Consider the following 72,089-nt stretch of genomic DNA (forward strand, 5'->3'; position numbering starts at 1 on the left):
CATGGGCCATAATATACTTATATTTTTTATATTTTTTGGCTCAACTAGCCCAATGCCTAGCTAATTGAGGGTTTTTTTGTTTCAGTAAGGAGATATGGGAAAAGTCCCCTAACTCACACGCACCTATATACAGTGAAAGGGTGAGGGTAACCACAGTGTTTGAGTGATTTGATAGGGGGGGATAACTCACTATGGCAATCACGGAGAGCCGAAAAACGGCTATCATCGGTTACAAGTGACCAGGAGCATACCTACCAAGATGATTTGGAAAGGGAATTAGACACCATATTTGAGAGGTATGCAACGTTTTATGATATAAAGCTGGAGAGGTATTTGGTAAAAGGTGAGAGAATTGATGAGAGGTTTACCATGCATATTTCTGAGGTTTCTCTTGATGTTGAGAAAGGCTATCTAGAGGATTCTTTTGAGAATGAAGATGCAGATTCAGACTTCTATGAGAAAGAGGTACATATGGATTTACAGGTTGGTGAGAAGGTTGAAGTGCAGTTTCAAAAATCTTTCGAGTATATTACAGGAAGCCTGGAAGTTATTTTTGAAGAGGAGGATGAGGAACTTATGTCTCTTCGTCATGAAGATTTTGTGCATAATGGAGATTTGTTACAAATGTTTTGGAGACAGATGTATATAACAATTCCTTCTGATCCGAGAGGAATAAAAAGATGTGGAGAATCTCAATGCTTAGTACAATACAAGTTTTTGAGTTACCTATATGATCCTGGAGGAGGTCATGGGAAAACAAGGAATACAATTTCTTTCACAAGTTACCATGAGGCTGGCACATGCCGGAGGATGTGCAGGTTCAAAGGGGGTGGATGTCGTGCTGTGACACGTATATAGTGGGAACGCATGCTACAAGAGTTATCTTGTAACTTTTTAGATACATAGTTATATTTTCTATAATGTACATATGCATATTTAAGTATAATAATACGCCTTCTATCTCATCCTATTATTTTTCTCAAGGGTAACCTATTCTTACTTTACCATCAGAAAATACTATGGGAAAAGCGTCAATAGCTCCGTCTCTTTAACTTGGGGCAAAAAGCATTGATTCTTTATTTCTACTATCTCATTATCATCTCACACCCTAGCTAGATCCTATATCTAGGGTAAACTCCAATATATATATATTCTATGTATTTTTTATATTTTTCTTATATTTCTTTTTAAAAAGCTACTAGGAGGGAATCAAATCCTAGTGGGACACTAGGTGGCATGATTTCAAAGGTACACTTATTTTAATGCATTATTGCAAGCATGATTACAACGCTTTGTCAAGGAGAAATGTCATGCTTTTATATGGCAAGAGGTGTCCTTTGGAATCAAATGAAAGTCTAAGCTAAGGGGACCACAGGAAGACTTTTGCTGCCAGAAATGGACCCTATTTTGATGAATTTTTTACACAAGGTTCCAATCCGAATTGGAAAATAAATATATAAAGGAAGTCATAGGTAATGATCTTAATTGTTTGCCCATATTTTTACTTTTTTATTTGGAGCCACGGTTGAGGAGATATGATCAAAATAATGGACCCACCCCAGTCCGCCCACATCATGCAAGGACAGCTCATTTCCAACTTTTCCAATTTCTGTTCACACTGGCTCTTCTCTTCTTGTGTAAACCCTTGTGGGTTCCCTTCACCTATAAAAGGGTACCTCTTCTTCCTTGAAAAGAACTCAAGCATTCAAGCCATTGATGAGAGGAATTCATGAGGGAGGGAGTAGTAATGCCAAATTGTACTTAGCCATTAACATAAGCCTAAGCATACACTTTCTCGTAGAGGAAGACTAGCCATTCTTGCATGCTATCCATGGAAGATCAATTCCAATCAAAGAAGGTCTTGGACTTGGTGTATCAATCAAAGTGCAATTATCCACTCTTCTTCTCTCTCCATCAATAATGGTGCCGAAGGGTTTGTCAAGTAAGATGTGTTCTACATTGATGTTTTCTTCATTTCTTGTTGTTTTCATTTTCATATCCAACATATATATATGTATCTAATCTCATATCCTTAACCAAACCTATCTCTCTCACTCTTAGTAATTCATCCTCTCTACAAATTTTAGGTTCTCCTTGCTACATGTACATCTCTCCGCGCAGTATCCTTACTACCTACGGGCAAGAATAGGGCTTGGGAGGGAAACTCTCTTCACTTCTCTCATATCTACATTTCTCACATACTATCCTAGATGAATAATCCACATGATGATAATTTCTATCGCTTTCACTCTATACGATCTATTAGAATTAACAAATGGATTAGCCGTAAAATACATTTTCAACAACGTATAGTGTTTCTCTTTGGCCCATAAAGGCTCAATGAAATACTTCTTTCACCGGAATCTCCTATGATACTACCTGTTATAGACTATAGCTTTTCTTTTGATGTAAGCGTAGTTATCTTGCTATGAATCAAGAGGATTTGTATACACAATTAATCCCCATCACTAGACAAAACATATATATTTGGTCAACCAAGATTGAATGCCATTAACTTATCTATTAACCCTTTCATATTACCCATGATACGATATGACCATAGCCTTGATGTTTTCATCTTTGTGTTGTTTTGACACTCTCTTTTGTGTTCTTTCTTTGTGTGTGTGAGTGCAAGATAGAAAGAGTGGAAATTATTTGATTGAGCATCTATGGTTTAACTCCTTCATATAGTTTTTTGGAGTTCTCTCATAAACTCTCACAGCCATAAGCCCGGTGCTTACCTGGCAAGATTTCAAATTTCTCGACAGCGTAGCGGTCCTAGTCCACGCTTCGAAGACTAGGTGGTGCCCTCATCTCATTTCCCTTGTGGTGCAATGGAGTTTGTTTTGGTGTAGAGACCGCCATTCCAAATTTCCTTAGTCAGTGTTATTGAGGTTTTAGCCCAAGGTGGTTTTAAGTTACACCACCTCTCCAAGCTCTCTCTATTGAAAGAATCTATCACTATTGTTTGAAGGTCAATATGTGAATCCAGTGTAACTAATATGTTTACTACCATGGATGGTTTTGTCAGAGGACCATCACTTGTGCAACCTACTAGCCATTATGTTATGCACGTTTAAGCCCTATGTGGTTTGAAGGTCAACCACCTGTCTAAGCTCCCTCTATTGAATAATCATATCTCTACTCTGATAGCATGAATGGTTTCAGCTAGAGGTCCAACACTTGTCCAGCCTACTATCCATTGTGTTATGGAGGATTTAGCCCGAGGCAGTTTGAAGATCCATCACCTATCAAAGCTAGATATATTGAAAGAAGATATCTCTATTGTGTGTGAATGGAGTGTAGCTACTATGTTGACTACCATGGAGGGTTTTGGGTAGAGCTCCACCACTTGTTGAACCTACTATCCATTGTGTTATGGAGGTTTAAGTCCAAGGTGGTTTGAAGGTCCATTGCCTATCGAAGCTATCTCTATTGGAAAAGGATATCTCTATTGTTTGAAGTTCAATTTGTGAATGGAGTTTAGCTACTATATTTACGACCATGGATGGTTTGGGGAAGAGTTGCACCACTTGTCCAAGCTACTTTCCATTGTTTTCTAGAGGTTTTAGACCAGGATAGTTTAAAGGTCCACCACCTATCGAAACTAGATTTAAGGTATCTCTATTGTTTTAAAGTCAGTGTGTGAATGGAGTGTAGCTACTTTGTTTACTACGATGGACGGTTTGGGATAATGCTCCACCACTTGTCCAACCTACTATCCATTGTGCTATGGAGGTTTTAGCCCAAGGTTGTTTGAAGGTCCACCACTTGTCCAAGCTAGCTCCATTGAAAGAAGCTATCTCTATTGTTTGAAGGTCAATGTGTGAATAGAGTGTAGATACTTTTTTTACTACCATGGATGGTTTGGGGTAGAGGTCCACCACTTGCCCAACCTACTATCTATTGTGTTATTGAGGTTTTAGCACAAGGTTGTTTGTAGGTCTACCACCTGTCCAAGCTCGCTCTATTAAATAGTCCTATCGCTAGTCTGAACACTTGGATGGTGAGGGTTACTTGTCCAACCTATTAACCATTGTGTTATGGAGGTTTTATCCATGGTGGTTTGAAGGTCCATCACCTGTCCAAGCTAGCTTTATTGTATAGCCCTACCCTGAAGTTGCTGTTGCAAAATCTCAGCAAGATTCAATGATCCGAACCTTGAGCTCACCGATCCATGAGATACTTCAAGATTCTCTCTAAGACCCCAAACTGAGGACGCAAAAATGCTAGCTTTCATCTGCAACCAACTCCGAGCAATTGCACCCGACTTCCATCTGCTACGTCTTTCCGCTCCGGGCTCCGTTAGATGAGCAATCAACTCTTGTTAGCACCATACACAATATAGCCCCTTCTCGAACTTTGCCGAGGCCCAAAAAACATCAGATGGAACGACTTCCAATGGGGTCACCTGACCCCCGACAAAATTTCAAGTGGTCATAACTTGCAATCAATAGCTATGATCTTTAATCTGAAAAGATAGATAGGCTTTATAAATCAAGCACTACATGTCCATACACAAACATCCACTTGGGCCACTTATCCCCATCTGCCCTACTCGATGAAAATCTTCAATACACTACACCTTCAAACTCCAATATTTGGGCTCCATATCTTGGTTTGATGAGCCCTCTGGACCTGCTCCTTCAACACTTCAAGCTCTACATTTTTAAGCAAAAAACTAGCCCCCCATTCAATATGCACATGTCAGCAAAACTGGTTCATTTTGAGGCACTTTTGGTCTACAAAACTCACATAAGGCATACATTCTAATCATCTCTCCTGATATCATGGTAGAATATGGCATAAATCGTTTGTTTGGCAAAACCTTGAAAATGTAGGTAGATCCTCATCTTTCACCCCGTGCTTGCAAAGAGGTACAACACCACTAAAGACGCCAACAGTTGCCCCAATCATCGAATACACATGATCAAACCCCCATGAAACATATTTTTGTTGATCTCGGATCACTAATTAAATCATGCCAACTACACACCTCTGGTAGATTCTCCCACCAATCTCATCTCTACACAAAGCCACACAAGAAACAAGAGCAACCAAAGAGGAATATTGGGGTCCGCTTCAAAATTTGGAGCCCTCACGTGTTGTCACAACACTTGGTGCTCAGGGAACCACAAAAACCACGCCACAAAGATTTGGATCGCAAATCAAACAAAGGGCAATCAAAGTAATACCACGCAACCCAATATCTCACGCACGAGAGGCCAAGAGGAGGAAAAGAAACATGCAGTTGAGAAGGAAGAAAAAAGAATTCAAGAAGAACAAAGAAGACAGAGGGATCAAGAGGAATGGTAGAGATCCGAGTTAGAGAGAGCTCATTGGGAAAACATACAAGCACAAGCAGAGGTAGAGAGGAAGGCGATAGAGGATAGAGCTCAAGCCCCCCAACAAGAAAAGGCTAGGAGCTCAAGGCCTTCAAAAACACCTCAAAGAACCAAGCAATGTGCAAAGAGAAATAAGAACAAGGTGATGCCTGAAGAACAACAAACCCAAGAGGAGAGGAGGAAAAAATACAAAAATGATCCTCCTCAATAGGCCAGGTAGGCGGCTCCTCCACCACCGCCAACAACACAAAAAAAGCGGAGATGGAAGCTAGTAACCGTTTCTTGGCAGAATATTTGAAAGTATCAAAAGAGCATTCAACCCATCATACCCAAAGAGGCATCCTCTCAAGTAGTGAGAGAGATAATGGATGACTAAAGTGATTTCATTACATACATACAATCTGTAGCCTTACTAGCCCTACAGGATGCCACTGAAGACATTTTGGTGCAGTTGTTTACGGATGGCATTTTCTGTATGGTGCATGTTAAGCACGTAAACTGAAAAATACGGATTTAGCTATAGCAATCAATTTGCAAAATGAAAGATGCCTTCATAAGAAATAGTTTATCCCATGCACTCTCTCTTGATCAGATTTGTAATCTTTTCATATATTGTCAAAGAGTAAAATTTATACGATTCCGTGCAATTGCTGAACTTGATTTTGTACATTGAATTGTTCAGGGTGTTAAATTTTAAATTGACCTCAACCATGCAAGCATTTGTTGACCGGGGGCACCTCTTGAGGATATTTTTATGAAATTGGACTAGGGGGGGTGCGTGCACAGACAGGACCACCATGGCGCACAGCTTTCTTGATGGGTCCGATGGCGCAAAAAAAAGCCATGTAGTGACCCGTCGATTGTCGGCAAGCACCTCTTGGGGATTTTTTTACAAAAACAGGTGATGGAGGGACGTACAGAGTCAACGAGACCACCACGGAGCATGGCGGCACCCAACGGGGTCACACAAAAAAAAATTCCTTGTGCGCCACGGCACACAAGGGTAGAACTATTTGAGGGTCGGATGGTTAAAAAAAACCCTATGTGCCACGACGCATAGGGGATAGATCTATCTGCCTGACAGATTTTCTCCTTGTGCACCTTGACACACAAGGCTTTTAGTTTGCATCGGCCAATCCCATCGAGCATCTTCATGCTTTGTGGTGGTCTCACTGACTCCATACGCCCCCTTGTTGCTTGGTTTTGTAAAAAAACCCTCTGAGGTGCCCCTTGATCGATGGGTTGCTGCATGTTTGAGGTTCTATGCATGTGTTGTGGAAATGAAACTTATAAGACAATATGAATAAATTTAGAAAATAAGTACAGAGGGTTGACAAAAATCGTTAGCATAAGTAATTATTATGTATTGATTTGACTATTAAGAGGGGGTTTACCGTCCCAAGACAGTCACTTATCAAAAGAACCCTATATCACGTGCGTTCAAGAGGTAATTAATAATACCCCAATATACATACTATGCTTACACTGTGAGCCTATCTAAAAAACCCCCACCCCCCTCTGTATGTATACATTTTTATACATTTTGGTCTTTTAATAATCCTCTCTGGTTAACTCACATGATATCATACACATTCTAAAAAGTGACCGCCCTGGGTTCACCATTTAGTACCCCCCTATATAATGTGCATTCAACCTGTCTGAATTAATAAAATGGCCCCTTAGTTTAGGATTTTTTTCCAAACCTGAATATAAAACTCCTTACTTTAATGTATGTCTGTTAAATTGCCTAAATTTTTTGCATTTTAAAATCCCTCCTTTTGAACTCACGTTATACACTAACATGATTACATAGTGCACTCCCCGAGATCATGGTCAATTAGTTTTACTACAAATGACATATGTGGCTATGGGGCTAATGGTGGCTGACTTGATGCCAAGGGATTTCACAATTTCCTATGGGTTTGCTACCCCTTGACCTGGCTCAAGGCATAGTGGGAGAGGACTGATCCTAGTCTGTAAAGGCATACAATTCTGCCTCTTGGTCCACCAATATACATTTGTGAGAATTTTGGGTGAGGGAATCTTTAGCGAGCATGGCTGTTAATGCTTTATACTTGAGCAACTCCAAAAAACCATTCTTGGAGAACTCTGTGGTGAGAAACTCAAAGAATCGATGGCCCAGGTGGCTCAAACAGTGCCAAAGTGAGCTATCCATCTTGGGGGCATCACTATGAATAGATTGTGTATATCACATGTGTTCAAGGACTATTTATAAAACTCCTTATCTGTGAAATTTTTATGAATAAAATACACCCTTTTTCTATTCAATCTGTAAAATTTTCTCCAATTTTATTTTATGGTGTCCTTCTTTGTGTGAAAATGTGAGAAAAAATGCAATTTAATAATCCTTTTACTATACTGACATGATAGTCACATAATTATTAAGTGACCCCCCCGAGCTATCCATACTCAAGGGCATGTTGTGTGAACCCATAGTACACATTGCAAACTTATCAACATGGTATGCCATCACAATAGACAATACATCAGGTTATAATATGTTTACATCAGTTTCTTCATCCTTATCTTCAATATTTTTCTTTGTAAGATTGATGCTAGATCGATCATCTCTACCCATCACAATCAATGGTTTGTGTGGATGAAAAGTTATTTTCCGAACACTTTCATAAAATGAGGCACATGGTTTGATTTCCACAAGTGTACTTCCTACTGTTTGCACCAACTTCTGTTTGTTTTCATTGGGGAGGAAAGAGAGGCTTGCTGGGAAACCTTGGTCTTCAAAGTCAATTTGAAATTTGACTTTCTCTTCCTTTCCACTGGGATCCTTCATGCCCGCATAGATAGAAAGCACTACGAGAGACTCATCTTTAAGGTCCTAGTGTTTTAGAAATGTTGTCAAGGAACAAAAAATGACAATCATCCATCACCACTGCATGCAAAGTGAGAATTTAGAGGTCTAGGACTTCCTCCAACACCTCATCTCGCTCTATCATCTGATCTCCCCCCTCAGTGGGGCTGGAGAGGAAGGGTGACATAGATGCTTCAGGCTGCTCATTAATCTCTTTGATAACTTCATTTGATTCCTCCACAATGGTCACAAGTGGCCTTTGGTTGACCTTTTACTTTGATTTTCTGTTATCCATGTCCTCAAGGACAAGTAAGTCCAGAACCATGCCCCAAGAAATGAATTGGGTGTCTATGCACCCCATGCCCAAATCTATGAGATCATCCTCATCCGGAGTCCTGTAGTCCCATTTCATGAGGCCTTTAATAAACCTCAACAAGAGAAAGCAAAAGGTTTTTTTGGCTGCATAGAGATGCTTGAGTAAATTCCCTAGCAGCCATGCCATGTTGAATCCCTCAAAGACTATGGAATATTCTTTGATGTGTTGCAACATGTAGTCAAGAAAGCTTTTGAATGCCTCTGCACAAAGGTTTGCAACGGCCTGCATGTCAATTTTCTCCTGGAACACACTGAGTAGTCCATGTCAATCCGCAAGTCCTACCTTTTCTAGTTGTGTGAGAAGTGTGTCAGTAGACATTGCTCCTTCATGAGAAGAAGATGCAAAGAGAGCTTAGAGCTAGAGTTTTGTGAATGTGAGAATGGAGTTTAAAACCTAGGAAGGCACTTATATACCCAAAGTCATGTTTTAAAAATAACTTTAAATTAACATCAAAATAGCTTAAAACTATAATTTTAAACAAAATCATGTGACAAAGCATTGTAATACACCAACCTTGAAAACATTTGTGCTCCACATCAAAGAAATTGCACGTTTCAATTGAAAACTTGAACAAGTTGAGAATAAACAAGTATGCCCAAAAACAAGATTCAAAACACTGTATGTATTATTGGGATCAAAATCCCTGCCAGTAAGAAGCTTTTACAAAAATACATCGCGGAAACAAAATGTCCTCACACAAAAAGCTCTTCTCTTTTATGGAGCGAACAACCTTTTCATTTATTACAAGGATATATTTCCTGGGCAGGGTATATTTGAGATTAAGATACTCACAAAGATGACGGATGTGCTAGTCATTATTCACTGCAATGTCGTGCAGTGCAACATTATGGAGACATATTTGTAGGTCAATTGATTCTCTAGCAGGAACATCAGAGTCTAGTGCCTCTCATTCTCCTGTTGTTACCTTCCATCTTCTATAGGGAAAGACCATTGACAAGATGTACTTTGCAATATGGTATCAGAACACCATATTGTCAGCAACTGCAGAGCACTTGATTCTATCTCCCTGGTGGTTTACCACCTTAGTCTCCCATCCAGCTGCAACTCTCAACCTCTCAACCATCTTAATTTGATGGATTCATCCTCACTCGCAACTCTCAACCTGTGATAACTCCTTTGTAAATGCCTTTCCCACTCTCTTATCTCCCTAATAAATTTGGCAAGCTATTGTAAATTATATTTACCCTAAGTCCCACACACCTTCTCTCTTGGCTATGGGAATTTTTAAGCAGGAGACAAGATGGGGCCACAATCACACGTACCCCATTTTCATAGTCACTAATATATTCCATATTTTTTGAAAATTTCTAAATCCTCCCCTATTCCCTATACTATACACACATGCAAACACACAAACACACAAACCATATTGAGAGGATGAGGCACCACCCCATGTACACACATGATTCTCATTGAGGGAATGCAACACATGATGCACACACATAGGAAGAGTTATGGAACATGTAAAACATAGTACACACTCTACCCTTCCATCACCATCAACATACACAACCTCCTGAGCTCACAATGGAGGACTCAACATTCAATATTGACAACAATAAAGGACACTCTCAACTCCCATCTATCAATGATGCATCCCATCATCTCCTCCCTTCTCTTTTTCCCTTCTCCGCTCATTATACCCTTTCCCTTCTAGTAGTCTACTTTCTTCATTATGCCAATCCATGTGTCTCATTGGCAAGAAAATTCTTGTGACCATCTTAGTGGTTTTCTAACTTTGTGTTGAGGTGTTGGTTTTGTCACCTCTTGTATGAATTATAATCCATACACTCTCTTTTTCCCTTCTCCGCTCATTATACCCTTTCCCTTCTAGTAGTCTACTTTCTTCATTATGCCAATCCATGTGTCTCATTGGCAAGAAAATTCTTGTGACTATCTTAGTGGTTTTCTACCTTTGTGTTGAGGTGTTGGTTTTGTCACCTCTTGTATGAATGATAATCCATACACTCTCTTGTGTTCACTCTCTCTCCGATCTCATCCTGGACTGCCAAATCCCACATGTTGTGTGAGTTAGTGGATTCATTCGTAGCATGTTTTTTTTTGTGAGACGGTTAATATTGTGTCTTTAGTGTTTTCTTTTTATCATATCCACATAATTGCTATGTGGTGCACAAAATTTTTCTCTAGGTAGAGCATCTTTTCTTGAGGTGATAGGTGGCTCCGGCTAGATGGAGGTGTAGAGGCCAACCCCACCAAAGTGTGATTTATCACCATCATTTCATTGATGCCCCCATGGAGAAGGGCTTTGAAAAGACCTTCCATATACCAAAAGAAAAGCTAAGGATGTGTGTAATCAATTATGGATGAGTGGCTCAAAGAGTTTTCAAAATGGAGGGCTAAAGAAGAAGAAAGTGTGGAAGCATTGAAGGCCTCCATTGAGGTGCTACCGCGAGGTTGTAGTGCTATCAATATCCAAGAGGTAAACCCCCTATCTTGAATTTTTTGTGCTAATCCCAAATCAATAACATCAAGCAGGAGGTCTATAAGGTGTCATCATTGTTGTCAACCAAGGAGTTCTTTCAGTGGGTGCCACCAAAGGAGATTAAAAAGTGGTGGTACTATTCTCCTTCGACAGTTGCATGGGCATAGTCATGTTAGTAGGTTCTCACATTTCACCTAGTTTTCCTACACCCATACCTACACCTCCTCCACCTATCCCACCTACACCCACAACTAGTCCCTCCCTCTCTTTTATACCAAAAGACTCAAAGAGTTTCCTCCTCAAATGATCACCACATCTTTTAAGAAAAAAGGTAAATCATTCAAAATATTTTTAAATCTCATGAGCAAGAAATTAATCACAACAACAATGGATTCTACATCGTTTACCCAGTGAATTGGTAGAGCTAGTCATTGAAAATATCTTTGACGTGGGGTTCACCTGGTAAAAAGGCAAAACCGTTCACAATCAAGGAGTGTTTTTTTGGGACAAGGCTACAATGATGACTTTTCAAACCCTTGGTATGTATCAGTTTGATTGGGATTGATACAAGTGGTAAGACTCACCACTTATCTCATCACACCTGTGTATGCATTGGATGGAACTCTCACTTCTATAACATAAAATTTCTCAAGGATGCACAATCAATGCTCTTCCAAGAAATTGCAAGAGGAGCAATTCTAGAGTTGGAAGATGAAGACAAACTTGTCTTATGGTACTACAAATTCATTCTCTACTACCAAGAACTCTACACCTTTGGCTATAACCTTCCATCACAAATGAAGGAGCCCTTTTGTTTTATCATGTGATGGATCAACCAAACCAACCATTTCCAACAGGTCAGCCGTATGCTCCATAGTGCATCCAATCTGTTTGCATCATTCTTGTTTGGAAGATGCTCTATCAGCAAGTCATGATAGCCATGCTTGATGGTGAGTGAGTGCACAAAATTAATACCTTTGATCAACCATTCATCTTACTCCTCATCCATCACCATGTTTCTTTTGATGTGTGTATTTTAATCCTTGTATAAACCATGCATTTCTTAATCTTATTAAAGAAAACAAAAAATAATCGTTCACAAAAAAGTGTTTGTGATTGTCTCCTCAAAAAACAAAACATTACTACTTGGGCAAGTATCTCTTTTCCCACATTCAATGGTGTAAAGGGAGAAGACACCACCTTTAACTTTATGGATAATTTTTATATTGCTTGTTTATTTTCCAACAAGAATGATGATGTTCACGAGTACACATTTTCCCTCAACTAATGAAAGAACACCATTTTAGATGAAATGGGAAAATCCCACATCTTTGGGACTAATTTCAACGCCTATGGATTCCTATTTCCCATTAAATTTGGAAAATTTTCATTTAATTTGGGAATGCGACAAAGAGATAGATTCTCAAGAAAATGGTGGTGTTGAGAAACACCTTTCAAAATTTTTATTTTTATGTGGGTGTTTCAAAACACTTCATAAAAGAGATAGATTCTCAAGAAAATGGTGGTGTTGAGAAACACCTTTTAAAATTATTATTTTTATGTGGGTGTTTCAAAACAATTCATAAAAGAGATAGATTCCCAAGAAAATGGTGGTGTTGAGAAACACCTTTTAGAATTTTTATTTTTATGTGGGTGTTTAAAAATACTTCATAAAATCATACATAAGCTGGGGAAATAAAACAATGAGGAAGATATGAAATGCTATTCAATTTCTCCTATTAAGCTAGCATGTGCCTTCTCCATGACATTTGATGGGATCTTGATTGTTTCTGCAATTCTTCCACCCCTTGGATTCCATGACCATACAATTGTATCAACACACTCCCAGCGCTTTGGGTCAGCAAGATTGCAACACCAACTCTTTTTCCAACAATCCTCATACTGTTCTTGGATTGTGGGATTTCGTTTTTGATGTTTTGGTGCCCAATACTGAATCAGAACTTTCTTGTAGTTAGGAGATGATTTGTCTACATCAACGTTTGACTCTGCCACTCCTAGCCATATCGGATATTCAGGATCTGCGGGTCTCACAAGAACAAGATCCCCTTTTCTTACATCAATTTGAGGCCTAAAGGCCTCTTGTGGCCTTGCACTTTGAGGACCAACATAGTGATCATTCAATTCTTCATATCCTTGAAACTCATCTCTGTCTTCCTCTATCTCTTGCATTCTATGACTCCCTACAGTCTTTGGCCAAAATGTTGTATATTCACCAATGTGTTTATTGGTTGGTTGTTCAAGCTCATTGATTATGTTTTGCCAATAAGTGATAACAGGCTCCATGTATTTTGTGGAGTCATGGTCCTTTCCCTTTAATAGAGAACATCTTTTCCAAAATTCAAGATATGACTTAATCCCTTAAATAACAAGCGGACTATCTCTCAAATAGTAGCCTCATCTGCATAGGATGTTTCGATACCAATACCAATGTTATCTTCACCTAGCTCACCAAAGTTTACAGAGTCAAACGGACACACATACATGACAACCCCTTCAGCTACTACATGTGTTTTGCTTTCATCCCAAAGTTGAACCCTCTTATCCTTCCAAACCTCTCTGTAGCTCATTCCATTACATTGTGCATCCAATGCTCCTTTTGCTTTGTCAGCCTCATGCATAGAAGCCCCTTTGTACTGCATCTCATTTATATGCTGCAACAACCCACTACTCCATTTCACAATACTATGAAAAGCATCTCCCACTGTAAATGCATCCATCCTTGGAAAAGGGATGAGTGCTTTCTTTTCAAAACACAAATCAACTGACACCGATACATTGCCTTCCCCAATAAGCATTCCAGAACAATATGCACTTGGATTTATTTCAAATACAGTCCCAATGGCAACCTTTTGTGTCGCTACAAACATGCACACTCTATCACCATGATTGAAATTAGCCATACCTGCAAGAAGATTGCAAGAATAATTGTTAAACAAACCGCTTGCAGAGTATATTGATTTACGTAGCATAAAGCATAACAAGTATGTATGAGAAGCACCCTGTGGCCTGAAGGTCATAGGGTTCCCTCTATGCTACTAAGAATCTCTTTGTGCTCTATGCTCTATCGTCTACCACAAGGCTCCCTCATTGTTTCCAAAAAACACTCATTGTTTTGCTATGGCCCCAGGTCCATAGCTCTCTATGCCGGTATAAAGAATATTTTCTCTATATTAGCTCCCTAAGGCCTGAAGGCCATAGGGTTTTCCTCAAGATCACCTCACGGAGTTTCATGTCAAGTATATATACATCCTATGGCCTTAGGGCCATAGGGAGTTTCATGTCAAGTATATATACATCCTATGGCACCCCATGACCCTAGGGCCATAAGATCTCCAAATGAAACATACGACAATGTATGGCCCTTGAGCTTATACATTGCAACCCCATGACCCTAGGGCCATAGGATCACCATATGAAACATACGACAATGTATGGCCCTTGAGCTTATACATTACAACCCCATGACCCTAGGGCTATAGGATCTCCAAATGGAACATAGGGCAACGTATGGCCCTTGAGCTTATACATTGACACCCTATGGCCCTAGGGCCACAAGACTTAAAAACATACAAAAACACAACCTATGGCCCTAAGCCCAAGGGTGTGAGCATTGACACCCTATGCTCTAGGGCCACGAGACTTCACAACATACAAAAAGACAACCTATGGCCCTAAGCCCAAGGGTGTGAGCATTGACACCCTATGGCCCTAGGGCCACAAGACTTCAAAACATACAAAAAGACAACCTATGGGCACGATGTCAAAGGTGGCCAAGATATCAATGCAGCCCCATGGCCCTAGGGCCATAGGATCTCTATATGGAACATGTGGCACCCTATGGCCCTTGACCTTATACATTGAAACCCCATGACCCTAGGGCCATAGGATTTCCAAATGGAACATAGGCAATGTATGGCCCTTGAGCTTATACATTGCCACCCTATGGCCCTAGGGCCACAAGATCTCACAACATACAATAAGAGAACCTAAGGCCCCGAAGCTCAAGGGTGTGGGTTTAAGGGTGGCCAAGATATCAATGCAGCCCCATGGCCCTAGGGCCATAGGATCTCTATATGGGACATGTGGCACCCCATGACCCTAGGGCCATAGGATTTCCAAATGGAACATAGGCAATGTATGGCCCTTGAGCTTATACTTTGCCACCCTATGGCCCTAGGGCCACAAGATCTCACAACATACAATAAGAGAACTTAAGGCCCCTAAGCTCAAGGGTGTGGGTTCAAGGGTGGCCAAGATATCAATGCAGCCCCATGGCCCTAGGGCCATAGGATCTCTATATGGGACATGTGGCACCCCATGACCCTAGGGCCATAGGATTTCTAAATGGAACATAGGCAATGTATGGCCCTTGAGCTTATACATTGCCACCCTATGGCCCTAGGGCCACAAGATCTCACAACATACAATAAGAGAACCTAAGGCCCCTAAGCTCAAGGGTGTGGGTTTAAGGGTGGCCAAGATATCAATGCAGCCCCATGGCCCTAGGGCCATAGGATCTCTATATGGTACATGTGGCACCCCATGACCCTAGTGCCATAGGATTTCCAAATGGAAAATAGGTAATGTATGGCCCTTGAGCTTATACATTTCCACCCCATTACCCTAGGGCCATAGGATTTCCAAATGGAACATAGGCAATGTATGGACATTGAGCTTATACATTGCCACCCCATGGCTCTAGGGCAGTAGAATCTCCGTATGGGACATGTGGCACCCTATGGCCATTGAGCTTACATATTGCCACCCCATGACCCTAGGGCCATAGGATCTCCAACTACAAAGTAGGGCAATGTATGGCTCTTGAGCTTATACATTGTCGTGGACATAGGGCCATAGGATCTCCAACTGGAACATAGGGCTATGTATTGGAGCTTATCTATTGTTGCCCCTAAACCCTAGGGCCATAGGATTTCCAAATGTAATATAGGGCAACTTATGGCTCTTGAGCTTATACATTGCCACCCTATGGCCATAGGTCCACAAGCTTTCACATTTCCACCGTAGGGCCACAAGGATCTCACAAGATAGAAGAAGAAAACCCTAGGACATAGGATTTGCAAATGGAACTGAGTGCACGCTTTGATCCTTGACCTCCAACATTGCCGTCCTATGGTGTGAGCCCAGGGGTGGCTGAGGTGTCTTCATAACAATTTCGGCCATTCAAGGGATATCCGCAAGTGGCATAAATTTAAAAAATAATTTAAAAAAATTAAAAAAAAATTACTCTATGACAAACTTTGTCATAATGGGTTTTCAAATACACTTATTGATATCAGACAAAAAAATAGCGCACAATTTTCAGGATAATTGTTTTAAAATTTAGGTATTTTTTGTGTATTTTTTACTATGCAGATTTTGATTCTGAAGTCAAATTTTGCTTCATGGGTGTTGTTCCACTTGTACTACAAAGATATGGACAGTGACAAAGCCTTGCACCAACTTTTTTTTTTTCATACTCGTTTTTTTTTATATTATTAAAGATCTTTCAATTTCGGAGCTGACAAGCTATGTCTCATTTTTGCACAAAGCTTAGAAACTCTAGTAATCACGACTGCAAACCCATGAGAACAACCCCTACATTCAAAATTCAAATTTTGAATTTCTAACCTAACCTAACTAACCTTATCTCTCTCTTTCTCTCTCTACCCAATTTTTTCCACGCTATCGCTCTCTCTCGTTTCTTGCTCGAAACCTACACAGAAACCTGCACACACAGAGCTTGTCTTTCTCTGTCTCTCTCTCTCTCCCTCTCTCCCTACACATACAGTTCTACGCACAGATCTGTTACCATCATCGTCGCGGCCTCAACACACCTAAGTTACTACTTGCTACTACTGCAGCCGGTTTTCATCAAACACAAATTTACTCAGAGGTAACCTGTAGAAACCCTAATCTTTTTTCTTAATTCAATTTTAATTGTTCTTAATATAATTACATTTTAGCTAAGTTGTGAATCACCTCTCTCTAGAACAATAAAAAAAATTAATTAATTACATCTCTAAAACTGTGAAATTGTAGACTGTAGAACTATAAAACAGAAAAATCTCTAATTAGAGATCTAAAATTGTAATACAGAATACTCTAATTAGAGACCTAAAAATATAAAACAGAAGACAATAATTAGGGACCTAAATTTGTAAAACCAAAAACTCTTATTAGGGACCTAAATCTGTAAAACAAAAAACTCCTCATAAGTGACCTAATGCTGTAAAATTGTAAAACTCTAACTGCAAACATCTCTAATTACAACAAAAAATTATAAACCTGCAAATCCAAAAGACAACAACTACAGAAAATGCTGAAACTATGGATACCTATAATTGGGTTGTGGGGAGTTGGGCACACGTTGTAAGAGGACGAGTAGAGCACGTTGTTGTATGAGGATGGGAAAAAAAAGAGGCAAGAAGGTGGGAAAGAAAGTGTACACTATACGTGCTTGTAAGATATGGTGTAATATAGTTTCTTTAAATTCATTTGTAGTCACTAAAAAAACTAGACATTGAATCTTTAGAAGGGCAGATAGGGTGTGGCTACATAGGGTTTCACCTTATACTAAAGAGTAACATATGTCCCTAAGGCACCCTATGACCATAAGGCCATAGGGTGGTCTCACACCGTACTATAGGGTGACCAATGTCCCATCTGGCCATAGGGTGCCAATGTACAATCTCAAGGGTCATAGGGTTCCCTATGTTCCTATTGAAGATCCTATGGCCATAGGGGCATAGGATCTCCAAAACATATATATGGCACTATGTCCATAGGATCACATGGTGCTCTATGTCCGATCTAGAGACCTTGTGGCCCAAGGGCCTTAGGGTGGCAATGTACAATCTCAAGGGCCACAGGGTTCCCTATGTTCCTTTTGGAGATAGGGTGGCACTAGGGCCATAGAATCTCCAAAAGCAACATAAAGAACCTAGGGCCATAGGATAAAAAGGTGACCTATTGGAGACCTTGTGGCCCAAGGGCCATAGTGTGGGAATGTACAATCTCGAGGTCCATAGGGTTCCCTATGTTCCTTTTGGAGATCCTATGGTCCTCGAGCCATAGGATCTCCAAAATGAACATATAGCCCTACGGACATAGGATCACTGGGTTCCCTATGTTCCTTTTGGAGATCCTATGGTCCTCGGGCCATAGGATCTCCAAAAGGAACATAGGGCCCTACGGACATAGGATCATGGGGTGCCCTATGTCCCATCAAGATACAGTGTGGCCCAAGGGCCATAGGATGGCAATGTACAATCTCAAGGGCCATATGGTTCCCTCTATGCTACTTCTGAAGATCCTATGGCCCTAGAGCCATAAAATCTCCAAAAGAAAAATAAGGAACCTATGGCCATAGGATCAAAAGGTGCCCTATGTTCCATCTTGAGACCTTGTGGCCCAAGGGCCATAGGGTGTATTTGTACAATCTCAAGGGCCATAGGGTTCCATATGTTTTTTTTGGAGATCCTATGGCCCTATATCCATAGGATCACAAGGTGCCCTACGTCCCATCTAGAGACCTCTTGTGGCCCAAGGGCCATAGGGTGACAACCTACAATCCGAAGGGCCATAGGATTCCTTATGTTCCCTATGGTCACAAGGTGCCCTACATTCCATCTGAAGACCCTATGGCCCAAGTGCCATAGGGTGGCAATGTACAATCGCAAGGGCCATATGATTCCCTATGTTCCTTTTGGAGATCCTATGGCCCTAGAGCCCTAGGTGCATGGGACTTCCATGGTGCCCGTTAATATGCACCATGGTGTACCCTATGTACGTAGGCCACCCTCGGGCCCTTGGATGCCCTCTTTCCCATCTAAAGACCTTGTGGTCCAAGGGCCATAGGGTGACAATCTACAATCTCAAGGGCCATAGGATTCCCTATGTTCCCTAGGGTCACAAGGTGCCCTACTTTCCATCTGAAACAATGAGGGCACCTTGTGGCCTTCGGGCCATAGGATCTCTATGTAGAGCATAGAGCAAAGAGCATAGAGAGCTTCTTACTACCATAGAGGGAACCCTATGGCCTTTAGGCCACAGGGTTTCAATATAGAGATAACAGAGATTCTTACTAGCATAGAGGGGACCCTATGGCCTTCAGCCCACAAGGTCTCCTCAATATAGAGAAAATAGTGTTTTTTACTGGCATAGAGAGCAACCTATGGACCTGGGTCCATAGGTTGCCAAAAAACTGTCATGAATGGTTTCTTTAAGATGTGTAGAGCATAGAGAGGTTCTTACAAGAATACAGGGGACTCTATGGCTTGAAGGCCACAGGCTCCCAATATGGAGCATAGATCGGTTCTTACTAGCATAGAGAGACCAAATAGTGCTTTATACATGGGGCCTTAAGGTGTCAAAACAATGAGAATTTTTCCAAAACAATGAGGAAACCTTGTGGCCTTGGGGCCATAGGATGTCAATTTAGATCATAGAGCATAGAGCATAGAGCATAGAGCATAGAGAGCTTCTTACTACCATAGAGGGAACCCTTGGCCTTCAAGCCACAGGGTCTCAATATAGAGAAAATAGAGGTTCTAGCATAGAGGGGGCCCTATGGCCTTTAGCCCACAAGGTCTCATCAATATAGATCAATAGTGTTTTTTACTGGCATATAGAGCACCCTATGGCCCTGGGTCCATAGGTTGCCAAAAACACCCTCATGAAGGGTCTCTTTAAAACATACAAGGCACCTTGTTCCCTTAGGGTCATAAGATGTGTAGAGCATAGAGAGGTTCTTACTAGCATACATAGAACCCTATGGCCTGAACACCATAGGGTCCCAATATAGAGCATAGATTGGTTGTTGCTAGCATAGAGAGACCAAATAGTGCTGTATACTTGGGAGCATAATGTGCCAAAACAATGAGGGTTTTTACAAAACTATGAGGGCACCTTGTGGCCTTGGGGCCATAGGATGTCAGTATAGAGCATAGAGCATAGAGAGCTTCTTACTATCATAGAGGGAACCCTATGGCCTTCAGGCCATAGGGTGTCAACATAGAAAATAGAGGTTCTTACTAGCATAGAGGGGACCCTATGGACTTCAGCCCACAAGGTCTCCTCAATGGCATAGAGAGAATCCTATAGCCCTGGGTCCATGGGTTGCCAAAAAACCCTCATGAAGGGTTTCTTCAAAACATATAGTATTTGTATAACATAGAGAGTTACTTACTAGCATAGGGGGGACCCTATGGCCTTCAGGCCATAGGGTGCCAATATAGAGCATAGATCGGTTCTTACTAACATAGAGAGACCAAATAGTGCTTTATACATGGGGCTATAGGATGTCAATATAGAGCATAGAGCATAGAGCATAGAGAGCTTCTTACTAGCATACAAGGAACCATATGGCCTTCAGGCCACAGGGTGTCAACGTAGAGAAAATAGAGGTTCTCACAAGCATAGAGGGGAACCTATGGCCTTCAGCCCACAAAGTCTCCAGGATATAGAGCAAATAGTGTCTTTACTAGCATAGAGAGCACCCTATGGCCCTGGGTCCATAGGTTGTCAAAAAACCATCATGAAGGGTTTCTTCAAAATATAGAGGGCACCTTGTGCCCTTGGGGTTATAGTATGTGTAGAGCATAGAGAGGTTCTTACTAACATACAGGGGACCCTATGGCCTGAATATAGAGAATAGATCGGTTCTTACTAGCACAGAGCAGACCCTATGGTCTTCAGACTAAAGGGTGCCAATATAGAACAAAGATCAGTTCTTACTAGCATAGAGAGACCAAATAGTGCTTTATACCTGGGGCCATAGGGTACCAAAACAATGAGGTTTGTTCAATGGCATAGAGAGCACCGTATGGCCCTGGGTCCATAGGTTGCTAAAAAACCCTCCTAAAGGGTTTCTTCAAAACATAGAGTGCAACTTGTGGCCTTGGGGTCATCGGATGAGTAGAGCATAGAGAGGTTCTTACTTGCATATAGGGGACCCTATGGCCTTCAGGCCATAGGGTGCCAATATAGAGCATAGATCGGTTCTTACTAGCAAAGATCGGACCCTATGGCTTTCAGGCCAAAGGGTGCCAATATAGAGCATGAAGAGACTCTTACTAGATTATAGGGGACCATATGGATTTCAAGTCACATGGTGCCAATATAGAGCAAATAGTGTTTTTAGTAGCATAAAGAACATCCTGACCTAGGGGGATTGGTAGTCAAAAATCCATCATAGAAGGGTTCCTATGGCCTTCAACCCACAAGGTCTTCTCAATATAGAGCGAATAGTATTTTTCATTGGCATACAGAGCACCCTTGGGGCCCTTGAGGCCAACCCTATGGCCTTCAGGCCTTAGGGAGCTAATATAGAGCATGGTGCTTTATATCGGCATAGAGAGCTATGGCCCTAGCGCCATAGCAAAACAATGAGGTGTTTTTGGAAACGATGAGGGCACCTTGTGGTCTTGGGGCCATAGGAAGTCAATATAGATCATAGATCATAGACGATAGAGCATAGAGCACAAAGAGATTCTTAGTAGCATAGAGGGAAACCTATGACCTTCAGGCCACAGGGTGCCATTATAGAGTAAACAGAGGTTCTTACTAGCATAGAGGGGACCCTATGGACATCATCCCACAAGGTCTCCTCAATATAGTGCAAATAGTGGTTTTTACTTGCATGGAGAGCACCATATGGCCCTACGGTCATAGGTTACCAGAAAACCCTCATGAAGTGTTTCTTTAAAACATTGTGGCCGCCTTGTGGCCTTGGGGCCATAGGATGCCAATGTAGAGCATAGAGAGGTTCTTACTAGCATGCAGAGGACCCTATGGCCTTCAGGCCACAGATTGCCATATGGTGTTGGTGTAGAGGCTCTAAAGGGGTATTTAGGCCATTCAAGGGATACTTCTTTGAGGGTCCTCTAATGTCATAAGGGAACATGTGATCACACTACCATAGAGTGGCCTAGGTACACTTGTAGAACCATTTTGTTGGCACCCTTTGGACCTAGGACCACATGGTTTAACATAGAGGTGACTCTATGACCCTAGGTCCATATGGATGTAATGGTGGAAGTGACGAGAAAGTCCACTTGTTCTTTCAAGATAAAGAGCAATTTCCCAACACCAAGTTCTTGGTATCTAGATTTTCACTTACCGAATGGTGGAAGTGATGAGAAAGTCCACTTGTTCTTTCAAGATAAAGAGCGACTTCCCATCAAGGACTGTGGTCTTGTCAAGGAGATAAAGAAAGATTGTTCAGATCTTGAAATGTCTCCATGCCTTGGAGTAAAACTACTCAATGGTGACTCCTACTTGTTGGAGCCTGTGGCCTTTGCTCAAAAATTGGTCAAGGTTGATTATGAAGGAGTGACAATGACAAAAGCAGGGTGGGTGGAGCTTCAAGACAACACTCCAAGTGAGAACTTTATAGAATTATATATTGAGGGCTTTAAGAAAGTCAATCAATATTTAGGTAAATTGAGCAGCACAAAGAAGAATAAGAAGCGATAGAATGAAGACACAGGTACAACAAATCAATCTAAGACGCTCAAGGAGAGTCAGACTCCCTCACTTGGAGAAAATAGTGAAAATGTGGCCGAAGAAAATCTTTCAGTTATACTCTTACAGACTCAAGAAGCAGGATATTCTAGTGGACTTGCAACCCTAACAGTTGGAACCCCCTCAGTGGCAGTGGTTGTGGACTCAGCATCCCTTTGCTATGTTGGACTCTATTATATAGCCCAAAGAAAAAGATCTTGATAAAGAAGTTGCCAAAACTTCTAAGAGTGGGCTAGATGGATACGTCGAAATTGACCACTATTTTAAATTTGGTGTACAGTTTACCCAATTGAACCCAGTTGAGCAATGCAACCTTGCACCAGAAGGCTATAGATGCAGACCATTGTCAGATGTATATGTGAAATATCTCTTGAAGCAATTTGCAGGGCACTCTAGGCCAGTCTCCAGTGTAGCAGACTTGATGCCGTATAACCCAATTACAAAAATTCCTTTACAAACAGTTGAAGTGCATGGAGACAAGCTATCAACATACAACTACTGGATTCTAGCTGGTCAGTATTCCATCATAGCGGATAGAGCTTTTTCGCATAACAATAGCACTAAGTATGCTTTGAGACTAGAGTTCTACAAGTTTAGAACTGCAAGGACAGTGGTAGACTCTCCGAAAGAGGTTGCTGTTTGAATCTCCAGAATGGAGAACATGGAGAGAATAATAGCAATGAAACACCAGCCTTATGTGGAGGTCTTGAATCATGGCCGTAGTCAATGGCTTGCATATTCTAAACCAACAAAACCCAAGGCAGGTGTTCCTGTCGGTCATCCAAGTCAAGCAGGTTGGGATGTAAGTTCCACTTCCCTATACTTTTTTTTGTTACAAATATGTCTTGAAATAAAGTTAATTTTCTTTTCTTTATTTTGAAGGCCTTTGTAAATGTGTCGAACATCGTGCTCAACCATAAATCATTTTCCAACAAAGAAGCGCACATGGTCATGTACAATGATGAAATCTATGATGAGTGGATACACATCTTGGAGAAGCATCAGACATCAACTTCTCATGGGCGAAAACCAAGCATAACAACCTTTAGATGCCTAGCTGGTTTAGAAGATAATGATGTCAAGCTACTACAACAAGAGCTGGCAGATAAGAATATTTGCTTAGTGAAGCAACCAAGTCAACAAGCGGGCATGCTCGACCAGGGTTTTTGAGCCTCAAATGTTGATGGAATTTAAATAGATAGATCCATCAGCAATAGAAGTTACTTCATGGGATAAATGTAAGTCTCATTATAACATTATAGATGAGATTTACAAATCTCTCTTCACGAGTTGTACGCAATGGCTAAATCTCCTGCTACAAAAAGGAAAGGAGAAAGAGCCAATTCCTGAGATCACTAGGGGATATGTGCAGTGGATCATTGCACAAAATAATGGAACTTCTAGTTTGCAATTCATTTTACCATGGACAATCAAGTGTGTTGGAAAGAATTTGGAAGGCATTGAGTTTGTCTGCAGTGAGAATAGCTCTAAAATTCGTGTTGGTGTTTGCATCATAGACACAACACACCAAAGTCTTACATCTAGTGGTTGGAGTGCTTCCCAATTTGGTAAAGTAATTGATGGAGTATGTGGGGTAGCACATCAACCATCATAGTTTTTAATTGCTGGCTTAGTCAAGTATCAACATGCTGCTTCCCTAGAGAAGGCAATTTCTGAAAAAGCTAAATGGTATGAAATGCACGTTCTACCTTTGAGCTCCTTAATGGGATCGGAAACCATCCAAACATGTGCTCTTTGCGAAGTAGTTTTGGGGTTTGGACATTTTTCAGTCAAGGAGAGCAGTACACCAAGTACTCTAGTGCTAAAGAGTCATTGTTGGAGCCAATGCATACTCTCTGCATCAATGACCATGAGTATGATGCTGTGACCATGGCCAAATCCTTTTTTGTACGTTGTGCAATCAAATGCATTTGTCTCAAAGAAGATGATCAAGTGATAGACATCTTCTCATTAGGCTATGGGACTAAAGAGGCACTACAACAACAGAGAAAGGTGATATCAGTTGCATGTAGTAGTGATCAAATGACGCAATTGGAATCTCTTTTCCATTCCATAGTGGAAGAAGACCTTGCTCTTAGAAGGTGGGCATGTGTGGATAACACAGAGAAAGTGAATGCCAAGGATTCAGAGGAAGAAGAAATTGAAGAACCATTGGATGCAAGTGCTGAGGCCATTCTAGAAAGTCTACAGGAAACAGGTTAAGCTAGCCACCCATGATATTACATTACTGATATTTAGATTATTATTGTTGTCATTTTATTTTATTTGTCCCATCTCAAATCTTCCCATGATGTTAAAAACATTGATGTTTGGCTCGTTATTGTTCTCAATTTATTTTCTTTGAAAAAATGTGAACTTGTGAGTTTGAGTTTTTTCACAATAAATGAATTAGACTTAAGTGTATGATATTATATGGACATGTTTTGGTAAATAGAATTCTACATTTATATATGGTAAGATATATATTATGTAATACTTTAAAGTTAATTGATCATATGAGGTTTGGGAAGAATATACTATGACTTGAGGATCATAGAGTTCTTTGTAGACATGACACCCTATGGCCCTAGGGCCATAGAATCCCCCAAAAGAAAATGGGATACCCAACAACCTTACAGATGTAGGGTGATTACACCGAGTCTCTAAAACGGCACGTAAGCATCTGGGTTACTCTATAGCCTTAGGCCCATAGGGTGTCAACATAGAATCCCCCAAAATAATTTGTCTACCCTACAATCTTACGGATATAGGGTGATTACATAGAGTCTTTAAAAGGTCACATAAGCATTTGGTCTAGTCTATAGCCTTAAGTCCATAGGGTGTCAACACAGTTATCCTACAATCTTATGTATATAGAGAGATTACATAAAGTCTCTAAACGGGCACATGAGTGTTTGGGCTATTCTAGAAGGAAACATAAGTTATCCAAGAGCATTTGGGATACCCTAAGGCCTTAGGGACATAGGGTGGTGACATAGAATCTCCACAGGGGCACTTAAATCACCCCATGGATGCAAATCACCTAGCTCTTATGGACACATCTGATAAAACATCACATGACACCCTATGGCCTTTAGACCATAGGTTGGTTATTCTAGGTCACCTAAAGACTCTTTAAGTGTTTCAAGAACATTTTTCAATGGCCTTATATATTGTGTCCATATACATTAGGGACATATATTTCTTATCTTGTGATTAAGGTTTAATATTCTATTGAGAATGAAATAAGATAGAAAAAACTAAAAAGTATTTAGTCCTCAAAATTCCAAAATGAGAGTTTGAACAATTGATGTATGATCATTTTTTGTTGGGTGTAAGTTCTTCTATTGTGAATTGATGGTGTAAGTGTTTGAAATAATTATCTTTGCATTGCAACTAACTAGATTAAACATATATTCAATATTTTTTGTAAATGCCAATTATTTTCTTAGATAGTAAACATCGAGTATAAATGGTTATTGAAGCATTTGTCCTTTGGATTATGTGAAGATCTAGTTCTTTGATTGTAACAAGATTTTATTCAAAGATATAAAGTGCGAGTATTTTGTTCCAAAGTATGATTTTGTTTCTCTTCTCGATGATGCAGATAATTGGAATTTATATCTTGAAGTTTTTTCAATAGAGAGAAGCTAGGACTAGTAGAATTTTTTAGCTTGTCATGTAGCAATCGGAATATTGTATCAAGGTTTATTGCAAAGAAATGATTGTATAATGTATAGCCATTGTTTAAGTTTGTAAATTGGAAGTAGAAGGCAATGCAAGTTCCAAAACATGTGCAATGCCATAAGGAGAATCCATCACAAATACTTTTGCCCCTTAGGAATGTAGCAATCGGAACATTGTATCAAGGTTTATTGCAAATAAATGATTGTATAATGTATAACCATTGTTTACGTTTGTAAATTTGAAGTAGAAGGAAATGCAAGCTCCAAAACATGTGCAGTGCCATAAGGAGAATCCAGCACAGATAATGATCCAGCAACAAATGTATGATGTATGATAATGATTCAATTTTGTATATCGTGTTGCATATTTATCGCATTTTTTAGCTTACATATTTTGCTAGCATAGAGGACACCCCATGGCCCTAGGACCATAGGATGCCATCATATCCCATGTACAATTTCTCTTTTACCATAGAGGACATCTTATGGATCTAGGGTCATAAGACGCCAACATAGTGCATAAATGGATTCTTATAACTATACACGTAAACACAGTGCATAGAGGGAATTTTACTAGCATAAAGACCAACCTATGTCCTTGGGACCTAGGGTGCCAACATAAAGCATAGAGGGCTTTTTATAGCACCTTGTTGCCCTTGCGACGCCATAGTGCCATAAAGTGGTTTTTTGTATATATAGTAGAGAATTCTCACACACATGATACCTTGGTCATTATCTAGCCCTTGGACCATATGATAGTAGCATAGAGGACACCCTATAGCCCTAGGGTTTCCTTCTATCCCTAGGGCCATACACTGCCAACATATAGTATACACGGTATCTTCATAGAACAAACCTTTTAGCCCTACGCAATTGAGTGGAAACCTAGACCATATAATGTATCCTACTAGCATAGAAGGCACCCTATGACCCTGAGGCCAAAGAGTACCAATTTAGGGCATAAAGGGTCTCTTCCTAAGTTGAAGGGCACCTTGTGGCCCTAGGGAGCACCCTATGGCCCCAGGGCCATAGGGTGTCAACATAGTCAAATGGGGTGTAAACTTAGAGCATAAAGGGTTTCTTACTATCATGGAGGACACCTTGTGTCCTTGGTGCCATAGGGTGTAAACATATAGCATGGAGGGTTTCTTGCTAGCATAGAGAGCACCCTATGGCCTTGGGGCCATATGATTCCAACAAAGAGCATAAACGGTTTTTTGATAGCATAGAGGATAGCTTATTTACATGGGGCCATATGATACAAAAATAAAAGAGTCTTAAGAAGGGAACCTAGGCCACTAAATCACAATGGGGCCATAAGGTGGTATTTGTGGGAAATGATCCTAAAGGGTTCCTTGGCTATCCTATGGCCTTTGGGCATAGGCTACCAACATAGAGTTTAGATGGTTTCTTACTAACATAGAGCTCACCTTGTGGCCTACGGTCTTCAGATTCTAATATAGAGTTTCAATGGTTTTATACTAGGTGTAAGGGCCACCCTATGGCCTTGGGGCCATAGAGTGTCAATGTAGAGCGCAGAGGTTTCCTTTCTAGCATAGCGGGCACCATGTGGCCTAGGAGCCATTTGATGCACCCTATGGCCCGAGGGCTGTAGGTTGCCAATGTAGACAAGGTTTCTTAGTAGCATTATAAAGGGTACCTTATGGCCCTCAAATATCCATAGGTTGCCAACATAGAGCGTAGAGGGTTTTTCTTACTAGCATAGAGGACATCCTATGGCCTTGGGGCCATAGGGTTTCAATATTGAGCATAGAGTATTTCTTACTAGCATAGAGGCTACCTTGTGGCCCTAGGTCCATAGGGTGCAAACATAGAGAATAGCAGATTTCTTACTATCATACAGGGTACTATGTGGCCATAGGTCCATAGGGTGCAAACATAGAGCATAGAGGATTTGTTACTAACACATAAGGCACCCTATGGCCCAAACGCCATAGAGTGATAACATGTAGCATAAAGGGTTTCTTACTAGCATAAAAGGCAGACCTTGTGGCCCTCGGGTCATAGGGTGCCAACATAAAGCATATATGGTTTCTTACTAGTGCTCATAGAGGGCATCTTGTGGCCCTATGACAACCCATGGCCTTAGGGCCATAGGGTGACACATAAATAAAGGACCATATGGATTTGAAGCCATATATCTATTTATATGTTGAGACCTCCCAACAATCCTAACCCTATGGCCTTGAGTCCATAAACATACATATTTTGGATTATCTTAAAGTCATAGAGATATCTAGAAAGAGAACCGTATGGCCTGAAGGCCATAAGAAACTTAGTCAAGGAAATCATTCAATGCAAGAAGATCATGGCAATAGAAAATGAGACTTTTGCTCTAGAGCTTAAAGGCATAAATGTTTCTCCAAGTATACTTCTAGGCTCCACCATCATGGACAAAGAACTAATGTAGCTAGATAAAGATTAGGAATCTCTAGACAATAAGGAGCATAAAAATAAATTCATTGTAGATGTGTTGTCAGTTAGTAAATCTCCTATTTGCGATTAGTTTTTTCTAAGAGTGTGACAAAACAGAGTTATCAAAATGTAGATACTTTGGAATCTAAAATTAGGTGTTCTTTAAAACTGCAGTCCATCAACAAGATATTGCGGCTGACAAAGTTTTACTCGAGATTGTTGGTATAGAGGATGCTAATGCCATTGACCCTACTGATAAAGATTCTATCAATCTCCATGTCAACCAAAGAGTTTCTGAGGAAGATGACAAGAATCTACAAGTCTTTGAAGGTCAACTGCTACAACAACTGGAGATAAATTTAAAGAGTAATCCAATGGAAGAAGATAGTGAAAGTTCCAGAACATGTGCAAGGGAAGAAGAAGAATCCAATGAAAATATTCTAGTAGCCCAAGAGTTGGGAATTGGATTGCATGACACCACAATGGAAGTAGAAGGCAATGGAAGTTCCAGAACATGTGCAATGCCAGAAGCAGAATCCAACACAAATATTTTAGCACCCTAGGATTTGGAAATCGAAGTGCATGGTGAGTCAGACCTTCCATCCACCAACAAACCAATGCTGACTATAATAGTGAGCTTGTGTGGATTGTTCCTGAGGAGATGCTGGCAAAAGTCCAAGAAAATGAAGAGCTTAAAGTTTGGACATGAGCATATTGTTCTTCGTCCAGGATGCATTGAGTTTTTAAAGGCTCTATTAAGCAATTTCAATGTAGGGATATGGTTAGCTGTGCTAATGACATGCATGTTGTGGACATCATCAAGATTTTAGAAAAGGAAGCTAAAGGAAAATTTCCATTCTTTATGATCTGGGGGCAAATCCAATGTCAACCATGCGTAGAATCAAGGATCACTCGCTTAGATAATCCAGGAGTAGAAGCACTTTTCAAACCGCTGGCTATTGCATCATCAAAATTTGGGCTTGATGCAAGAAGATTGCTTCTTGTAGATGATGAACCATTAAAGGGATGTGTGAACCCTGCATTGAATTGTATTTTTCCACCATCATTTAATGTTGATGATGAGGAGGATAATATCCTCCTTGGGGAGCTGCTACCATATATCAAAGCTCTCAATCATGTTAATGACATTCGCACAGTTACAAGGTCTCATTTATATGGACAATCACCCATTTCTCAAGGTCATGAGCTTTATAACCGTATACACAAGGTTGTTGCAGAGTGGGAGGAGAGAAATCTAATTTTTCTAGGAAAAACCTACTCCACGGGAAGACTACCAAAAGTTTCTCGTCCTCTTCACGATGAGAAAGTTACAACATCTAGCACTAGTGGAATGTCCACTCGAAGTCAAGACAAGAAACTTTCAGCACGTGATCTAGAAAAAGTAAGGGTCTTAAAGAATATCAAATCATTATCAGCCTTGAAAGGTACAGAAGCAATCATGCTTGCCCAAAAATTGGGATACAAGGAGCCTGTGATCAAAGTACATGAAGCCAGGAATTATATAAAGCATCTAAAAATTCACTATGATCTCAAATAGCCCTATATCAAGAAATGATGGAGCAATGTTTTGTAACATTTTGTCATTTACAAAGATCTTGATGTACTCAGAGACTTTGTTAGAGTTCTTAGGGTTTCAAGATATATGAAGATGTAAATGATTAATAGTTTTTTAAATTGTATTTCAATACTATAAGTAACTTTTGAGTTTCATGTGCCAAATGCTCTTTTTTTTAAAAGCTTTTATAGTTGTTTGCTTTGAAATTTGAGTTCACTGTGCCATCAAGGACAATCTACATGCTCATAAGGTCAAATCTCACCCTATATGTCCTTGGGGGAATTTCACTTTATGGTCTCAACACCCTATGTGAATCTAAGGCCATAGGGTCATAGTTTGGCATGTGTTCTTGCATAGGACTTACTAAGTGTAACCACAAATTAGCACCCTATGTCCCTAAGGTCTTCAACACACTTAAGATCTCTATATTAACTTTTTGTTTTTTAATCATTTCAGGGCTTCTAAGAAAAAATGTTTTGCTATTAGATTATCACAAAATAGAGGAGCTCCCTTTCATAATACATCAAATATCCCATTCAAACCAAGAGAAATGGTTTCATTATCTACCGACATCTTTCAAATAGGACAAAAGAACGCTTATCTTGGATTTAGAGGGTGTGCTTCTTGCAACATTTGAGCTTCAATCAATGCCAACTTGGACCAAGTACATGTGCATTGTAGAAGATAACAATGAGGTGTATGCGGTGCGTCCAAATGCAGAGTATTTCTTCAGATTTTGCTTTGAGTTCTTTGAGGTTTGGATTTGGAGCTTCCATCGTTTACAAAAAGCTCAACACATAATCAAGACCTGTTTTCCTACACAAAGTCACAATTCAAGATGATTATGGATAACCGGTGCTGCCAAAATTCAAATTTCATGATCAGTTACAAAAGAGCCTGTCACAAAAAACTTTCGACCATATGGAAGCTATTTGATTATTTAGATGGGGGCAACACTATAATATTTGATGATAGTCCATATCGAGTGATGCGGAATATGCAAGGAACTTATATGATTTTTCCAAAGTTTTGGAACCAACCTACTCAATTGCTTCAAAGTTTTTTAAAAGATGAAATTGTTCCATGGTTATGTGCATGATTGTATCTAAAGACAATAGAGACTATACCATAAGAAATTTTGTAATGTTCCATCCTGATCCCGAGACTCACTGTGTAATGCAATGTTATATGTCTCAAAGGACTCAAAATCTCAAGAGAAGGAGGACATTTTAAGTGTACTAGTTAAGTATTCTAAATAGCATCTACCAAGTATTTGGCAATGTGTACTTTTCAAAATTTAAACTTGATGGAATGTTGTGGGATATCTTGAAACATCTTTAAGATGTTTTTTTAATGAAGTGCATCCTATTGTGAGGAGACTTCTCTCATTCAAGTTCTTTGGTTTCATTGTTTGATGCTTCTATGGTATTGTTAACTTTTTCTTCGTATTAATTGTCTTTATTAAGTGATCCAAACAATCAAAATTTCTTGACATTTGGTAGTGTTACAAAACGGTGTTTTTTGAACACCCTCAATCTTGGAGATATCATACTCTTTTTAGTTAGTCTTTTATTGTATATGCGATGAAGACCATCATTTTTATGAAACTGTCAAGTTGGTGGTAATCTTTATGTTTATACTTTATACTATTTTGACATAATCAATGTATATAATGCGTATTATTCACATCAAATGGTGTTTTAAAACACCTCTTTTTTTTGAGACACCATCTCTAAAACCTTTGAGTGAAGTTTTAAAGCATGTACTTGGTGTAAAAAATCTTCATCTTAACATTGATTCTTTGGCACAAACTTATATTAGGAGTTTTTATATTGTAGTTTTATGTTAAGAAATAATTTCAAAGTTAGAATTATGATAGTTTATCTAAGTAAGTGTCTCATCTAACTTTGTATAGTTAAATAAAATACCAAATGGAATTATAGGTGCAATAGATGACATCTTATGGTCTTAGGGCCATAGGATACTCTATAGTATCGTTTATATTTTTTAATTGTTTGTGAACATAGATCATAGAGGGTTTTTCTCACTACCATAGAGGATATCCTATGGCTTTGGGGCCACATGGTCTCAATATTGAGCGTAGAGGATTTCTTACTAGCATAGAGGATACCTTGTGGCCCTAGATCCATAGGGTGCAAACACAAAGTTAGAGGATTTATTACTAGCACAGAGGGCACCCTATGGTCTAAGGCCATATGGTGACAACATATAGAATAAAGGGTTTCTAACTAGCATACGAGGCACACCTTGTGCGGGTGGGGACATAGTATGCCAACATAGAGCATAGAAGGGTTTCGTATTGGCATAAACAACATCTTGTGGCCCTAAGACAACCTACATCCTTAGGGACATAGGGTGGCACATAAATAATGTCCCATATGGCTTTGAAGGACTGGACCTCTTTGTACATTGGGACCAGCTAACAATCCTAACCCTATGGCCTTGAGGTCATAAAGAGACATATTAAAGTCATAGACATGTCTACAAAGAGCACCATATGGCGTTAAGGCCATAGGTGCAATAGATGGCATCTCATGGTCTTATAGCCATAGGATACTATATAGTATATTTTTGACTTTTTAAGTGTGAAATATTAGTTTGAATGTTGTTTAAATTATCGTGTATTTAAAACTTGATAGCATGCTACAAAACCATGACCAAGTATTTTGTTATACATAGATTAAGGTCACCAAATTATGACAAGAGTGTTTAATAGTATTTTCCTTTACATATTATCTTTTTTAATTGCTGTAATCAATTTATATGCTGCTTTAAAATCATATCAATTGGTTTTTTTGACACCTCATTTTTTGAGAAGCTACTTCTAGAAGCATTTGTTGAATTTTGAAAAGCACTGATGTCATACAAATCCTTTTTCCAAAAACTATATTGGAGGTTTATTCTTAAATTTTATAGTAGAGAAATTAAAATAGACTCATACAATCATGATAATTTATCTAAATTAAAGACAACTAGAGCTTAGAAATCATTAAATAACACATTCCTAGCATACACATTTAGAATTTGGGAAACGGGATTCTCCCAAATTATCTAAAATGGTGTTAAAGTAGAGGTCGTGCTATGTCTTGGTATAATGATTTTTTATAAGCTACCAAGAATTCACAGTACTTACTGTGTGGTACCTTTCTGAAGAGGTTTGGTGAAAGAATTGCCTAAGATAACTTATGGTAGCTGTTGAAATAGTTGAAGCAAGGAGGTCTTTTAGAGTATGCAGCAATGGGTTGCCTCGCTTGAGGAAGGTGAAGGAGCACTTGATTTTCTCAAGAAGGATCATTTTATTGCTTGCATGTGGTTGTCTCTTAAAGAGAAGATGAAGGGGAGAGTCCCTGCAACATATGAGCTGGCAGTGTATGTAGTCTGCATAAAAGACAAGAAGTTATGCTTGCAAGAAAAAGAAAATGAGTCAAAGGAATCAAGATCAACTCAAATAACCTTAGTGACTGCAATAACCGCTCAGAGGAACCAACCACAATAGGCATCAGAAGAGCAACACGACCTTCTAAGTGGCATCACTACTCAGGTTGAGATTCTATCAGTGCATTTGATGCAGTAAGGCCATGTACACGATCATTATCAAGAGCAAGGAAGAGGAAAACAAAGGAAAAATCACTATTATCTCTGTAAATATTGTGGAGAAGATTTCCATGGTATGTATTATTGTGCACACCCAAGGAGGGATCGTTTCAATAGAGGAGAAAGACAAAACCAACTCTCACCACCAAGAGCAAGACCACCACCACCACCTAGGAAACAACAACAAGCCCCACCCTTTAAAATATTACTACCACCTATGAAACATAGCCACTGCCATAGACCATCATTCCAACTTACCCCCACCGCTAGTGGGAAACCAAGCAGTGAGTTTCATCAGTCCTAAATAAAAGGACAAAATGAAGGTGGAGAAACACATCAAAGGAGTAACAAAAGGGAAGAGCAAGATGAAAGGAGTCGATTCTATGGGATTTAAGCATGCTAGGCATGAGGAATCTTCCAAAAGGGAAGAAAAGATGGAACCCAAGGAGGACTCAATCAAGAAGAAGTCCAACACAAAACAAAAGGCCAGTATTTTAGATTTCACTATTGGTGAGTTTGCAAGACCCTATAATCTTGTTTCTATGCAAGGCTTGAAGATCCAAGAGAGGGAGGTCTGCTCAATTATCTTAGGGAGATCATGGCTCATGGACATGAGAGAAAAAAAATTGGTCATAGGAATGCTAAAAATTCAAGGTAGAACAAACAAGGAGAACATGGATCATGGCCATGAAAGCAAAACACTTGGTCATAGGAATGCTCAAGATGCACGGTAGAATAAACAAGGAGATTCCATACAACATGAAGACTGTCGATAAGTGACAAGAGATGGACCTACAAACTACTTGTTAGCGGGTCGCCATGACGGGCGTCTGCAACGTAGCTCTTTTGTACTAACATAATGTCAATATGCAAGGAAGCGACTCAGGATGGGGCACGGAGAATTAACACTAGAATGGTAACCTAATAGGACATAAAAGTGTCCTTTCAGGGTTTTGGGAAAAATTTCCAAAACCATAGTAGATCCACTAATTTTGAAAAATCCTTTCATGAGCTTATAGTTCAATAACTACGACATATGGAAAAAATGAGAAACTTGTAATTTTTGTCATCCCTTGGTCACTACAAGCCTCCAAAGTTGATGGACCAGTGCATTTTTCCCTAAACAACCATTTCTTACGGTTGATTGCATATAAATAAGAGTGGAGATTTTTGTAGGACATGAGATAAAATGCCCCGTTCACTTCAATGGGTTGGTGACCAAAACATATGGTTTCTTTTACCTCACTAATTTTTTTTTGGGAAAAAAAAATAGGTACAAAAAAGTTGCATTTTTGCCATTCACGGACCTATCATCAAAGTTTCTATAGTCACGCTCAATACAGATACTATATACATGTTTTCTTAGTCCCCTTTGGGCCTCTGGATTCAAAAGGAGCCATGGAGCATGTCAAAAGGATAATGGATCTCTTACAATTGGAACCTTGGGGGCAATAATAAAGTGCTAGATACAGCAAACATGAAAAAATTGGGTTTAGCATTATGACCTCTAGAAACCCATAGAAACTACTCAATAGCTAGCCAAGTTTGTAGTCTATGATTAGATATGGTTACTACCTACAAAATACACAGAAAGTTATACTTGCTACTCTAAAATGTATTGTATTCTTCAACAATCAAAAAACTCAACCATCATCATATACTATGCTATATAGCATATTAGGTCCCCCAAAACTCAAGGAAGATTAGCTTTATGTTATACATTAAACTTACACAATAAAAATTGAATTTGGATATCAAGATAGCCACCAAAAAAATCATAAAAGTGCTAATTTTGGCCAAAAAACAGGATTATGCAATTCTTGTAAATAGGTCATAACTTTCAATTTTAACACTTAGTTCTCCCTACAAGCATCAAAACATGTTGATAACTATGAAGGCCTAACCTCTAGCCATCTAAACCTCACAAACATGAAGTTTAGAGTGGTATAGTTGCCAAAAATTGAAAAAAAGCCAAAAATAGGACCCGTTTTTTCACACAGCTTAGGTTCAAAAATGTTGTGCAAGAGTAAGGTTAATGGTGAGATCGATACTCAAAAAAAAATGCTAAGTTTTTTTCAGCTCATAAGGCAAATTTGCGGATATATAGAACCTAAAAATTCATTTTCATACTCTTCAAATAATTCAAGAAAAATGGTCACTTAACAGGACACAAAAGTGTCCAAGGACATAAAAGTGTCCTGTTACCATTCTAGTGTTAATGAGAGTGTCAATCTCACCAAAGTGAACTCAGGGGGCTACTCGTTCTAGGACAAAACCAAATCAACCACCTCCTAGTCAGACAATCAGTATGCATCCAATCTCACCACCCTAGGTCATCAAGCCTTTTCGGCATCCAAACAAATCCATAATGCAACGAAACTTAAAGAGAGGTATCACAACACTTAAAGGCTCAATCCTACCAAGTTCTTTCACCATCTAGGAAGGTACATAAATCAGGATCCATCACAAAAAATGTGCAAAAAATTGAAATAGAAGTACTGGGAAAGGTCCTCCTTAAGCATAGAAACACTTATCCATGGTCAAAACGTCAAAAAAGAACCATTTTAACCTCCAGAACAATGCATTTAGCTCACAAACAATGCGTCACGAACCACATCAAAATTGAAATGATCACACTTAGATTGTAGAGCAAGAGACAAGGAACACAATGTGCTTTTCGAAAACGAATTCTGATTACCGGTTCAACAAAAAAGAAGATTACAATTTGTAGCAGTAAGAGGCCTCCACAGTGCACGGTTTTGATTCGTCAATCTAATGATTATTTTCTCCTCAAAACTAAGGGTTTTGACTTTAAAAGTTAACGGGGCTTTTCCACGGCCATCCGGCCTATTACAAGGGTGTAGACTTAGAGAAGTAGAGAGAGTGTTGTCTAATTACATCATGGTTACAACTCATCCTAAGCTGAATTACATGGCTTTCTTCAAAAAACTAGAGTGTTTACAGGGTTTGGTGTGCATACACATGTATATGTTTGTATCCACCAAACATCCCCCCTTCCTATTCACTGCATATCCTCCTGCAAGTTGTCTATAAGCGAGTCTACTCTTTCGAGCGTTGTAGAGTGATATTTCTGAATTGTTGAGATCTCGCTTCAAACTCGAATTTGGTGGCCAGTTCTCTGAAGGGATTATTACTAAGGGTACTTTGATAAGCGATGCGGTGGGCTGGCAGATCTTTTGTCATTGGATTGAATATGGAAGAGTCCACTTTGAAGAAGCTTGTAATGAAAGCCTCTTGGAAGTTCTGCATGTAATAAGAGGGTAGAAACATGACTCTTACATACAATCCCATGATGACATTCCTACTTGGGATTTCTGTCTCCATATTCTATCAATGTGTGTATGGAGTGTAACTACTATGTTTAGTACCATGGATGGTCTGGGCAGAGGACCATCACGTGTCCAACCTACTAGACATTGTATTATGCAAGTTTTAGCCCTATGTGGTTTGAAGGTCAACCACGTGTCCAAGCTCCCTCTATTGACTAGTCCTATCTCTACTCTGATAGCGTGGATGGTTTTGGATAGAGATCCAATACTTGTCCGACCTACTATCCATTGTGTTATGGAGGTTTTGGCCCAAGGTGGTTTGAAGGTTCACCACCTATGAAAGCTATCTCTATTGTTTGAAGGTTGATGTGTGAATGGAGTGTAGCTACTATGTTTACTACCATGGATGGTTTAGGTTAGAGATCCACCACTTGTCCAACCTACTATCCATTGTGTTATGGACGTTTAAGTTGAAGGTGGTTTGAAGGTCCACCACCTGTCCAAGCTATCTCTATTGAATAGTCCTATCTCTAGTCTGATCATGTGGATGGTTTGGGGTAGAGGTCCAACACTTTTCCAACCTACTATCCATTGTGTTATTGAGGTTTTAGCCCAATGTGGTTTGAAGGTCCACCACCTATCCAAGCTAGATCTATTGAAAAAAGCTATTTCTATTGTTTGAAGTTTATTGTGTGAATGGAGTAGAGCCACTATGTTCACTACTATTGATGGTTTGGGACATAGGTCCACCACTTGTCCAACCTACTAACCATTCCGTTATGGAGGTTTTGGCCCAAGGTTGTTTGAAGATCCACCACCTATTCAAGCTAGCTCTATTGAAATAATATATCACTATTGTTTGAAGGTTAAATTGTGAATGGAGTCTAGCTACTATGTTTACTACCATGGAGGATTTGGGACAAAGGTTCATCAATTGTCCAACCTACTAACCATTTTGTTATGGATGTTTTATCTCAAGGTGGTTTAAGGGTCCATCACCAATCCAAGATAGCTCTAATGAATAGTCCTATCTCTATTCTGATAGCTAGCGTGGATGGTTTTGGATAGAGATCAAACATTTGTCCAACCTACTATCCATTGTGTTATTGAGGTTTTAGCCCAAGGTGTTTTGAAGTTACACCACCTCTCCAAGATCTCTCTATTGAAATAATCTATCACTATTGTTCGAAGGTTAATGTGTGAATATAGTGTAACTACTATGTTCACTACCATGGATGGTTTTGTCAGAGGACCATCACTTGTCCAACCTACTAGCCATTATGTTATGCATGTTTAATCCCTATGTGGTTTGAAGGTCAATCACCTGTCTAAGCTCCCTCTATTGAATAGTCATATCTCTACTATGATATCATGGATTGTTTTGGCTAGAGGTCCAACACTTGTCCAACCTACTATCCATTGTGTTATGGAGGATTTAGCCCAAGGCAGTTTGAAGGTCCATCACCTATCAAAGCTAGATATATTGAAAGAAGATATCTCTATTGTTTGAAGGTCAATGTGTGAATGGATTTTAGCTACTATGTTTACTACCGTGGAGGGTTTTGGGTAGAGCTCCACCACTTGTTGAACCTACTAGCCATTGTGTTATGGAGGTTTAAGTCCAAGGTGGTTTGAAGGTCCACTACCTATCGAAGCTAGCTCTACTGAAAAAGGCTATCTCTATTGTTTGAAGTTCAATTTGTGAATGGAGTTTAGCTACTATATTTACTACCATGGATGGTTTGGGGAAGAGTTCCACCACTTGTCCAAGCTACTTTCCATTGTGTTCTTGAGGTTTTAGACCAGGTTAGTTAAAAGGTCCACCACCTATCCAAACTAGATCTAAGCTATCTCTATTGTTTTAAAGTCAGTGTGTGAATGGAATGTAGCTACTTTGTTTACTATGATGGACAGTTTGGGATAAAGATCCACCACTTGTCCAACCTACTATCCATTGTGTTATGGAGGTTTTAGCCCAAGATTGTTTGAAGGTCCACCACTTGTCAAAGCTAGCTCCATTGAAAGAAGCTATCTCTATTGTTTGAAGGTCATTGTGTGAATAGAGTGTAGCTACTTTTTTTACTACCATGGATGGTTTGGGGTAGAGGTCCACCACTTGTCCAACCTACTATCTATTGTGTTATTGAGGTTTTAGCACAAGGTTGTTTGTAGGTCTACCACCTATCGAAGCTAGCTCTATTAAATAGTCCTATCGCTAGTTTGAACACTTGGATGGTGAGGGGTACTTGTCCAACCTACTAAACATTGTGTTATGGAGGTTTTATCCATGGTGGTTTGAAGGTCCATCACCTGTCCAAGCTAGCTTTATTGTATAGTCCTACCTCTAGTATGATGACGTCGATTGGTTGGGGTAGAGGTCCAAAACTTTTCCAGCCTACTATCCATTGTGTTATTGAGTTTTTAGCCCAACGTGGTTTGAAGGTCCACCACATGTCCAAGCTAGATCCATTTAAATAATATATCTCTATTGTTTGAAGGTCAATGTGTCAATGGAGTAGAGCTACTATGTTTACTGCCATTGATGGTTTGGGACAGAAGTCCACCACTTGTCCAAGCTATTAACCATTGCATTATGAAGGTTTTAGGCCAAGGTTGTTTGAAGATCCACCACCTATCCAAGCTAGATCTATTGTAATAATGTATCACTACTGTTTGAAGGCTAAAGTGTGAACGGAGTCTAACTACATTGTTTACTACCATGGAGGGTTTGGGACAGAAGTCCATTACTTATCCAACCTACTAGCCATTATGTTATGGAGGTTTTAGCCCAAGGTTGTTTGAAAGTCCACCATTTGTCCAAGCAAGCTCTATTGAATAGTCCTATTCCTACTTTTATAGCGTGGATGGTTTGGCATAGAGGTCTAACGCTTGTCCAACCTACTTTCCATCATTTTTTCAGGTTTTAGCCCAAGGTGGTTTGAAGGTCCACCACCTATCCAAGATAGCTCTATTGAAAGAAGCTATATCTATTGTTTGGAGAGCTACGTGCCCGAAGAGATCTACGTGCCAGCACCTACATTGCATGTGTACGATCTGGCTTTGCTAGCTCGACCCACGAGCTATATCTGGTGATTCTATGAGCATACGTTGTCTATTTTTGCATTTTAGCATATCCACGCATTCACATTGAGTAGAGCTACACATTAGGCACTTTAGTTTTTGGAAACAATGACCTGAAAAATTCAACCACACATCCAATGTGATTTTGCACCTCGTGTTTAGGGTTGGGGTTTTGGTTCATGGACCTTTTAGGGAGAGCGACCTATTGGTGTTAATAGGGTTTCCTTCAAGTTCTGTAGCGTTTCGAGAACGTTTGATGGGTATTTGGCTATTGAAAGTGTTGTAGGAAATCTCCTCTTATGTACTCCTGAAGGCTATAGCCTAGACATTGGGTAGAGACCTCTATAGGAAGTAGTCGAGAGGCAGTCAAGTGTAGGCTAACACCCTATCCTTGCTTCCACGCGCTTGCGGGTCGAGATTCATCCTTAGCTGACAAATCTTGTTAGGTGAGTTCTCGTTGTGCTGATGTTGATAGCCATTTTTTGGCTCTCCATAATTGCCATAGTAAGTTACTCCACCCTACCAAATTCACCCAAACGCTATGGCTATCCCTACCATTTCACTGTACATAGGCGTGTGTGAGTTAGGGGACTTTTCCCATATCTTCTTAAAAACCCTCAGCTAGCTAGTCACTGGGCTAGTTGAGCCAAAAAAATAAAAAAAATAAAAAATAAAAGTATATTATGGCCTCTTTGTGTGTAAATATTTCATTGTATATATGGCCTAAATATAGAGATTTTTTATAATTTTTTTGGTATTTTATTTAAATATTTCTACTTAGGTGTGTGTTTTATTAAACCTATGTACACCTTCTTTCATCCTCTTACACCATAATTATATTTTTTGCCAATATGTACATACTCTAACCTCATATTTTTCCTTTATACAAATCACTCCCACATTTTCACCTTCACCCTCGTGAAAACAAAAAATTGATTTCTACTCATTGGTTATGTTTATTATATTATTTACTTGCATACCTTTCCCTCTTTCACCCATAATAATTCAAAGAGGGACCATATCATATGATTCCAATATCTTTCCATATCCATAACTCCTCCATATTTGTATTATTGTTTTTACTCATTATTCTAACACCATGTGCTCATTGAGCTAAAGTCCATGAATAGTCCATACACTACTCCCACCATGTATATATTTCTTTATTCACCAATAATCCTCCTCCATGCATGGGTCAAGGGCAACTTGGATGCTTTGTATTATAATATGACAAAGGAGGGGCTCACTCTTGGATGCATTGTACAAATTCAACAAAGGAGGGGGCCACTAAAAGACTTTTGCAGGCATAAAAACAGGCTTTTTGGTGAGAATTTTGGCACCTATCTCCACTCCGAATTTGGAGTGGTGGTCAAAAGAGAAAATGTATCCCACGCTCTGAATAATCACCTCAAAGTTTTTCATGATTTTTGGAGCTACCAGCAGTGAGCTATGATTTTTTGAGTGGACCCCAGTCTGCCCACTTTTCTCACAAGTAGCCCTTAGTCTTCTCTCACCCTTCCACGCACCTACTCACTCTTACACATCCCTCCCTCTGCTTCCCTCACTCAAACCTGCAATTTCCATGGCTTCTCCCACCCTCTTCACCATTACCCTTCTCTCTCATCCCTATAGTTCTTTTATGAACCTCTACATACATACACCCTCTCCATGTCTCTCTCTATTGCTTCTATGTTACAATTTCATTTACCTCTCCTAAAAATATCTAAAATTCAACATCTTAACCATGATAACTTCTGCAAATTGAGGATTTTTCATCAACAAATCCTCTTTTCATCGTGGTGGTCAACCGTGGCGGCGGCATAATGAAGCGAAGAAGAAGAAGAAGACCAGCGGTCATTTTTTCCACAATCTACACAAGGGTGAGTTCAAGCTTCTTCAAAGCTTCACCATCTCAATGATTCTCTTTTAATTCACCCCTCTTCCTTCATCAAATCAACTCATCCTACCCATTGTAAATGTATCACTAACAATTTTAGTGATTATTACCACTAACAACTAGCTTCTCTTGTAAAAATGCACCCACACTATCAACATATGGAGTAGGCAACCGCACAAGTAAACCAAATTCACTCACTCCCATGGAAGTTTCTCTCCTTTCACCACATCAATAATTCTCCTACTTGAGCCCACATCCATGTGACTCAAGAGAAAAGAGAGACCCCATTCTCATTTGAAATTCATAAAAATTCGTAATCCTTGATCTTTCCTAATAAAATTGATTAGGCTTAATCCTAATCAAGGATTCTAAAACCTATAAATAGAACCCATTCCTCCTTGTAAAAGACATCACTATACCATTGCACACTAGATTGAGTGTACCACACGCCAGTTCTATCTTGGTTGTAAAGAGAGAGTAAGCTTTCTATACACCATCACCTTGGTGCATAGAAAAGCTTGAGCTAGTTTGAGTGAGTGCGAGTAGAAGATATTCTTCCTACCATTGTTGTATCTACCCCAACATCAATGAATTGGTAGTTTTGGGTGCAATTCATGTCCAAAGGCTCACGCTTCTCCTCCAATTTGGCTTGGCAAACTCATTCAGCTTCATAAGGTGACTTGTTTCATTGAAGGTTTTTGTTTTGTTGCTTGTGATTCATTGGCTATTGTTTGGCTACCATTGTAAGAGGGTGGATGGTGAGAGGGCTCCCATACCCCTAAGACAATGTGCTAGTGATGCTATAACCAAATCTTGTCACTTGATTCCGCAAGCTCTAAGTTCCTTTTTGTGCAAAATATAAAGTTGAAGCTAAGTTGTACACCATCTCGCTCTCTCTCTCTCTCTCTCTCTCTCTCTCTCTCTCGTGTTTTAGTGTGTGAGAGTGTTCCATTGGTGTTAGGGTTAGTGTAAATTCCTTGCTTGTTTGTGGGTTGCTCTAACGATTCTTCTCTTTTGCGTCCTAGTTCGCTCTTAAACTAGGTGGTGCCCCTTGTGTAGTTGGGATTTGGCTGTGGGTTTGTTGTTTTGGTTTGTGTTGTGTTGTGCCCTAGCCCCATTGAGCAGCACGGGAGCCTTGAAGGGTGTCTAGAGGTTGCTCTTCTTGTTGCCCGCCCCGGAACGCTTCAATTTTAGTGCCCCCATGGAGGACAGGCTTGTGTATGTTTTGTGAAGGCTCAACCTTTAGCATAATCAAGTAGCTTGCATGAATCAGGAGAATTTGTATGATCCCTTCATTCCCATTGCAAGACAAAAGGTACACATAATTGTTAGTACTAAGTTGCAATTTCAGCGAGTAATTCAAAGAATTTTTGGTCCTCTTAGGTTGGTAGAGATAAACGCATCAGTAAATCCTTTTATTTTGCCTCTCATTAGGTACGACCTTAGTTTGGACGTCTATATTTTTGTTTTGTTTTAAGAATTAGGTCATGCATAAACCATGGATAATGGCCCAGGAATACAGGTTTTTCCCTTTCATTTCACTCCACACATTAGAGTAAACATTGCAATTATTAGAAAAATCCATTTTCAACAACGTATGGTATTCATGTTTGGTGCCCAAAGAGTAGGAGAAATTCTCGCGTCACCAAACCCTGTCATTCTACCTCTTATTGATTATCATAGGTCATTTGATGTGAATATTTTTATTTTGTTGTAGAATAGATTGCAATTTAGAGAATATTATTGTGTAAATCTTTTAAAGAAAGAAAAAAACAAAAACGTGTCACTTTGAAATCAATTCAATGGAGAGCCAACGCCAAATGTCTGGATATCCTCTTTTCTTTGGAGAGCCTGGAGAGGATGCAGAATTATTTCTAGCGAATTTCAAGATGTCTTGCCGTATCAAGAGGATAGTAAAGAACGTGTAGAAATATTGGAGGTGGTCCTTAGGAAAGATGCTAGCACTTGGTTTGACTCTTTGCCTAAGGAAGTTAAAGGGAATTACACGAAAGTTTTGAATCGTTTCAAGAAATACTTCTTTGATCCCCAAAACACTCAGAAACTATGGCAAGACATTGTTTCTCATAAGCAAAAAGACTTAGATGACTACTACTTGTACAAGCAAGAGTTCCTACGTCTTTGGGCTCTATGGATACGAAATGTTGCTAACCCTGGTGATGGTGCAGAATTTCTAAAGAAGGAGAGGTTCATAGCCGGACTCTTTCCTGACCTTAAGGTAAAAGTTGAGGCGGGTGCACCTGCTACCTTTGATGCAGTTGAAACTAGGGCTTCTAAGAAATATAGGAAACTCAAGTGCTTAAGGGGGGAGGTTCCAATAGAAGGTCTTAGATCCAAAGGTAAGTCAAAAGCATCAACATCTAAGGAGCTTCCTGAGGTAACGGCGGAAGTGATTGAGAAGTTAAATGAATCTTTAAGCAGCTTGTCAATTCACCTTGCACAAGCTGTAGGTCCAAAGGGACAAGCAAAGAAGTCTGAAGAGTGAGACCCACGACCTAGGAGAGTCTTGCAATGTTGGAATTGCGGTGAGTCTGGACATGGGATGTATAATTGTCCTTGGCCCCGTGGGGAGCCAGGGAGACCTAACTTGAATTACCCAGTGATGAATGCAGGTGAAGGAACTAGTCAGCAACCACGGCTTATACAAAGGCCAAATGGAGCAAGACCACCTCCACAAGGAGTGGAAGGAGTTTCACCTTTGCCAGACCCAAACGTGCATGTGGTAGAGGTGACAAATTCAAGAGAGGTTGACATGGAAGCAAATGGCATTAAGCGTGGCCGACGAAAAGGTAAGGAGAAAGAAGGAGTTACATCACAAAGTGACCATGGACGAGAAAAGAAGGCAAAGGAGACCAAGGAAGCTAAGAGGACTCGACGTCGTATCAACCTCCAAGACTTTCCTCTTGGACATGGAATGGCTCCATACAACTTGTTGGAAGACATGAGAGGTAAGGGTCCTGATATCTCATGGCCTCAGTTTCTTGCATTATGCCCACAAGTTAGGAGGGATTTAACAAGGGCAGTTAGCACTAGGAGAAAGGTAAAAGAGAGTGTGCCTGTTGTAAAAATTACACAAGCTGAAATGAATGAGGACATTACACCTGTGCTAGATTGTTACATAAAGGGGAGATTGGTTAGGAAAGGTCTAGTGGATGGGGGTGCACAAATTTGCATCATGACAGAGGGACTCATGCAAAAACTAGGTATGCACATCCATGAGACACCTGAAATTAAGGTCAAGATGGCAAACAATAGCAAGGCTAGGTGCGTAGGCATTTGTAAAAATGTTTTTGTGGAGGCCTTTGTCATTAAGAAGGCAGTGGATTTCTATGTCATGTCTACCAAAGGAAATGGTTACCCATTTATCCTAGGGAGACCATGGCTAATGAAAATGCGAGCTTTGCAGGATTGGGAGAGTGGAAAGCTAATTTGCAGGAACGACAATCATAAGAAGGTTGTCTTTGACATGAAGGAGCAACGCCAAGAGGAGCTCCATGAAGAATCATCTCAAAGTGAGACGGAAGAAGGTTGGACCGATAACACTTCAGAAGAAGAAAGTAGCGGCAGCATTACTGAAGAGGAGTCTTCCATCGAAGTCATGGGGGTAAGGTTTAAGCCAACCAACCAAGAGACCTCTTGTCAAGGTTTGGAGGAGGTAGGTTCCCAAGAGAACCAAAAAGTGGAAGATGAAAGAATGCTAGAAGGTATGCTATCTACAACACTTACAAAGGATGAAAGAGAGGAGTTCAAATGTGTGCTAAGAAAATTTCCTAGGCTTTTTGCTAAAGACTACACCGATGTGCATGGAGTAGATGTTGTTCAACACAAAATTGAGTTGAAGCCACAGGCCACACCTAAGGCTCCGAAGCTACGAAGGCTAGGAGTCATCAAGGAGCAGGCTTTACTCAAGGAGGTAAGAAAGCTTCTAGCAGCAGGTTTCATTTATCCAGTGGAGAATTCAGAGTGGGTCTCTCCCGTTGTTGTCACTCCTAAGAAAAACGGAAAGTGGAGGGTGTGTGTGGATTACCGTCCACTCAATGAGGCAACAAAAAGAGATCACTTTCCCCTCCCATTTCAGGATGAGATACTAAATGAGGTAGCTGGTCATGAGAAGTACACTGTGTGTGATGGCTACTCAGGCTACTTTCAAATAGGTATCGCATTGGAAGATCAATTGAAAACAACCTCACTCCTTGGGGTTGTTATGCTTTTAGAGTCATGCCATTTGGTTTGACAAATTCTCCTGCAACATTCCAACGTTTCATGAACATGGTGTTTCAAGCATTCTTTGGAAAGTCAATTAGGGTGTTCATTGATGATTTCTGCATTTATAGCTCAAAATCATTGCATCTACAAAGGGTAGAAGAAGGTTTAAAGAAGCTCTACGACATGGGAGGTCAACTCAACCTCGACAAGTGCCACATAGGTGAGGATGAAGTGATCTTGCTCGGTCACAAGGTTTCCTATAAAGGCATTGAGGTGGATCCTTCAAAGGCAAAGGCTCTTATTGAGCTCCCATCACCGAAGAGTCTTAAGGAGGTCATCTCTTTCATTCAGAAGGTGAAGTATATGTCACGCTTCATTCACTTAGCATCGGAGTTGCTTCATCCTTTGCAAAAGTTGACACAACAAGTAGAATTTTCATGGTCTGATGAGCTTGAAGAGTATTTTTGTAACATTAAAGTCATTTTGTCAGAGCTACCAACACTCATGCCTCCTTGTTGGGAGTACACATTCTTTGTTAGCTCTAGTGTTGGAAGGGAAACAATTGGTGATGTGTTGCTACAACAAGATCCCCACAGTACAAGGATGCGACCCATCTACTTTGCTATTAGGGTCATGAATGCTTTGGAGAGAGACTACACAGAAGCAGAACTCATGATGCTTTCTCTCATGTTTGCGGTGAGAAAGTTTAGATCCTACCTGCTACCAAAACCTTTTGTAATTCTCACTGCAAAAAATTTGTTCCCTTGGGTGTCATCTCAAATGAATCTTAGTACTAGGATCTCAAAGTGGATTATGGAGTTGCAAGAGTTCCAATACTCTTTCAAGGTAGAAGATAGTGTGCGTGCACAATTGGCAAGGATTCTCACTTATAGGGTACATGAGAAGGAAATTAAGGTGCCTCAAGTAAAGACCCTACCATTGCCACCACCAAAAAGTATTCCCAATGCTTTTACCTTGTTCTTTGATGGAGCTTTTCGACAAGCCACAGGGAAAGCAGGGGGAGGGCTAGTGTTGCTCAACCCAAGTGGAGAGGTGGTCATGAAAGAGAAGGTCAATCTACCAGGTTCAACTAGCAACAATGAAGCAGAATATGACACACTACTTCATGGTTTAAAAATATGCATTGGCCATGGTATACAACGTCTCATGGTAAAAGGGGATGCACTTCTCATTGTGAAGCAGATTTTAGGCATTTGGGCATGCAAAAATGAAAGACTAAGGGCCAAAGTTCATACCATCCGTAGGCTATTTAATCAATTTGAGGAGGTGCAATTATATCATATTCCTAGGAAACAAAATGAAGATGCTAATTTACTTGCACAACAAGCCATTACATGTGTAAAGAAAGAAGTGGAGGTCATCATGGTGGCGGCTGCTATGAAGCAACCGAGGTACCAGGGATTGGAGTCATTGGCTCCCATCATTGGCTACATTTTGGAGGGTGATTTTCCACCAGACTTCACAAAAGCTCAGAAGAGGAGACTCATGAAGAAGGCAAGCATGTATCTCTTCCTAGAAGGCTCCCTCTATCAAAGAGGGAAGGATAAAGTGTGCAGAAGAGTATCAACTATCGTGGAAATTCCAGCGATTCTAAAAGGTTTGCATGAAGTGGCATGTGGGGGTCATTTTTCCCAAGAATTAACTGTGAAGAAGATTTTGCTTGCGAGGTATGTCTGGCCAAGTCTGCATGTGGATGTCCAACATTGGTGTAAAAGTTGTCACAATTGTCAGGTAAATGGGAATAGAAGATTGATTTATGGTCCAAGGCAAATCGTGCTTGCAAATGGACCCTTTGAAAAGTGAGGCATTGATGCTATGGGTCCTCTGCCTAGGACAAAAAATGGTAAACTCTACATTCTAGTGGCTATAGACTATATGACTAGGTGGGTGGAAGCACAAAGTGTGGCAAAGGTAAATGAGAGGATAGTGAGCAAATTCGTCTACACTCACATTTGTTGTAGATTTGGCACACCTTTGGAGATTGTTTCTGATAATGGTCCAGGGTTTAGAAAGGGATTGCTCACAGAAGTCTGTGAAGAACTTCACATTCTACATCGTCACAGTACACCCTACTATCCCCAATCAAATGGTTTGGTAGAAAAAGCTAATGGTGTCATTGCAGGCATCATTCGAAAGATGGTGAAAAACAAGACAAAGTTGTGGGATGACTTCTTGGATGGTGCCTTGTGGGCATATCGAACCACATATAGGGAAGCCACGGAGTTCACACCATTTCACTTGGTCTATGGTCAAGAGGCTTTACAGCCAATTGAGCTAAACATTCCAACAATGCGACTTCATGGAAAATCAGCACAAGATGATCAAGAAGCATGGATGGATCGACTTCTTACCTTAGCTGAGCTTGAGTGGAAAAGAGAAGCAGCATACGAGTGCTATAAGAGGAAAGCCACACAGAAAAAGGAGAAGCTTGACAAGAAACTGAAGGACAAAGGCATCAATGAAGGAGAGCTTGTGCTAAGGTATGACAATCGACTTAAAAATCGTTTTGATGCCAAGTTTGAAACTAGATGGCAAGGGCCATACATAGTCAAGAAGGCTTTCAATTATAGTTACTATCAGCTTATGGACTTGAATGGTAAAGAGCACTCCAGGAAGGTAAACGGGTATCGCTTGAAGCCCTACTTGAGTTGCCTTCTACCAAAGGATCTACCAAAGATCTGTCCAAAGGCCGCTGTCTCATGTAAGTATTGTTACATGAAGCATGAGTGTAACTCTAGCCAAAATTCTGAGGGGCCAAACAATGAAGATCTCGTGAAGGACACTGAAGCACTCTCTTTGGAAAAGATGCTCTATGATGGTACATGAATATACCATCATCCTGGGGGAGGGCTAATGATAGCCGTTTTTCGGCTCTCCATAATTGCCATAGTAAGTTACTCCACCCTACCAAATTCACCCAAACGCTATGGCTATCCCTACCATTTCACTGTACATAGGCGTGTGTGAGTTAGGGGACTTTTCCCATATCTTCTTAAAAACCCTCAGCTAGCTAGTCACTGGGCTAGTTGAGCCAAAAAAATAAAAAAAATAAAAAATAAAAGTATATTATGGCCTCTTTGTGTGTAAATATTTCATTGTATATATGGCCTAAATATAGAGATTTTTTATAATTATTTTGGTATTTTATTTAAATATTTCTACTTAGGTGTGTGTTTTATTAAACCTATGTACACCTTCTTTCATCCTCTTACACCATAATTATATTTTTTGCCAATATGTACATACTCTAACCTCATATTTTTCCTTTATACAAATCACTCCCACATTTTCACCTTCACCCTCGTGAAAACAAAAAATTGATTTCTACTCATTGGTTATGTTTATTATATTATTTACTTGCATACCTTTCCCTCTTTCACCCATAATAATTCAAAGAGGGACCATATCATATGATTCCAATATCTTTCCATATCCATAACTCCTCCATATTTGTATTATTGTTTTTACTCATTATTCTAACACCATGTGCTCATTGAGCTAAAGTCCATGAATAGTCCATACACTACTCCCACCATGTATATATTTCTTTATTCACCAATAATCCTCCTCCATGCATGGGTCAAGGGCAACTTGGATGCTTTGTATTATAATATGACAAAGGAGGGGCTCACTCTTGGATGCATTGTACAAATTCAACAAAGGAGGGGGCCACTAAAAGACTTTTGCAGGCATAAAAACAGGCTTTTTGGTGAGAATTTTGGCACCTATCTCCACTCCGAATTTGGAGTGGTGGTCAAAAGAGAAAATGTATCCCACGCTCTGAATAATCACCTCAAAGTTTTTCATGATTTTTGGAGCTACCAGCAGTGAGCTATGATTTTTTGAGTGGACCCCAGTCTGCCCACTTTTCTCACAAGTAGCCCTTAGTCTTCTCTCACCCTTCCACGCACCTACTCACTCTTACACATCCCTCCCTCTGCTTCCCTCACTCAAACCTGCAATTTCCATGGCTTCTCCCACCCTCTTCACCATTACCCTTCTCTCTCATCCCTATAGTTCTTTTATGAACCTCTACATACATACACCCTCTCCATGTCTCTCTCTATTGCTTCTATGTTACAATTTCATTTACCTCTCCTAAAAATATCTAAAATTCAACATCTTAACCATGATAACTTCTGCAAATTGAGGATTTTTCATCAACAAATCCTCTTTTCATCGTGGTGGTCAACCGTGGCGGCGGCATAATGAAGCGAAGAAGAAGAAGAAGACCAGCGGTCATTTTTTCCACAATCTACACAAGGGTGAGTTCAAGCTTCTTCAAAGCTTCACCATCTCAATGATTCTCTTTTAATTCACCCCTCTTCCTTCATCAAATCAACTCATCCTACCCATTGTAAATGTATCACTAACAATTTTAGTGATTATTACCACTAACAACTAGCTTCTCTTGTAAAAATGCACCCACACTATCAACATATGGAGTAGGCAACCGCACAAGTAAACCAAATTCACTCACTCCCATGGAAGTTTCTCTCCTTTCACCACATCAATAATTCTCCTACTTGAGCCCACATCCATGTGACTCAAGAGAAAAGAGAGACCCCATTCTCATTTGAAATTCATAAAAATTCGTAATCCTTGATCTTTCCTAATAAAATTGATTAGGCTTAATCCTAATCAAGGATTCTAAAACCTATAAATAGAACCCATTCCTCCTTGTAAAAGACATCACTATACCATTGCACACTAGATTGAGTGTACCACACGCCAGTTCTATCTTGGTTGTAAAGAGAGAGTAAGCTTTCTATACACCATCACCTTGGTGCATAGAAAAGCTTGAGCTAGTTTGAGTGAGTGCGAGTAGAAGATATTCTTCCTACCATTGTTGTATCTACCCCAACATCAATGAATTGGTAGTTTTGGGTGCAATTCATGTCCAAAGGCTCACGCTTCTCCTCCAATTTGGCTTGGCAAACTCATTCAGCTTCATAAGGTGACTTGTTTCATTGAAGGTTTTTGTTTTGTTGCTTGTGATTCATTGGCTATTGTTTGGCTACCATTGTAAGAGGGTGGATGGTGAGAGGGCTCCCATACCCCTAAGACAATGTGCTAGTGATGCTATAACCAAATCTTGTCACTTGATTCCGCAAGCTCTAAGTTCCTTTTTGTGCAAAATATAAAGTTGAAGCTAAGTTGTACACCATCTCGCTCTCTCTCTCTCTCTCTCTCTCTCTCTCTCTCGTGTTTTAGTGTGTGAGAGTGTTCCATTGGTGTTAGGGTTAGTGTAAATTCCTTGCTTGTTTGTGGGTTGCTCTAACGATTCTTCTCTTTTGCGTCCTAGTTCGCTCTTAAACTAGGTGGTGCCCCTTGTGTAGTTGGGATTTGGCTGTGGGTTTGTTGTTTTGGTTTGTGTTGTGTTGTGCCCTAGCCCCATTGAGCAGCACGGGAGCCTTGAAGGGTGTCTAGAGGTTGCTCTTCTTGTTGCCCGCCCCGGAACGCTTCAATTTTAGTGCCCCCATGGAGGACAGGCTTGTGTATGTTTTGTGAAGGCTCAACCTTTAGCATAATCAAGTAGCTTGCATGAATCAGGAGAATTTGTATGATCCCTTCATTCCCATTGCAAGACAAAAGGTACACATAATTGTTAGTACTAAGTTGCAATTTCAGCGAGTAATTCAAAGAATTTTTGGTCCTCTTAGGTTGGTAGAGATAAACGCATCAGTAAATCCTTTTATTTTGCCTCTCATTAGGTACGACCTTAGTTTGGACGTCTATATTTTTGTTTTGTTTTAAGAATTAGGTCATGCATAAACCATGGATAATGGCCCAGGAATACAGGTTTTTCCCTTTCATTTCACTCCACACATTAGAGTAAACATTGCAATTATTAGAAAAATCCATTTTCAACAACGTATGGTATTCATGTTTGGTGCCCAAAGAGTAGGAGAAATTCTCGCGTCACCAAACCCTGTCATTCTACCTCTTATTGATTATCATAGGTCATTTGATGTGAATATTTTTATTTTGTTGTAGAATAGATTGCAATTTAGAGAATATTATTGTGTAAATCTTTTAAAGAAAGAAAAAAACAAAAACGTGTCACTTTGAAATCAATTCAATGGAGAGCCAACGCCAAATGTCTGGATATCCTCTTTTCTTTGGAGAGCCTGGAGAGGATGCAGAATTATTTCTAGCGAATTTCAAGATGTCTTGCCGTATCAAGAGGATAGTAAAGAACGTGTAGAAATATTGGAGGTGGTCCTTAGGAAAGATGCTAGCACTTGGTTTGACTCTTTGCCTAAGGAAGTTAAAGGGAATTACACGAAAGTTTTGAATCGTTTCAAGAAATACTTCTTTGATCCCCAAAACACTCAGAAACTATGGCAAGACATTGTTTCTCATAAGCAAAAAGACTTAGATGACTACTACTTGTACAAGCAAGAGTTCCTACGTCTTTGGGCTCTATGGATACGAAATGTTGCTAACCCTGGTGATGGTGCAGAATTTCTAAAGAAGGAGAGGTTCATAGCCGGACTCTTTCCTGACCTTAAGGTAAAAGTTGAGGCGGGTGCACCTGCTACCTTTGATGCAGTTGAAACTAGGGCTTCTAAGAAATATAGGAAACTCAAGTGCTTAAGGGGGAGGTTCCAATAGAAGGTCTTAGATCCAAAGGTAAGTCAAAAGCATCAACATCTAAGGAGCTTCCTGAGGTAACGGCGGAAGTGATTGAGAAGTTAAATGAATCTTTAAGCAGCTTGTCAATTCACCTTGCACAAGCTGTAGGTCCAAAGGGACAAGCAAAGAAGTCTGAAGAGTGAGACCCACGACCTAGGAGAGTCTTGCAATGTTGGAATTGCGGTGAGTCTGGACATGGGATGTATAATTGTCCTTGGCCCCGTGGGGAGCCAGGGAGACCTAACTTGAATTACCCAGTGATGAATGCAGGTGAAGGAACTAGTCAGCAACCACGGCTTATACAAAGGCCAAATGGAGCAAGACCACCTCCACAAGGAGTGGAAGGAGTTTCACCTTTGCCAGACCCAAACGTGCATGTGGTAGAGGTGACAAATTCAAGAGAGGTTGACATGGAAGCAAATGGCATTAAGCGTGGCCGACGAAAAGGTAAGGAGAAAGAAGGAGTTACATCACAAAGTGACCATGGACGAGAAAAGAAGGCAAAGGAGACCAAGGAAGCTAAGAGGACTCGACGTCGTATCAACCTCCAAGACTTTCCTCTTGGACATGGAATGGCTCCATACAACTTGTTGGAAGACATGAGAGGTAAGGGTCCTGATATCTCATGGCCTCAGTTTCTTGCATTATGCCCACAAGTTAGGAGGGATTTAACAAGGGCAGTTAGCACTAGGAGAAAGGTAAAAGAGAGTGTGCCTGTTGTAAAAATTACACAAGCTGAAATGAATGAGGACATTACACCTGTGCTAGATTGTTACATAAAGGGGAGATTGGTTAGGAAAGGTCTAGTGGATGGGGGTGCACAAATTTGCATCATGACAGAGGGACTCATGCAAAAACTAGGTATGCACATCCATGAGACACCTGAAATTAAGGTCAAGATGGCAAACAATAGCAAGGCTAGGTGCGTAGGCATTTGTAAAAATGTTTTTGTGGAGGCCTTTGTCATTAAGAAGGCAGTGGATTTCTATGTCATGTCTACCAAAGGAAATGGTTACCCATTTATCCTAGGGAGACCATGGCTAATGAAAATGCGAGCTTTGCAGGATTGGGAGAGTGGAAAGCTAATTTGCAGGAACGACAATCATAAGAAGGTTGTCTTTGACATGAAGGAGCAACGCCAAGAGGAGCTCCATGAAGAATCATCTCAAAGTGAGACGGAAGAAGGTTGGACCGATAACACTTCAGAAGAAGAAAGTAGCGGCAGCATTACTGAAGAGGAGTCTTCCATCGAAGTCATGGGGGTAAGGTTTAAGCCAACCAACCAAGAGACCTCTTGTCAAGGTTTGGAGGAGGTAGGTTCCCAAGAGAACCAAAAAGTGGAAGATGAAAGAATGCTAGAAGGTATGCTATCTACAACACTTACAAAGGATGAAAGAGAGGAGTTCAAATGTGTGCTAAGAAAATTTCCTAGGCTTTTTGCTAAAGACTACACCGATGTGCATGGAGTAGATGTTGTTCAACACAAAATTGAGTTGAAGCCACAGGCCACACCTAAGGCTCCGAAGCTACGAAGGCTAGGAGTCATCAAGGAGCAGGCTTTACTCAAGGAGGTAAGAAAGCTTCTAGCAGCAGGTTTCATTTATCCAGTGGAGAATTCAGAGTGGGTCTCTCCCGTTGTTGTCACTCCTAAGAAAAACGGAAAGTGGAGGGTGTGTGTGGATTACCGTCCACTCAATGAGGCAACAAAAAGAGATCACTTTCCCCTCCCATTTCAGGATGAGATACTAAATGAGGTAGCTGGTCATGAGAAGTACACTGTGTGTGATGGCTACTCAGGCTACTTTCAAATAGGTATCGCATTGGAAGATCAATTGAAAACAACCTCACTCCTTGGGGTTGTTATGCTTTTAGAGTCATGCCATTTGGTTTGACAAATTCTCCTGCAACATTCCAACGTTTCATGAACATGGTGTTTCAAGCATTCTTTGGAAAGTCAATTAGGGTGTTCATTGATGATTTCTGCATTTATAGCTCAAAATCATTGCATCTACAAAGGGTAGAAGAAGGTTTAAAGAAGCTCTACGACATGGGAGGTCAACTCAACCTCGACAAGTGCCACATAGGTGAGGATGAAGTGATCTTGCTCGGTCACAAGGTTTCCTATAAAGGCATTGAGGTGGATCCTTCAAAGGCAAAGGCTCTTATTGAGCTCCCATCACCGAAGAGTCTTAAGGAGGTCATCTCTTTCATTCAGAAGGTGAAGTATATGTCACGCTTCATTCACTTAGCCTCGGAGTTGCTTCATCCTTTGCAAAAGTTGACACAACAAGTAGAATTTTCATGGTCTGATGAGCTTGAAGAGTATTTTTGTAACATTAAAGTCATTTTGTCAGAGCTACCAACACTCATGCCTCCTTGTTGGGAGTACACATTCTTTGTTAGCTCTAGTGTTGGAAGGGAAACAATTGGTGATGTGTTGCTACAACAAGATCCCCACAGTACAAGGATGCGACCCATCTACTTTGCTATTAGGGTCATGAATGCTTTGGAGAGAGACTACACAGAAGCAGAACTCATGATGCTTTCTCTCATGTTTGCGGTGAGAAAGTTTAGATCCTACCTGCTACCAAAACCTTTTGTAATTCTCACTGCAAAAAATTTGTTCCCTTGGGTGTCATCTCAAATGAATCTTAGTACTAGGATCTCAAAGTGGATTATGGAGTTGCAAGAGTTCCAATACTCTTTCAAGGTAGAAGATAGTGTGCGTGCACAATTGGCAAGGATTCTCACTTATAGGGTACATGAGAAGGAAATTAAGGTGCCTCAAGTAAAGACCCTACCATTGCCACCACCAAAAAGTATTCCCAATGCTTTTACCTTGTTCTTTGATGGAGCTTTTCGACAAGCCACAGGGAAAGCAGGGGGAGGGCTAGTGTTGCTCAACCCAAGTGGAGAGGTGGTCATGAAAGAGAAGGTCAATCTACCAGGTTCAACTAGCAACAATGAAGCAGAATATGACACACTACTTCATGGTTTAAAAATATGCATTGGCCATGGTATACAACGTCTCATGGTAAAAGGGGATGCACTTCTCATTGTGAAGCAGATTTTAGGCATTTGGGCATGCAAAAATGAAAGACTAAGGGCCAAAGTTCATACCATCCGTAGGCTATTTAATCAATTTGAGGAGGTGCAATTATATCATATTCCTAGGAAACAAAATGAAGATGCTAATTTACTTGCACAACAAGCCATTACATGTGTAAAGAAAGAAGTGGAGGTCATCATGGTGGCGGCTGCTATGAAGCAACCGAGGTACCAGGGATTGGAGTCATTGGCTCCCATCATTGGCTACATTTTGGAGGGTGATTTTCCACCAGACTTCACAAAAGCTCAGAAGAGGAGACTCATGAAGAAGGCAAGCATGTATCTCTTCCTAGAAGGCTCCCTCTATCAAAGAGGGAAGGATAAAGTGTGCAGAAGAGTATCAACTATCGTGGAAATTCCAGCGATTCTAAAAGGTTTGCATGAAGTGGCATGTGGGGGTCATTTTTCCCAAGAATTAACTGTGAAGAAGATTTTGCTTGCGAGGTATGTCTGGCCAAGTCTGCATGTGGATGTCCAACATTGGTGTAAAAGTTGTCACAATTGTCAGGTAAATGGGAATAGAAGATTGATTTATGGTCCAAGGCAAATCGTGCTTGCAAATGGACCCTTTGAAAAGTGAGGCATTGATGCTATGGGTCCTCTGCCTAGGACAAAAAATGGTAAACTCTACATTCTAGTGGCTATAGACTATATGACTAGGTGGGTGGAAGCACAAAGTGTGGCAAAGGTAAATGAGAGGATAGTGAGCAAATTCGTCTACACTCACATTTGTTGTAGATTTGGCACACCTTTGGAGATTGTTTCTGATAATGGTCCAGGGTTTAGAAAGGGATTGCTCACAGAAGTCTGTGAAGAACTTCACATTCTACATCGTCACAATACACCCTACTATCCCCAATCAAATGGTTTGGTAGAAAAAGCTAATGGTGTCATTGCAGGCATCATTCGAAAGATGGTGAAAAACAAGACAAAGTTGTGGGATGACTTCTTGGATGGTGCCTTGTGGGCATATCGAACCACATATAGGGAAGCCACGGAGTTCACACCATTTCACTTGGTCTATGGTCAAGAGGCTTTACAGCCAATTGAGCTAAACATTCCAACAATGCGACTTCATGGAAAATCAGCACAAGATGATCAAGAAGCATGGATGGATCGACTTCTTACCTTAGCTGAGCTTGAGTGGAAAAGAGAAGCAGCATACGAGTGCTATAAGAGGAAAGCCACACAGAAAAAGGAGAAGCTTGACAAGAAACTGAAGGACAAAGGCATCAATGAAGGAGAGCTTGTGCTAAGGTATGACAATCGACTTAAAAATCGTTTTGATGCCAAGTTTGAAACTAGATGGCAAGGGCCATACATAGTCAAGAAGGCTTTCAATTATAGTTACTATCAGCTTATGGACTTGAATGGTAAAGAGCACTCCAGGAAGGTAAACGGGTATCGCTTGAAGCCCTACTTGAGTTGCCTTCTACCAAAGGATCTACCAAAGATCTGTCCAAAGGCCGCTGTCTCATGTAAGTATTGTTACATGAAGCATGAGTGTAACTCTAGCCAAAATTCTGAGGGGCCAAACAATGAAGATCTCGTGAAGGACACTGAAGCACTCTCTTTGGAAAAGATGCTCTATGATGGTACATGAATATACCATCATCCTGGGGGAGGGCTAATGATAGCCGTTTTTCGGCTCTCCATAATTGCCATAGTAAGTTACTCCACCCTACCAAATTCACCCAAACGCTATGGCTATCCCTACCATTTCACTGTACATAGGCGTGTGTGAGTTAGGGGACTTTTCCCATATCTTCTTAAAAACCCTCAGCTAGCTAGTCACTGGGCTAGTTGAGCCAAAAAAATAAAAAAAATAAAAAATAAAAGTATATTATGGCCTCTTTGTGTGTAAATATTTCATTGTATATATGGCCTAAATATAGAGATTTTTTATAATTATTTTGGTATTTTATTTAAATATTTCTACTTAGGTGTGTGTTTTATTAAACCTATGTACACCTTCTTTCATCCTCTTACACCATAATTATATTTTTTGCCAATATGTACATACTCTAACCTCATATTTTTCCTTTATACAAATCACTCCCACATTTTCACCTTCACCCTCGTGAAAACAAAAAATTGATTTCTACTCATTGGTTATGTTTATTATATTATTTACTTGCATACCTTTCCCTCTTTCACCCATAATAATTCAAAGAGGGACCATATCATATGATTCCAATATCTTTCCATATCCATAACTCCTCCATATTTGTATTATTGTTTTTACTCATTATTCTAACACCATGTGCTCATTGAGCTAAAGTCCATGAATAGTCCATACACTACTCCCACCATGTATATATTTCTTTATTCACCAATAATCCTCCTCCATGCATGGGTCAAGGGCAACTTGGATGCTTTGTATTATAATATGACAAAGGAGGGGCTCACTCTTGGATGCATTGTACAAATTCAACAAAGGAGGGGGCCACTAAAAGACTTTTGCAGGCATAAAAACAGGCTTTTTGGTGAGAATTTTGGCACCTATCTCCACTCCGAATTTGGAGTGGTGGTCAAAAGAGAAAATGTATCCCACGCTCTGAATAATCACCTCAAAGTTTTTCATGATTTTTGGAGCTACCAGCAGTGAGCTATGATTTTTTGAGTGGACCCCAGTCTGCCCACTTTTCTCACAAGTAGCCCTTAGTCTTCTCTCACCCTTCCACGCACCTACTCACTCTTACACATCCCTCCCTCTGCTTCCCTCACTCAAACCTGCAATTTCCATGGCTTCTCCCACCCTCTTCACCATTACCCTTCTCTCTCATCCCTATAGTTCTTTTATGAACCTCTACATACATACACCCTCTCCATGTCTCTCTCTATTGCTTCTATGTTACAATTTCATTTACCTCTCCTAAAAATATCTAAAATTCAACATCTTAACCATGATAACTTCTGCAAATTGAGGATTTTTCATCAACAAATCCTCTTTTCATCGTGGTGGTCAACCGTGGCGGCGGCATAATGAAGCGAAGAAGAAGAAGAAGACCAGCGGTCATTTTTTCCACAATCTACACAAGGGTGAGTTCAAGCTTCTTCAAAGCTTCACCATCTCAATGATTCTCTTTTAATTCACCCCTCTTCCTTCATCAAATCAACTCATCCTACCCATTGTAAATGTATCACTAACAATTCTAGTGATTATTACCACTAACAACTAGCTTCTCTTGTAAAAATGCACCCACACTATCAACATATGGAGTAGGCAACCGCACAAGTAAACCAAATTCACTCACTCCCATGGAAGTTTCTCTCCTTTCACCACATCAATAATTCTCCTACTTGAGCCCACATCCATGTGACTCAAGAGAAAAGAGAGACCCCATTCTCATTTGAAATTCATAAAAATTCGTAATCCTTGATCTTTCCTAATAAAATTGATTAGGCTTAATCCTAATCAAGGATTCTAAAACCTATAAATAGAACCCATTCCTCCTTGTAAAAGACATCACTATACCATTGCACACTAGATTGAGTGTACCACACGCCAGTTCTATCTTGGTTGTAAAGAGAGAGTAAGCTTTCTATACACCATCACCTTGGTGCATAGAAAAGCTTGAGCTAGTTTGAGTGAGTGCGAGTAGAAGATATTCTTCCTACCATTGTTGTATCTACCCCAACATCAATGAATTGGTAGTTTTGGGTGCAATTCATGTCCAAAGGCTCACGCTTCTCCTCCAATTTGGCTTGGCAAACTCATTCAGCTTCATAAGGTGACTTGTTTCATTGAAGGTTTTTGTTTTGTTGCTTGTGATTCATTGGCTATTGTTTGGCTACCATTGTAAGAGGGTGGATGGTGAGAGGGCTCCCATACCCCTAAGACAATGTGCTAGTGATGCTATAACCAAATCTTGTCACTTGATTCCGCAAGCTCTAAGTTCCTTTTTGTGCAAAATATAAAGTTGAAGCTAAGTTGTACACCATCTCACTCTCTCTCTCTCTCTCTCTCTCTCTCTCTCTCTCTCTCTCTCTCTCTCTCTCTCTCTCTCTCTCTCTCGTGTTTTAGTGTGTGAGAGTGTTCCATTGGTGTTAGGGTTAGTGTAAATTCCTTGCTTGTTTGTGGGTTGCTCTAACGATTCTCCTCTTTTGCGTCCTAGTTCGCTCTTAAACTAGGGGGTACCCCTTGTGTAGTTGGGATTTGGCTGTGGGTTTGTTGCTTTGGTTTGTGTTGTGTTGTGCCCCAGCCCCATTGAGCAGCACGGGAGCCTTGAAGGGTGTCTAGAGGTTGCTCTTCTTGTTGCCCACCCCGGACCGCTTCAACGTCTGTCGCGGCGTATCCGCCAACAAGGCCAATCACCTGTCGAAGCTCGGTCTATTGACTACTCCTATCTCTACTTTGATAGCATGGATGGTTTTGGCTAGAGATCCAATACTTGTTTAGCCTACTATCCATTGTGTTATGGAGGTTTTTGCCCAAGGAGGTTTGAAGGTCCACCACTTATCCAAGCTAGATCTATTGAAAGAATCTATCTCTATTGTTTGAAGGTTGATGTGTGAATGGAGTGTAGATACTATGTTTACTACCATGGATGGTTTAAGGTAGAGATAAACCACTTGTCCAACCTACTATCCATGTGTTATGGAGGTTTAAGTCCAAGGTGGTTTGAAGGTCCACCACCTGTCCAAGCTAGCTCTATTGAAAAAATCTATCTCTATTGTTTGAAGCTCAATTTGTGAATGAAGTGTGGCTACTATGTTTACTACCATGGATGGTTTGGAACAGCGGTCCACCACTTGTCCAACCTACTTTCCATTGTGATCTAGAGGATTTAGCCCAGGTTGGTTTGAAGGTCCACCACATATCTAAGCTAGATGTATTGAAGAAATCTATCCCTATTGTTTCAAAGTCAGTGTGTGAATGGAGTGTATCTTTGTTTACTACAATGGATGGTTTGGGACAATAGTCCACCACTTGTCCAACCTATTATCTATTGTGTTATGGAGGTTTTAGCCCAAGATTATTTGAAGGTCCACCACCTGTCCAAGCTAGCTTCTTGGAAAGAACCTATATCTAGTGTTTGAAGGTCAATGTGTGAATGGAGTGTAGCTACTTTTTTTACTACCATGGATGGTTTGGGGCAGAGGTCCCCACTTGTCCATCCTACTATCTATTGTGTTATGGAGGTTTTAGCCCAAGGTTGTTTGAAGGTTCACCACCTATCCAAGCTAGCTCTATTGAATAGTCCTATGTCTAGTCTCATCACATGGATGGTTTAGGGTAGAGGTCCACCACTTGTCCAACCTACTAGCCATTGTGTTATGAAGGTTTTAGCCCATGGTGGTTTGAAGGTCCATCACCTATCAAAGCTAGCTATATTGAATAGTCCTATCTCTATTGTTTGAAGGTCAAAGTGTGAATGGAGTGTAGCTACTATGTTTAATACCATGGATGGTTTGGGGTAGAGGTCCACCACTTGTCCAGACTGCTATCCATTGTGTTATAAAGGTTTTAGCCCTAGGTGGTTTGAAGGTCCACCACTTGTCTAAGCTAGCTGTATGGAAAATTCCTACCTCTATTGCTTCAAGGTCAATGTGCGAATGGAGTGTAGCTACTAGGTTTACTACTATGGATGATTTGGGACAGAGGTCCATCACTTTTCCAACCTACTATCCATTGTGCTCTTGAGGTTTTAGCCCAGGGTGGTGTCAAGGTGGCCCGTCTGTTCAAGCCATTTCTATTATTTCAAGGTCAATGTGTGAAATGGAGTATAATTACTATCTCTATTACCATGGATGGTTTGGGACATAGGTCCACTACTTTTCCAAGGTACTATCCCTTGTTTTATGGTGGGTTTAGCCCAAGGTGGTTTGAAGGTCCACCACCTGTCCAAGCTAGCACTATTGAGTAGTCCTATCTCTGTTGTTTGAAGTTCAATGCGTGAATGGACTGTAGCTACTATGTGTACTACCATGGTTGGTATGGGGTATAGGTCGACCACTTGTCCAACCTACTATCCCTTGTGTTATAAATTTTTTAGCCCAAGGCGGTTTGAAGGTCCACGACCTGTCCAAGGTAGCCCTATTGAAAGAAGCTATCTCTATTTTTTGAAGGTCAATATGTGAATGTATTGTATCTAGTATGTGTACTACCATGTATGGTTTGGGGTGGAGGTCCACCGCTTGTCCAACCTACTATCCATTTTGCTATGGAGGTTTTAGCCCTAGGTGGTTTGAAGGTAAATCTGTCAATGGAATGTAACTACTATGTTTACTACCATGGATGGTTTGGGACAAAGGTCCACAACTTTTCCAACATATTAACAAGTTTTTTATGGAGGTTTTAGCCCAAGGTGGTTTAAAGGTCCTTCACCTGTCCAAGGTAGCTCTATTGAATAGTCCTATTTCTAGTCTGATCCCTGGGTAGTCACTTATCAAAAGATCCCTATATCACGTGCGTTCAAGAGGTAATTAATAATACCCCAATATAGATACTATACTTACACTGTGATCCTCTTTAAAAAACAACACCCCCCTCTAATGTATACATAAAAGTATACATTTTTATACATTTTGTTCTTTTAATAATCCTCTCTGGTTAACTCGCGTGATATCATACACATTCTAAAAAGTGACCGCCCCGGGGTCTGATCATGTTGGTGGGTTGGGGTAGAGGTCCAACACTTTTCCAACCTACTATCCATTGTGTTATTGAGGTTTTAGCCCAAGGTGGTTTCAAGGTTCACTACTTGTCCAATTTTGATCTATTAAAAGAAGCTGTCTCTTTTCGTTGAAGGTCAATGTGTGAATGGAGTGGAGCTACTATGTTTACTACCATGGATGGTTTGGGAAAGAGGTCCACCACTTGTCCAGCCTAGTAACCATTGCGTTATGGTGATATAGCCCAGAGTTGTTTGAATGTACACCACCTATCCAAGATAGCTCTATTGAAAAGATGTATCACTATTGTCTGAAGCTCAATGTTTGAATGGAGTGTAACTACTATGTTTACTACCATGGATGGTTTGGGGTAGAGGTCCATCACTTGTCAAACCTACTAGCCATTGTGTTATGGAGGTTTTAGTCCAAGGTGGTTTGCAGGCTGACCACTTGTCCAAGCTAGATTTTTCAATAGTCCTATCTCTACTCCGATAGCTGGATGGATTGGGGTAGAGGTCCAATACTTGTCCAACCTACTATCCATTGTGTAGTTGAGGTTTTAGCCGAAGGTGGTTTGAAAGAATTTATCTCTATCGTTTTAAGGTTAAAGTGTGAATGGACTATATCTACTATGTTTACTACCATGGATGGTTTGGGCAAAGGTCCATCACTTGTCCAACCTACTAACCATTGTGTTATGGAGGTTTTAGCCTAAGCTGGTTTGAAGGTCCACCACCTATCCAAGCTAGCTCTATTGGATAGTCCTATCTCTACTTTGATATAGTGAATGGTTTTGGGTAGAGCTCCAATACTTGTCCAACCTATAATCCATTGTGTTATGGAGGTTCTAGCCCAAGGCAGCTTGTAGGTCTACCACTTATCCAAGCTAGATCTATGGAAAGAAGCTATCTCTATTGTTTAAAGGTCAATGTGTGAATAGAGTGTAGCTACTATGTTTACTACCATGAATGTTTTGAATGTTCCACCATTTGTCCAACCTAGTAGCCATTGTGTCATGGAGGTTTTAGCGCAAGGTTGTTTGAAGGTCCACCACATGTCCAAGCTAGCTCTATTGAAAGAAGCTAATGGACTATTGTTTGAAGGTCAAAAGGTGAATGGAGTCTAGCTACTATGTTTACTACCATGGAGGGTTTGGGACAGAGATCCATCACTTGTCCAACCTTCTAACCATTGTGTTATCGAGGTTTTATCCCAATGTGGTTTGAAGGTCCACCACCTATTCAAACTAGCTCCATTGAATAATCCTATGTCTCTTGTAATAGCGTGTATTGTTCTGGGTAGAGGTCAATCACTTGTCCAATTTACTATCCCTTCCTTGTGTTAGAAAGGTTTTAGCCCAAGGTGGTTTGAAAGTTCACCACCTATCCAAGCTAGATGTATTGAAAGAATCTATCTCTATTGTTTGAAGGTCATGTCCAAGCTAGATCTATTGAAAGAAATAATGTCTATTGTTTGAAGTTCAATGTGTGAATAGAGTGTCTACTATTTTTACTATCAGGGATATTTTGGGAAAGAGGTCCACCCCTTGTCGAGAATACTAACCATTGTGTTATGCAAGTTTTATCCCAAGATTGTTTAAAGGTCCATGACCTGTACAAGCTAGCTCTTTCTCAAAAATCTATCTCTATTGTTTGAAGATCAATGTGTGCATGGAGTGTATCTCCTAGCTTACTACCATGGATGGTTTGGGGCATACGTCCATCATTTGTCAAACCTACTAACCATTGTGTTATGGAGGTTTTAGCCCAAGGTGGTTTGAAGGTCGACCACCTATCCAAGCTATCTCTATTGAATAGTCCTATCTATACTCTGATAGCGTGGATGGTTTGGGGTAGAGATCCAACACTTTTCCAACCCACTATCCACTCTATTATCGAGGTTTTAGACCAAGGTAGTTTGAAGGTTAACCATCTGTCAAAGCTAGATCTATTGAAAGTATCTATCTCTATTGTTTGAAGGTCAATTTGTGAATGGATTGTAGCTACTATATGTAATACCATGGATGCTTTGGGATAGAGGTTCACCACTTGTCCAACCTACTTACCATTGTGTTGCGGAGGTTTTAGCCTAAGGTTGTCTGAAGATCCACCATCTGTCCAAGCTAGGTCTATTGAAAGAAGCTATCTCTATTGTTTGAAGGTCAATGTGTGAATGAACTGTAGCTACTATGTTTACTACCATGTATGGTTTGGGTAGAGGTAACTTACTAACAATTGTGTTATGGAGGCTTTAGCCCAAGGTGGTTTGAAGGTCCACCATCTACCCAACCTAGCTCTATTGAATAGTCCTATCTCTACTGTGATAGCATGGATGGTTTTAGGTAGAGGTCCAAAACTTGTCCAACCTACTATCCATTGTATTATAGAGGTCTTATCCCAAGGTGGTTTGAAAGTTCACCACCTTTCCAAGCTAGCTCTATTGAATAGTCCTATCACTATTGTTTGAAGATAATTGTGTGAATGGAGTGTAGATACTATGTTTATTACCAGGGATGGTCTGGGCAGAGGTCCACCACTTGTCCAACCTACTGACCATTGTGTTATGGAGGTTTAATCCCAAGGTGGTTTTAAGGTCCACCACTTATCCAAGCTAGCTCTATTGAATAGTCCTATCTCTACTATGATAGCATGGAAGGTTCTCGGTAGAGGTCCAACACTTGTCCAGCCTACTATCCATTGTGTAGTTGAATTTTTAGCCCAAAGTGGTTTGAAAGAATTTATCTCTATTGTTTGAAGGTCAAAGTGTGAATGGAGTAGCTACTATGTTACTAACATGTATGCTTTGGTAGAGGTCCATAACATTTCCAACTTACTAACCATTGTGTTATGGAGGTTTTAACCCAAGGTGGTTTCAAGGTCCACCACCTGTCCAAGCTAGCTCTTTTGAATAGTCCTATCTCTACTTTGATAGCATGGATGGTTTTGGGTAGAGGTAGAATACTTGTCCAACCTACTATCCATTGTGTTATCGAGGTTTTAGCCCAAGGCAGTTTGCGGGTCTACCACCTACCCAAGCGAGATCTTTTGAAAGAAGCAATCTCTATTATTCATTGTTCAATGTGTGAATAGAGTGTAGCTACTATGTTTACTACCATGAATGTTTTGGGGTAGAGTTCCCACATTTGTCCAACCTAGTAGCCATTGTGTTATGGAGGTTTCAGCCCAAGGTTGTTTGAAGGTCCACCACATGTCCAAGTTAGCTCTATTGAAAGAATCTAATGGCTATTGTTTGAAGGTCGAAAGGTGAATGGAATTCAGCTACTATGTTTACTACCATGGAGGGTTTGGGAAAGAGGTCCATCACTTGTCCAACCTACTAACCGTTTTGTTATGGAGGTTTTACCCCAATGTGGTTTTATGGTCCACCACCTGTCCAAGCTAGATGTATCGAAAAAAGCTATCTCTATTGTTTAAAGGTCATGTCCAAGGTAAATCTATTGAAATCAGCTATCTCTATTGTTTGAAGGTCAATGTGTGAATAGAGTGTCTACTATGTTTACTACCAGGTATGGTTAGGGACAGAGTTCCACCACTTGTCCAACCTACTAGCCATTGTGTTATGCACGTTTTAGCCCAAGGTTGTTTGAAGGTCCATGACCTGTACAAACTAGCTCTTTTTAAAGAAACTATCTCTATTGTTTGAAGATCAATGTGTGCATGGAGTGTAGCTACTATGTTTACTACCATGGATGGTTTGGGCCATGGGTTCATCACTTGTCCAACCTACTAACCACTTTGTTATGGAGGTTTTAGCCCAAGGTGGTTTGAAGGTCCACCACCTATCCAAGCTATCTCTATCAAATAGTCCTATCTCTACTCTCATAGCGTGAATGGTTTGGAGTAGAGGTCCAACACTAGTACAACCCACTATCCATTGTGTTATCGAGGTTTGAGGCCAAGGTGGTTTGAAGTTCCACCACCTGTCAAAGCTAGATCTATTGAAATAATCTATCTCTTTTGTTTGAAGGTCAATTTGTGAATGGAGTGTAGCTACTATGTTTAATATCATGGATGGTTTGGGGCAGAGGTTCACCACTTGTGCAACCTACTTACCATTGTGTTACAGAGGGTTTAGACCAAGGTTGTTTGAAGGTCCACCATCTAGACAAGCTAGCTCTATTGAAAGAATCTATCTATTGTTTGAAGGTCAATGTGCGAATGAAGTGTAGCTTCTGTGTTTATTACCATGTATGTTTTGGGATAGAGGTCCACCACTTCGCCAACCTACTAACCATTGTGTTATGGTGGTTCTAGCCCAAGGTGGTTTGAAGGTCCAACATCTGCCCAACCTAGCTCTATTGATTAGTCTTATCTCTACTGTGATAGCATGGAAGGTTTTAGGTAGAGGTCCAACACTTGTCCAACCTACTATCAATTCTCTTTTGAGGTCTTAGCCCAAGGTGGTTTGAAGGTTCACTACTTGTCAAAGCTAGCTCTATTGAATAGTCCTATCTCTATTGTTTGAAGGTAATTATGTGAATGGAGTGTAGCTACTATGTTTACTACTAGGGATGTTCTAGGCAGAGGTCCACCACTTTTCTAGCCTACTAATCGTTGTGTTATGGAGGTTTTATGCCAAGGTTGTTTTAAGGTCCACCAGTTGTCCAAGCTAGCTCTATTGAATACTCCTATCTCTACTATGATAGCATGGATGGTTTTAGGTATAAGTCCAAAACTTGTCTAACCTACTATCCATTGTGTAGTTGAGGTTTTAGCCTAAGGTGGTTTGAAATAATTTATCTCTATTTTGTTAAGGTAAAAGTGTGAATGGAGTGTAGCTACTATGTTTACTACCATGGATGGTTTGAGTAGAGATCCATCAGTTGTCCAACCTACTAGTCATTTTGTTATGGAGGTTGTAGCCCAAGGTGGTTTGAAGGTCCACCACCTATCCAAGATAGCTCTATTGTAAAGTCCTATATCTACTTTGATAGCATGAACGGTTTTTGGTAGAGGTCCAATACTTGTCCAACCTACTATCCATTGTGTTATGGAGGTTTTAGCCCAAGGCAGCTTGTAGGTTTACCACTTATCCAAGCTAGATCTATTGAAAGAAGCTATCTCTATTGTTTAAAGATCAATGTGTGAATAGAGTGTAGCTAAGTACTATGTTTACTACCACGAATGTTTTGGGGTAGAGTTCCACCATTTGTCCAACCTAGAAGCCATTGCGTTATGGAGGCTTCAGCCCAAGGTTGTTTGAAGGCCCACCATGTGTGCAAGCTAGCTCTATTAAAAGAAGATAATGGGCTATTGTTTGAAGGTCAAAAGGTGAATGGAGTCTAGCTACTATGTTTACTACCATGGAGGGTTTGGAGCAGAGGTCCATCACTTGTCCAGCCTACTAACCATTGTGTTATGGAGGTTTTAGCCCAAGGTGCTTTAAAGGTCCACCACCTATGCAAACTAGCTCTATTGAATAATCTTATCTCTCCTCTGATAACGTGTATTATTTTTGGTAGAGGTCAATCACTTGTTCAATTTCCTATCCCTCCCTTGCGTTATAAAGGATTTAGCCCACGGTGGTTTGAAAGTTCACCACCTATCCAAGCTATATATATTGAAAGAATCTATCTCTATTGTTTGAAGGTCATGTCCAAGCTAGATCTATTGAAAGCAGCTAGCTCTATTGTTTGAAGGTCAATGTGTGAGTAGGGTTTCTACTATGTTTAATACCAGATATGTTTTGGGAAAGGGGTCCACCCCTTGTCTAGCCTACTAACCATTGTGTTATGCAAGTTTTAACCCAAGGTTGTTTGAAGGTCCACGACCTGTACAAGCTAGCTCTTTTTTAAAAATCGATCTCTATTTTTTGAAGATCAATGTGTGCATGGACTGTATCTCCTAGCTTACTACCATGGATGGTTTGGGACATAGGTCCATCATTTGTCAAACCTACTAACCATTGTGTTATGGAGGTTTTAGCCCAAAGTGGTTTGAAGGTCCACCACCTATCCAAGCTATCTCTATTGATTAGTCCTATCTCTACTCTGATAGCATAGATGGTTTGGGGTAGAGGTCCAACATTGGTCCAACCCACTATCCATTGTGTTATCGAGGTTCTAGACCAAGGTGATTTGAAGGTCCATTCTATTATGGAGGTCTTAGCCCCAGGTGGTTTGAAGGTCCACTACCTGTCCAAGCTAGCTCTATGGAATAGTCCTATCACTATTATTTGAAGGTTATTGTGTGAATGAAGTGTAGCTACTAAGTTTACTATCAGGGATGGTTTGGGCAAAGGTCCACCACTTGTCCAACCTACTAACCATTGTGTTATGGAGGTTTTAGGCCAAGGTGGTTTCAAGGTCCACCACTTGTCCAAGCTAGATCTATTGAATAGTCCTATCTCTACTGTGATGGCATGGATGGTTTCGGGTAGAGGTTCAACACTTGTCCAACCTACTATCCATTGTGTAGTTGAGGTTTCATCCCAAGGTGGTTTGAAAGTATTTATCTCTATTGTTTGAAGGTCAAAGTGTGAATGGAGTGTAGCTACTATGTTTACTACCATGGATGGTTTGGGCAGATGTCCATCACTTGTCCAACCTTGTAAAAATTGTGTTATGGAGGTTTTAGCCCAAGGTGGGTTTTGAAGGTCCACCACCTATCCAAGATATCTCTATTGAATAGTGCTATCTCTACTTTGATAGTGTGGATGTTTTGGGTAGAGGTCCAACACTTGTCCAACCGACTATCCATTGTGTTATGGAGGTTTTAGCCCAAGGCAGTTTCGAAGTCTACCACTTATCCAAGATAGATCTATTGAAAGAAGTTATCTCTATTGGTTAAAGATCAATGTGTGAATAGAGTGTAGCTACTATGTTTACTACCATGAAGGTTTTTGGGTAGATCTCCACCATTTGTCCAGCCTAGTAACCATTGTGTTATGGAGGTTTCACACCAAGGTTGTTTGAAGGTCCACCACACGTCAAAGCTAGATCTATTGAAAGAATCTAATGGGCTATTGCTTGAAGGTCGAAAGGTGAATGAAATCCAGCTACTATGTTTACTACCATGGAGGGTTTGGGACAGAGGTCCATCGTTTGTCCAACCTACTAACCATTGTGTTATGGAGGTTTTAGCCCAATGTGGTTTGACGGTCCACCACCTGTCCAAGCTAGCTCTATTGAATAATCCTATCTCTACTCTGATAGCGTGCATGGTTTCGAGTACAGTTCAATCACTTGTCGAATTTACTATCCCTCCCTTGTGTTATAAAGGTTGTAGCCCAAGGTGGTTTGAAAGTTCACCACCTGTCCAAGCTAGATATATTGAAAAAAGATATCTCTATTGTTTAAAGGTCATGTTCAAGCTAGATCTACTGGAGGTAACTATCTCTATTGTTTGAAGTTGATGTGTGAATGAAGTGTCTACTATGTTTATTACCAAAGATGGTTTGGGGTAGAGGTCAACCACTTGTCCAACCTACTAACCATTGTGTTATGCACGTTTTAGCCCAAGGTTGTTTGAAGGTCCACCACCTATACAAGCTAGCTCTTTTTAAAGAAGCTACCTCTATTGTTTGAAGATCAATGTGTAAATGGAGTGTAGCTACTATGTTTACTACCATGGATGGTCCGTGGCAAAGGTCCACCACTTTTCCAACCTACTATCCCTTGTGTTATAAAGGTTTTATCCCAAACTGCTTTGAAGGTCCACGACTTGTCCAAGCTAGCTCTATTGAAAAAGAAGCTAGCTCTATTTTTTGAAGGTCAATGTGTGACTGGAGTGTAACTACCATATTTACCCCATTGGACGGTTTGGGGAAGAGGTCCACCACTTGTCCAACGTATTATCCATTGTGTTTTGTTTTAAGGTCAACCACTTGTCCAAGCTAGCCCGCTTTAAATGAAACAGCCTAAATTTAAATAATCCCATATAAATTTGAATTAAACCGCCTAGATTTAAATAATCGTGCCTAAATTTAAATCAAGCCACTCAAATTTAAATAATCCCACCTAAATCAACTTCACCGTCTCGCTTAAATTCAAATTTTCCCATCCAGATTCCAATTTGAAAGCACATTTAGTTAAAAGGATGTCTTTGTCCCGCCTAAATTCAAATCCGCCCTTTTTTATTCACATTTTTTGCATCTATAGACAAACAAGGTCTATCACTTGCCCAACCAGTAACACCAAGAAAAACCCCAACATTATACACCCACCAAAATTCTAGCTCACATATTTTATATTTCAGCCATTTCAAAAACATTAGACAAAGGAAGTAGCCATCAACAACTCAACAAAGACCAACCATTTGTGCAAACCATGATTTAAACAATTGACACAAGTAAGTTGACTTGTCATTCACGTTTACTGTTAATACACTATGTATTTAATATTACACAAAAAATATATCTGCATTTTTACGTATGTTTGAAATATGTGTATTTTCATAGTAATACAATACGTGTATTTGCATAATAACAATACTAAACCGTAAAACCTAAAAACATAAATTATGTTTCTTTGAAAAAAGAATGTCAGAGAATTGATGAGAGAGAGGGAGAGAGAGAGAGAGAGAGAGAGAGAGAGAGAGAGAGAGAGAGAGAGAGAGATGTACATGTTTTGCTATGTCAACCTATTTTGGTGTGTCAATGTGTTCTACAACAGCGACCTGCTCTACAATAACAACTTGCTTTGCAATAGCCACCTACTCTGTGATGGTGCAACCTGCTCAACGATGGCAATAGAGACCGGATTTTCTCAGACAGTGATGGCAAACTGTTCTGTGTTGTCGACTTGTTCTACGATGGGGATATCACGTGGAATAGGAACCGGGTTCTCAATAGTGACCTGCTCTATGATGGTGACCTGCTTGGCGATGGCAGTAGTGACCTGTTCCTTTGATGATGACCTCCGTAACAATACCTATTTCGTGTTGTGCATGAAAATGACCCTAGGTTTGTGTTTTTTGTGTGCAAATGCCATGTAAGAAGCGAACACGGCCTTTAAGATTAGAAGGATAATGACCTAAATCATGATTTGTGCCTCATGGCACATATGCTATCTAAACTTCAAATATAGCCCATTTTGAGTTTTATTATCCCGTTTCAAGTCCAAGTTTCCTATTCTGTCATAACTTTTGATTGGGAACTCAGAATATAGCAACGAAGGGCTAGGATGAAATCTTGCAAGGTAATGTACACACCTAGACTTTTTTAAGGTGTTTCTTAATACCTTTTCCAAGTTAAAACTTTTGGGGTGACCGACTTAAGCATCCTTACCCTAAAAAGTCTAGAGAGACACAAGTTTCATATCAGTTTCAAAGGCCACCTACATAGAATTAAAGCAAAAAAAGGGACAATTAAGTTGTTCAT

The sequence above is a fragment of the Adiantum capillus-veneris genome, chromosome 16 (assembly GCF_014529385.1).
Source record: "Adiantum capillus-veneris isolate H3 chromosome 16, ASM1452938v2, whole genome shotgun sequence".
Taxonomy (NCBI): Eukaryota; Viridiplantae; Streptophyta; class Polypodiopsida; order Polypodiales; family Pteridaceae; genus Adiantum; species Adiantum capillus-veneris.